A 65,488-nucleotide genomic window follows, 5' to 3' on the forward strand; every position below is an offset into this window, starting at 1 on the left:
AAAAAATGGCGATCAAAAGGGATTGTGTATCACAGAAGAAGTTTTTAAATCTAAGAAGCAAGATTAGGTTTATCCGTGGAAAGAAAAACCTACGGAAAAGACCAAGGTAACCTCAGGAAGGGAGGGAATAAACACATGAGAGCAAAGTGCTCTTTCTCTCTCTCTCTCTCTCTCTCTCCTCTCTTATCGGTCGTGTTATTCTTTGCTCCGCAGTGAAAGTTTGTTTTTGTGCTGAAAAGTTTGAAAATTTGCTGTTTTGGTCGTCGAGGCCACTTCTTTTCTGCTATTGCAGCAGAGTTCTGCCTTTTTTCCCCCTTGTTTCAAGGGGGAAGTGACGAAAAGACATGAATTTACAACCAGTCTCCTCCGAGTCGGAGGAAAACGTTGAAAATTTGTTTGAAGGCATGAAGGAGAAAATGCGGGAGGAGGAAGGTAGAAGTAAAGAGACGTCTCACGCGAGCGTCACAAAAGCAGACGACAATATGTCTGGCGAAGCTAGTAAACGACAAGATAAGGCAAAAATAAATTTTGCGAGTGCAGCAACTCGCCCCTGTGAAAACATCGTTATTAACAAAGAAGGATTAAAGAAGTACCAAAGTTTATTAAAAAAAGAAGGTGATAATGTGAAGTTGTTCCCTCCCAGTGAATTAATTTACGCGACGGAGAGAAAAACTGTAATTTACAAGACTTATAATGTCAAAAATAAGAAAATTGAGTTCGTACAGAGAGAAGCCATTGAAAAATGTTTGAGGCCGATATGGCAACAAACAAGTTATATAACAAGGGGTAGTCGCTTCGGCACGGTAGAGGTGCGTTTCCCTAGCGAAGGGAACATTCAACAAGAACGTTGAAGTCGGAAGAGGTAGTTCTTTTACCATTTTATTTAGGAATGAGAACTAGTAGAATAACGGTTACGGACATTCCGCCCGAAATAGATGTGGACTTCATAACAGCAGCGATTCTCTTAGGCAAAGAGGAAGAAATTGCCATTCTTCAGTCTAAAAGATATCGCCCCACAACCTGGTATGGACAGGACTTAGAGCTTGTGATCCAAGCGAACCCCTCGGACTTGGAAAAATTGCCAAGCACCCTCACCATTGGAGATACCACCTTGATGGTAATAGTCGAGGGAAGAAAACCGAGATGCTATAAATGTGGCGAGAAAGGCCACATAGGTCGAGGCGAGCTGAAGAAGACAGCGAAGAAAATACTACAGAGGCAAGCACGACGCCGAAAAAACAATTCACCGCTAGAAATAGCAGCCACGTCGCGCACCCCAATTGCCGAAATTCAGCCGACAACGGGAGAAAACAACGACAACAACGATGACAACAACATCAACAACATCCAGGAGTGGGTCAACGTGGAAGCTTCAAAAAGAAGACGGAAACGGAAAAATCCACCCTCTTCGGATACACAGGACTATACTCTGACACAGACAAGCACACCCACACCCACAAATACAGTCGCAAACACACACGTAGCCAAAAAAACACACACACTGGAAAAAGCACACACAAACACTCACACACCTACCACAAGCACGCACACACCTACAAACACCCACGCTTCTACAAGCACACACACACCCACAAACACACACACACAGCCCCCTCCACAATCACCTAACAAAAAAAAAAGAAACACCTTCACGGCGATAAATAAAAACAATAACCATTAAGGGAAAAAATTAATTTACTGAAATCGGCGAAAAAATATATCGCAACAGATATAAATAGTATTATATCCGAAAATGTAGAATTTTATACGATAGATAACGAGGATTATTTTGAAATTAAAAAATCTTTTGCGGAGGACGTAGGCCCGTTACAGATGAACTTTTCAAGCCATCTGTACAAGCAATTCGCAAAAAAACTGACCTCGCAAAAACAAACACTCACAGACAGAAAAGATGAGGGTGAAACTACACCCTCTCTTCTGTTAAAACAGTAAGTTTTAAACATTCAACTAAATTTTCACATTCTCGTTTAAACTCGGTTGTATAAATATTCGCGGCCTGGGGTCGTATTGGAAGCAAGGCTACCTCCCCTTACGACCGAATCCAGACTGAGTGGGCTGCAGGCTTTTTCGCCCCTCTAAAACGGCTACGAGAAATACATTTCTCCCTGTCGACCTGGAGGGGGAGGAGGAGTGGCAGTGCTGGTCAGGAAAAACCTGGATTTAGAGATTAGAACTGTCTTTATAGATCCGGAAGGCAGGTTGGTCGTTTTGGATGTGACGCACAGCAGTGGTAAAGTGTTCAGGCTGGTCGCTGTCTATGCTCCCTGCGAAGGAAAAGCGGGCAGAAAGAGTATTTCAAAAGCCTAGAGAATTTTCTTGGCATGTCGAACACGTTAGTATTGCTTGGTGACTTCAACATAATTTGTGATGCAAGCGTAGATTATGTTGGCTCAAGAAAGAATACGAGGGGATTACCTCACCTCAACGATATGCTAAGTCGTTTCGAATTGGCAGATAGATTCAGACTGGACCATCCAGACATTCCAGAGTGGACCTGGGCAAGAAACGACGGGTCGTCCAGATCTTATATCGATAGAATCATAACTAGAAGGAAAGATAAGAAAATACTTAGCTGTCCACAACCCATATCGTCAGCTACAGCGATCACAAATTAGTGACCTGTACGCTCGACATAGATAGCATGTGTAGACGAGGTACCGGCTACTGGAAGCTAAACAAGTCACTATTGGACTGTGAAGCCTACAGGAATCGGATTAAACAATTAGTAATGAGGGCGTTAACCGGATCCATTATCAACAATAAATGGTGGTACGCTCTGAAAAGAGCCATCAAATTTGAGTCAATTAGGTTTAGCAAAGAACTAGCTAGTGCTAGAAACAAAGTAGAAAAGGAACTAGTTAAGGCTATAGAGGAGGCAATGAGGTCAGGCTGTGCATCGAAAGTATTAGCGGCGAGGTTAGCACTAGACCAACATCTCCAAGCTAAACATGAAGGGTGCATTATTAGGGCTAAGATCCGTGCAATGAGACAGGAAGGGATCAACGCAGCCGGATGGGCCCGGGTGGTAGAGGGCCAGCGTGGCAACAACTCAACCATTCGATCCTTGACGGGCCCAAATGGTCGATTAGTAAACGAACCCGAGGAGATGTGCAAGGTGTTTCATGATCATTTCGCCCAGCTATTCGGGAGGAGCGGCGAGCTGGAGCGCGGGGAGAAGCTCGCAGACTTCCTAGCCGGTTCGCCGCGTCTATCGGGGCCGGACGCGGAATCTTGTGAGGCGCCGATCACAGCCAAAGAAGTCGAGGATATGTTGGCAGAATGCGGCGGGGACAAATCGCCGGGACTCGATGGTCTGCCTTACGAACTCTATAGTAGCATGCCAGACTTGTTTGGGCACCTACTTGCATGCGTGTACACCAACTGGCAGCAGAACGGGAGAATTCCTAAGTCTGTGAGCCGAGGGGTGGTAGCGTTGTTAAGAAAGGACCCAAACAAGGGGGATTTAATTGATAATTTCCGGCCTATCACTCTGCTTAACGCAGAGTTGAAGATCTTGGCCAAGGTCTTAGCAAAAAGGTTGGCGAGGGTCGTGGGTGAACTTGTTGGCGAGGCGCAAACTTGCGCCATCCCTGGAAGGACCATCCACGACAATCTCCACTTTCTACGCTATGCCTTAGAAAGGGTAAATAGGATTCCTGGCAAGGGTGGGGCTATGGTCCACTTGGACCAATCGAAAGCGTTTGATAGGGTGGACCATCAGTATCTGGCGGCGGTCCTCGCGGCGGCTGGCTTCGGCCCGACCTTCCGCGGATGGATCATCGCTTTATACAGCAACATCGAATCGGTAGTTCGGGTAAATGGTTTCCTTTCGGAGCCGTTCAGCATTGAACGTTCGGTACGTCAAGGGTGTCCTCTCTCCCCGCTTCTCTACGTTTTGGCCCTCGAGCCGTTGCTGAGGAGGTTGGAAACTATGAGAGGCACCCCGCAAGATCTAGGGTGCGGAAAGTCAGCTTCGGCGTATGCGGACGACATCACCGTCATCGTTTCCCGAGTCGAGCACCTACAGTGGGTGGGTGAGGCCTTAAGGGACTACGAAGCGGTGGCAGGAGCGAAAGTCAACCGGGATAAATCGGTCGGCTTGCAACTCGGCACCTGGAGGGGCAAGTCGATGTCTTCCGACAGCGTCGTAGGACGTTGGACGGAAGGACCGGTGAAAATGCTTGGGATCTGGTTAGGTCCAGATCTCCAGATAGAGAAGAATTGGAGCGAGGTGGCGAGAAAGGTGGCTCTCCTAACTCAGACATGGTCTGAACGGAATCTGTCCTTGAAAGGGAAGGCGGAGGTTGCAGAAGTGTTTATCGCCTCTGTAATCACTTACCGCCTAACCGTAGTGCCTTGCCCCGATTCGTGGCTGAACAAACTGGAACGCATGCTCTTTCGCTTTTTGTGGAGGGGCAGCAGACCTCTTGTAAGGCGCTCTATTTGCTGCCAAAAGCCGCTGAACGGTGGGTTAGGGATGCCGTGGCTAAAAATGCGCAGACATGCGCTCAGGCTTAGGCACCTCTGGATTTACCTGGACGGTGAGCAGGTGTGGTCTCCGTTTGTCAAGCTGTTATTTCCACAGTTCACATCGTTTAACGAACTGAACCCATGGATCAAGTGTAGACCGAGGTTGGGCATGTGGCATGCAGAGTGCTATCAGGCACTCGTGCTTCTCTCCCAGTCGGGCAACGCCGGTGGCGGGGCTACTACCGCGTTCTTCTATAGAGGGTTAGTAGAGTTTAAGTGTGACGACGTCCTAGGAGAAACTCTGGGCTTCGACGAAAATCAACTGGCCAGCCTGTTCCAAAGAACATTCGGTCCGGGGCCTATGGATAATTACCAAAAGTCCCTGGCCTGGCAATGTTACAGAGGAGCTTTACCGGTTCGAGATAAGCTCTTTAGACATGGGTGTGCACCTTCGCCGGTTTGTGCAAGATGTAAGAGGGACAGTGAAACTGTCCTGCACGCGATTGTGCAATGCCCCAAGGTGACTGAACTCTGGACTTATGTCGAACACCTGCTGTCGCATTCGAGAAGAGTACAACTGTCGAGCGAATCTGTAATTAAGATAGTTCCGCCGACCTTCCTGAATAGGGAGGAGCGAGCCTGTTTTCTTTCGGTAGTTGCTATGGCGAAAGAAGTAGTGTGAAGACGAGAGTAAAAGGAATTGCAACAGGCATGTTTATCTCCAGTCTCGAACTAATCGACTTTTTCGTTTTCCACATGAAACGGAAAATAAGGCTGGAGAAGAAATGCCTGTCGCAAAGTGTGTTTCGTAAAAGATGGAAGTCTATAGCAAGTATGTTGCGAGTGAAAGAACCTATTTAATCGAGAATGTAAAAAAGGATAAAGCAAAGTCTTCAGTGTGAGTATGTGGTTTGTGGGGTCGACCGCGTCCTCCGCTTCATTTTTTGTTAATCACTCATTCTCATTTAATTGTATATATATTAATTGTTTGTTTATTCATGTTTCGTCTCATTCGATACCCTGACCCCAACGTTTGTTTTGTCCCCTCTTTTTCTCAACCTTATGGTGAATAAAGAAATACTCTCTCTCTCTCTCTTTTCGATTTACAGAATCATGCTCAAAATGGTTTCGTCACTTGCACGCAACATCTTTGCTACATTCACCCACCTTTTTTTGAAACTTTCACGAGTCAAAATCTGCCTCCCCATTCTCACCTTCCTTTTCAAGTGGTACTTGAAAAAGTTGATGAGCGATTGGCCAGAGAAGTAAGTGTTTGTCTCTAATCCTTTTGCTCGAGTCCGCCACACACATTCTTTCACCATGGCCATCAGTATGATGAAGACTGCCTTGCCTTCCCGGATGAAGGAATGATAGACTCGGCCGACAGGCGGACTCGTCCCACACGTGACAGCAGCCGTTCGGCATAAGCCCACAGGTCCGAAATGGTTGGACACTGTACGAGTGCGTGCAGAACGGTTTCGTCGCTCTGACCGCATTTCGAGCAAGTCGGTCCGGTGTGTCTCGAACCGTGCCTGTCGAGCTTATCCCGAACAGGTAATGCTTCTCGATAGCACTGCCAGGCCAGGGATCTTTGGTGATTGTCCATGGGTCCCGGCCCTAAAGTTGTCCTGAACAGGCGGGTCAGGTGTTCCTCGTCGACGCCCAGAGGCCCCGAGCACGCATCCTAGTCTGACAACGCATCCTTCGTGTTTGGCGTTGAAGTATTGGTGGAGGGCCAACCTCGCTTCCAGTACGTTGGACGCGATGCCAGTTCTAAGTGCCTCTTCTAATTTCTTAACTATGTCTCCCTCTATTCTATTTCGTTCTAATGCTAGGGCCTTACTGTACCTAACCGATTCTGCTTTAATTGCTTTCTTTAGGGCATACCACCATCTGTTGTTGATGATGGCACCCGTCAATGCTCTCTTAACTAATGTGCTAATTCGGTCCCTGTAAGCCTGGCGTGCCGTGAACGACGCGTTCAGCTTCCAGTAACCGGGACCCTACCTGTGTCTTATCTAAGTCAAGTGTACAAGTCACAAATTTGTGGTCTATGTAGCTGACTATATGGAATTGTGGACAACCTACACTATCCTTATCCACTGTCCTACTGAATACTCTAAGTACGATCTGTACGACCCGATGCGGTTTCTCCATGTCCACATTGGCACATTCGAGTGGTCCAGTCGGTACCTGTCAGACAGTTGGAAACGTCTGAGAAGGTCTTTGAGACATTTGCATCACCTATTACTATCTCTGCCCACGTAGTCTAGATGCGTGTCCAGGGTAGCGTTCCAATCCCCCACTAAAAGAAAAGATCGAGATGTTCCCAGGAAAACCTCTAGACGTCGAAAGAAATCTCGCCGGTCTGTTAAGGACGGTGCATAAACTCTTATCAGTCGAAAAGCACACCCATCGACATCCAAGACGACCAGCTTACCCTCCAGGTCTAGGAAAATTGCTCTTACTATGAGGTCCAGACTCTTCCGAAGAAGCACAGCGGTGCCATCTCCGCCCATTCTCGGCAGACACGGAGAAAAATAAATGTCGAAATGTCCGCCGAACATGTGCTGGAGTGCCCGCGGGCTGTGGAGTCTGGTCTCACTGATGGCTATGATATGCAGATTTTGTTACTTGCTGTTGTTTAACAGGTAGCTTTGTTTCCAAGGCGACCCCAAGCCACGTAGATTTATACTTCCTATTTTGAGTATGTTCCTATTAAAAGTTGTGTTTTACACACGAAAGGGAGAAGAAAGAGAAAGAGAGAGAGAGAGAGTCACTTACTGTCCGAAAGTTCTTTGTTCTTCACCTTTCAGTCTTCTCCCAGAAGGTTTTTGTATAGTTTTTTTGGACAGGTATTTTTGAAATCTCCCAACTGCATCAGGGTAGAGAGATTTCACGGTGCTGTGTGTGTTCTGTATTATGTGTATGATTTTAATGTGTTGTGGTGATGTTGTGCGTAGGTGATTCTTTGTTTTGGTATCATTTTCTGTTATGTTGGCGTTTGACCTAATGTGTTCCATTAGGTTTGGGTTGTTGGTGTTTATGGCTGTCAACATTGTTGTGGGGGTTGGTGTTAATGTGCTTGTGTAGATGCTTTTGTTTTCTGCGGGTGTTTTGGTTTCGGGAGTGGTAAACCTCCCTCCTTTCTTTGCCTGCTTCTCTATTATTTTTTTCCCTTTTTTCTCCTTCCCCCTGTGGCCACTTGCCAATCCACTGTGTCGTCTTCATCTGACATGTCAGAGGAATCAAAAGGTGGGAGGGGAAGTGTATTGGGGTCTATTTCTGAGTGTGTTGACTTTGTTGTTGGTGTTTGTGCTGGTGTGTGACAGTTGGGGTGTGGTGTATGGGTTTTGGGGGTGGGGTATGAATCTTTTGAAGTTGTTGTTGTTGTTGTTGTTGGTGGTGGTGGTGGTGGTGGTGATGGTGTTGTTCCTGTTCTTGGTGGCGCTGGTGGTGGTGTTGGCTGGCTTGTTGCTGATGTTCCTTCATTTGTTTGTAGAGTTGTTTAATTAGTCGTGCATATAGCGGTGTGGGTAGCAGTGCTGGTATTTTTGCTCGGTTTTTGGTTTTCTTGTAGTTGTTATTTTTCGTGATCTTGTCGTTGTTGTTGCTGTTGTTGTTGTTTCTGTGCTAGTGGGCTATTAATTTGTAAGTGTGCTTTGCTACCACAAACGTAGCAACGTGGCTTTCTGCCTTCGACGACCACATCGAATCCTCTCTCAATTGGATTTGATGCGGAATTTTTTCGAAAATCATCGGATTAATTTGAGCAAGAATTTCAATTTCTTGGCCAATCCAGTTTTGCTGGTTCACGACAGCGACTTCCAAGATATAGATTTCGTCCTCGATGCCATAGCAAATGGCAGGCACGAGCTATTTTATTTCTATTTCAGGAGGAACATTCTTTATTTTAATTTTTGTCACCTTACGACCAAGGTATGTAGGGATCATCAGTAAATTTTCAAATTGGAAGGACTTTGTGGAGAGGTCCTTGGCTCTTTCTTCACTTTCGAATCGAACATCGATCGTGGTAAATCTGTTTCCCCTCGTGATGTAGTCTATAAAGGCCCATATAGGCCTTAAACATTTTTCAACATTTTCTTGAGTGGCCTTTTCGTATAGCCTTGTTTTTAGGTTGAGTGTCCTATAAATTATTGGGGGGGGGGTCGTTTTTTTCCGTGATGTTTTGTGATGTCTGTAGTTGTGTGCTAAGGTCGTCTTTTTTAAACATTGCTTTACAGGTGAGCAGTTCTTTGGAAAAGCACATGACTATTTTCTTTAACTGTAAAGCTGCAGCAAAATTGTTTTCAGTATTCGTGTTGGTTGTGGTGGTGTTGGCGATAGTGGTGGAGCAGTGGTGGAGCCAGTGGTTATAGTAGCAGAAGCATTCGTGCGTTCTAAGGCCAATGTGCGTTCACGCGGAACGGCTTTGCTTTCAGCTTTCTTCGCGTCTAGCATTTCACAAGCAGACTCTTCCGTTGATCGGATAAACCGGAACCCTCGTCGTCTTAACCGACGGTGTGTCAGTTATGTATGTATGTATGTATGTATGTATGCATGTATGTGGCTCATTGGTAAGAGCGTCAAGTTTTACAATCATGAGCTTGTGTGTTCGATTCCCGTACTGAGCTATGTATTGTGCTCTTGAGCAAGACACTTTATTTTACGTTGTTCCAGTTTACTCAGCTGTAGAAATGAGTTGTCAGATCACTGGTTCCAAAATGTATTGACCTTTGACTTTTCCTTGAACAACTGCTAGACTCCCACAAACAACTGAACTTGTGCCTCAGAGGGGAACTTTCTTGGTGCAATCCGATGGTTGTTCGTGACAGAAGTAGGTATTTAGCCCTCGCTTCCCTTATGTATGTATATGGTCAAATATTTTTGTCGTTGGTCGAGATTATTGCAGAGACTGTAAATTAAGCGTATCTGATGTTCCTGGGCTGTTTCCAGAAGCAAGTATCAAACTCTTTGTACATCTGTCACCTTTCTATTTATGGATCCGCCACGTTGGAAAGACGAGTCAATATCTTTGTTGCACCCATGGAGCCGCAGAAGATGCCAGATATTGGTTAAATATAACTGAAAATATCTTCTTTGAGGTCCTTTTCTTTAGATTTTCGGTTAGAGGCGTATGGCTTAGTGGTTAGAGTGTTGGACTCATGACCATAAGATTGTGGTTTCGATTCCTGGACCGGGCAATATGCATTATGCTCATGAGCAAAACACTTCATTTCATGTTAGTCCAGTCCACTCAGCTGGCAAAAATGAGTAATCGTGCGACCGAACGGCATCCTGTCCAAGTGGGGAATACATATGCTATGGAAACTGGGAAACCGGCTCTTATGTGTCTACATGACTCGAGAAGGTAACCTTACCTTTACCTTAACGTTTTTTAAAATGCTCGACATATTATCTCACAAAGCAGCAAGGCTTTATCGTTAGAGTAATCGTGGTTTGTGCAGAGCCAATCTCACTCTCTCGTCCTTCAAACTTTTATTGGTCTGGTGCAATAAATGCCACGAGCCCAGTAGTTATGAGATTGCAAGGTTTGTATGGAGTTTTCTTCTCTTTGGTGTGCAAATAAAGAGATGATGGGCCTCATCTGCCCTGAACCCGTTGAGCTTTCAGTGAGAGACTTTCCTCCGTGACATGCTAATTACCCTGTATCTGGGACCCTGGTAAGTGTTCCAGATTAAAGTAAGTCTGAGAAGAATAGTGTCTAAAAGGTAGCTCCACGCACTTCAAATCCCTCGAGATCTCGAACTAGGGTCCAACTATCGGATGCAGTTTAAAACGAGACGTACACACACATACACTCACGCAGAAATATAGGTGTGTATGAGTGTTTGTGAGAGGGTATATCTGTGTACGTGTGAGTGTGCGTGCGTGCGTGTGTGTGTGTGTGGTGTGTGTGTGTGTGTGTGTGTGAGAGAGAGAGAGAGAGAGAGAGAGAAAGTATATGTGAAGTTTCTGGGTATTCAGTTAAGAAGAAGAAAAAAGAAAAGGAGAGGAGGAGAAGAAGAAGAAGAAGAAGAGAAGAAGAAGAAGAAGAAGAAGAAGAAGAAAAGAAGAAGAAGAGAGAAGAAGAAGAAGAAGAAGAAGAAGAAGAAAAAGAAGAAGAAGAAGAAAGAAGAAAAGAAGAAAAAGAAGAAGAGGAAGAAGAAAAACAACAACAAAAACAACAACAACAGCTGAATGAAGAAAGAAAGGGAAGAATAAATGGCAAAAATAAAATGAGGTAAAAATAAAAGATGGAAAATAAAAAAGGAAATGCAGGATGCGATGGTTGGAACTAAAACCAAAAAGTAATCCATGGGTTATCATCTACGACTACTAGATTCCACTAGATTAGCCTTTAGAGAGGTTAGGTCACATCAAATCCCAAAACTAGAATACGTAGCTTCATTGTTAATTCTACGTATTCCATGTAGTCTCATGATTGCCGTTGTTCAGTTGTTCCTCTTGTTGTTGCTAGGATAATAGTAGTAGTAGTAGTAGTAGTAGTAGTAGTAGTGGTGGTGGTGGTGGTGGTGGTGGTGGTGGTAGTTGTTGTTGCTCTTGTTGCTGTTTTTGTTTGGTTTTTTTTTTGTATTTTTTTTTTTGTGGCATAATCTATTTTATGAGTTATCTGTCACCAACATCGGTGTTTCGTCACGACAAATATTAATAAACTAGGCTTCTTTACATTCTGTGTCCACACGCACAAAAGCGCACGCACGCACACACACACACACACACACACACACACACACACACACACACACACACACACATACACATACACATACACACACACACACACACACTCACACACACGCATGCACACGCATATAAGCATATACACATATAAATGTATTCATACATATGCATATATATGTGTTTGTGTGTGCTTGTGTGTATACGTACATACATATAAATACATATATGTATGTATATATATATAATGTGTTTATGGATGGATTATTGTTCTTGTTTCTATCATTATTATTGTTGTTGTTGTTCGATTATCGACACATATTGCACATCGCTCCCATAAGTTTCTTGTTATATTGTTGCACAGTTATACATCGCATATTTTTTATCGTTATGTTAGATAAACTGACCAGGACCTTAGGAACCCAGTTAGTTTTTCTCCCCCTGTAACCCTTAAGATCCAATTTCTGGTTTGTTTAGCGTAACACACCCCTCAATATTTTGTCTAAGAAAAGAAAGATGATAGATGAAGATTGCTCATCTGTTGAAAAGAACAGCCAGTGGTATAATAATGGCTACCAGAAAAAAAATTAAGGTGGCGAGCTGGCAGAATCATTAGCACGCCGGGCGAAATGCTTTGCGGTATTTCGTCTGCCGTTACGTTCTGAGTTCAAATTCCGCCGAGGTCGACTTTGCCTTTCATCCTTTCGGGGTCGATAAATATAATTAACAGTTACGCACTGGGGTCGATCTAATCGACTTAATCCGTTTGTCTGTCCTTGTTTGTCCTCTCTGTGTTTAGCCCCTTGTGGGTAGTAAAGAAATAGGTATTTCGTCTGCCGTTACGTTCTGAGTTCAAATTCCGCCGAGGTCGACTTTGCCTTTCATCCTTTCGGGGTCGATAAATATAATTACCAGTTACGCACTGGGGTCGATCTAATCGACTTAATCCGTTTGTCTGTCCTTGTTTGTCCTCTCTATGTTTAGCCCCTTGTGGGTAGTAAAGAATTAGGTATTTCGTCTGCCGTTACGTTCTGAGTTCAAATTCCGCCGAGGTGGACTTTGCCTTTCATCCTTTCGGGGTCGATAAATAAATTAACACTACGCACTGGGGTCGATGTAATCGACTTAATTATAAGAAAAGAACAGCCAGTTATCCGCACAACAGAACAGCTAAATTGTAAAAGTCAGTGACAGAATCAGCAGCAGTAACAACAACAACAACAACAACAACAATACAGCTTTTGAAATGTATGAAAGTAACTTTCTGTTACTTTCAGCACCATCTTCACCATCGCTGGACAACAAAAGAAATCAATGACAGCATAAAGCAACAACGCTAGTGAGAACACTGCACCTCGATCATAACTGTCAGTGGCAGCAAGAAACCCACCACGACCAACACCAACATCATTAGCAAAGAAACAAGAGCAAAAGGAAATTAACCGTGCGGTTCCGCCACTGCGACGCGGCGAGCACGTGAACACGTTCTTATAAATGAAAATTAATTCAGATGTGCAAAATGCATCTTGGAGAAATGTGGTACTGAATGTCCCTAGACCTGTCCAGCAAGACACTTATATATAAAGCAATTGGAACAAAAAGTAGAAGAGTAGATGAGGCAACACACCAGCAAATTGAAAAATGTTTGCGATCAGATTGGAAGAGCAAAAAATATAGAACTATCGAAGTGAGCTTTGCCTCAGAGTAGAAGGCCCCAAATCACTCAACAGCTACGCAAACGAGTGATGAATTAATTCTTATCCCTATTTCCTTTGACAGAAGGGTATTCAAAATGAAAACATTCAATATACTCCTAGAAATCAACATCTGTTTGCTCATGACATGAGCTCTCTTCGACGTAGAAGAGAAAACCACTAGTCTGCAGATACAAAGAATACAGAAGCAGAAGTGGTTCCGACAGGGTGTCTAGCTATTAATACAGGTAGATCATCCAAGCGTCGAGGCCATCCCGGACTTCGTAAGCCCACCAGACGGCACAAAGCTTCTCTTTGTTGTTGAGGGCAGAAGGACGAGATGCAAAGACAAAAATCACTGCAAAGGTTTTTGCTCAGAGCGAAAGAAAACAGCATTACTGCCGACACCAGCGCCACCACTACCACCGCAACAACAAGAACAGCTGAGACAGCAGCAACAACACCAACAGAGGCAGATGACCACAACATCACCAACAACAGGACCGAAATTAACAGCTGCAAAAAGAGCAGCAACAACAATTACTGCAGCAGCAACAGCAGCAACAACACCATCAAAACAGCAACAGTATCAGAAACCGCCAAAACAACAACAGCTTTCAGAAACCTCCTCAAGACATACCTCTTCCCTCTTTGGACCATTCTGATATGGTCAATAATGAAGGAGATGGTGACGAGTCTAAATGACAAACGATCATCAGGACCAAGAAAAGAAAGGGGGAAAACAACAGATCAACAGGAAGATACGAACAAATGGGGCATATGCTTTTGAGCAAGTATGCAGAAAACACAACCTCCAATCACAGCTATGCTAATATCGTCAATATTATACACACTGTCACAGACACCACTACTGCAAGCATGACCTAATTCATTAGCACGACAGTTTGATCACAAATCCCAACACGAACTTAATTTTAACATCAACTACACTGCCATAAACACGACCAGCAAAACTCAAATAGAATACTTACACAATCATACAGACATCACTCAGAGCAATTTCATCACATCGATAATCAACATACCTACTACACATAAAAATCATACAAATAACGCAAAACACTTATAGCATTAAAAAGCAAATACTCTGATAGGACAGAAAATTTTACAAAAATAAAACTTTAACAATAAGACTTTACAAAGAACTACTCGTGAAAACGCCCACATCTAACCAGATGGACAGAACACCTATTCCCTACCCGCCACAAAACTATCTCTCTCCTCTTCTCTGTCCATTTCGTTGTCTAACATGGCCTTGCTCGTAGGAGGCAATATAAATGTAGATGGCCTTGGGTCGCCTTGGAAACAGGGCCACCTACTCAATGATCTAAGGTTACTAAGTTTAGATGTCGTGGCTGTCAGTGAGACTTGATTTTCCGACCAACGGGCTTTCGTACCCATTTTCGGTGGATATGGATTTATCTCCATGTCAACCGGAAATAGGATTGGGTAGAACAGCGTTGTTGTTCTGGAAAGGTATGAATCTCATGATAAAGTCCATGTTCCTGGACCCAAAAAGTAAATTGGTGGTTCTGGACGTAAATAGTAGCGACGGTGGCACTTTCAGACGGGTGGCTGATTATGCTCCAACAGGGGCAGAACAGCCCGATTTCTTCAGACGTCTGGAAGCTTTCCTGGGAACGTCTCGACCTTAAGTTCTAATGGGTCAATCGTCAACAACAAAAGATGGTTTGCCCTGGAAAAAAGATTTAGAGTAGAATAAATTAGATTCTTTCCGTTACAACTTCGCGCACCTACTTACAAATTTTATTACATTATCACATTTTCTTTTATTAATTAGTTTTACACTATCCCATAACTATGAGAAGTATTTTCCGCTGATGACTCTACTCTGCAGCTTGTAAGACAAATAGAAAGCTGAATCTCTTGAAATAAGCTAAGACGATGAATATTAATCAAACCCTCTCCGTACCACAGTAACTCCAGTACTGTTACCACCAACCAGAATTAAAATGTTTGTGATGCATTGCTAACTTACGCAGAAATCTGGCTGTCTAATTTTCCACTACACTTTGAGTTTTCTTTGCTCTCGTTTGCATTTATAAGATTTAATTTGGAGGATTTGATTTTTTTCTTCGATTTTAATATCACTATTAACATTAACATTGTTAGAATTATCAGATGGTCTTTTATCGTTTTACTTCCTGTAATGAAAACTATAAAGAAAGAACGAAAGAGATAAGGAAAAGAAAACACAGAGAGAGAAACAATCAAAGAAAGACATTAATAAAAGAAAAAGAGAGCTAAAATGATTTAATTAACTTCAGCCTCCAATGAAGCGATTCCTGTTCCTTTATTGTTCTCCAGAGAAAATTCCCCCTCCTCTCGACTTAATCGTCGCTAAACCAAGTTGCATCTTGTTTGTGTTCTGTGATTCTCTTATCTCGTTAAGCTCTCCAGTATAGTTGGGCTAACCATTGTGCCATTTTAAAAATCATTACAGTAATTTACTAGCGAAATTACCAATATTTAATGGCATTACAAGTCAGAAATAAATGTCCATTCTTGCCAGGAAATTCCGCTGTGAACTTTTACAGCCATCATATTACTCAACCACTGTTATTATTCTCCAATTTTCTCCCAAACATTATCATCGCTGCCAAACTACGACTACCACCGCAGCTGGCTAAAATACACTTATCTATTACCATAGTTGCCGAAAAACATGTCATTACAAACGTATTTCTCTAAATAACACATCACCACTACAAATACGTCTAAATCACCCGTTTCTTTTCCCAACATGGAGCTTCGTTTTAAACTAATATCGATGTTGTTCAAATCTTAAACCCCCTAACCTATCTAAAACTATCCGTATTTCACATAATTACAATAATTATCACTTTAACACATAACACATCATCAGTCTTACATCTGCTCAAACCCCAAAATGATTTTTATATCACTCCTGGTATTTCACCCGTAATTGCACTGCTTTCACACGCATATAATTATTTCTTACATTAGTCCTCGTATAAATAGAGGAAGAAATAATAATTTCGATGACATTCTTCTATTTCTCTGGGTTGTTAGTAATGTAGGCAAAACAGTTACTAAAGGAAACCTAAAGAATCCACCAAATACAATAAGTGACCATAAAAATATGGTTACAAGGCTCAAATGTACAGGGATGAAAGTATATAACTTGATCGTTAAGGATTTCCTAAAATCATTCGTGATGGAATGCAAACGGTTAATATTAAAACTCGAAACCAGGTCACTTGCAGAGTTTTCTCAAGAAGTCATGATTATACAAAACAAGCACGCTTCCAAAGTTTAACATCTTAGATTGACATAAGGACATAAGATGTCAGGTTTACTGAATGCGACAAATAAGCCGTTGTAGTATTTATTTAGTTCTGCCAAAAACATTCGTAAAGGATTGAAGATGAGGCATTGCTATGTTTCTACGAACGGCTTGATAAAACAAGGTCAGCTATAATTTTCTATATATTTTCTAAATTTTTAACTTTGAAATGTAATTTGCATTCTTCCAAGTGTTCACTTTCTTCTCTATGAATCGAGTTCTTAACTGATCATTGACTCACCTTCATACTCTGGGATGTTTCTTTTAACACTAATGGCCAAACTTACTTCTATTTACTAAAACTGTATATGCTGTTGGTCATCTTTTACACTTCTGTTCCGTTTTAAGTAATCAAAGCCAAGTCATATGCGAAGTTTAAGTCATTGATTTGGTTGTCATCTGTACACGCAAGTCCATCATATTGATCTAGAGACTTCATCAAAATATATACAAAGAATATGTTTCTTGGCACTGACATTAATCGTAGTGAAGATGTAGAGAGAGAAATTAATATCAAGAATGGTATTTGGCGGCGAGGTGCCAGACTCGTTAGCACGCCGGGCAAAATGCTTAGCGGTATTTCGTTCGTCTTTACGTTCTGACTTTAAATTCTGCCGAGGTCGACTTTGCCTTTCATCACTTTTGGGGTCGATAAAATAAATACCAGTTGAACAATGGGGTTGATGTAATCGACTTACCCCTGCCTCTAAATTGTTGGCCTTGTGTCAAAATTTGAAACCAATATCAGGAACGGTACTGCAAGTCCCTTTCTCAAATTAAGAAAACTGTGGAAAGCTCACACGATCAGTATAAGGATCAAAATCCAGCTGTTGCCAAGCATCGATTTCTCTAACCTTCTCTAAGGCTGTGAGTCATGACCACTACGGAGGAAATTGAACACCTTCCGGTAAAGATGCCTGAGTATTATGTATCGCATTTCATAGAGAGTTGTATCACCAGCTTGAAAGTAAGAAGAGTATCGTGGCTCTATTGCTCGCTAAGTCAATTGGTGATCAGTAGGATGATAAAGAGGATTAGACACGGGATCAGAATGGATCCCGCTCGACTTTCACACCAGTGTCTCCAATGGTCTCCACGGGATCCAGGAAGAAATGGCGTCCGAAGAAGTAAAGTCTGGCACGAAAAAAAGAAAATTTCGCAAGTGCTGTGAAAATTTTGGATGAGGCTTGAGACTTGGCGACTGAAGGAGACGATTGGGTGTCTCTGGAAACGTTTAATTGACTAACAAAGTGAAAATATAATTTAGCTCTAAAAATTTTAACGTTAGAATTTAGATGTATTTGTTTAAAACTTTTCTTCAAAAGCCCACATCTTATTTTTTTTGTTCGAAGCCGAAAATGATCGACACCCTCTTGGTCACTAATATTTTTATAACCTTATTTACTGAAATTCGGGTACATTTCTTCACTGTCTACAACAGCTGTATGTTGTATATTATGTTTCCTCAACTACATTTTCATTTCTACAGAAACCGTAGCGTCTTATTATCTCTGCTTAAAACCTATTTTGTGTATCTTTCTGTAAACCAATACGTAGTAAAATAACATTCGGGTGACCATGAGTTTTAATGGATTATCGGATTAAAGTCAGAGATAACGTTACGTAAAATGTTTCGTTCACATTTTGAGTCATGGACAAATCTGTTTATTTAAGGATTATCAACAGGATGTTTTTTCAACCATCTGTAGGACGATTAAATAATGTGAGTATCGAATTTGTCAAGCAGCTTTGCTAGGGTTTACCAGCTCATCATCAATTTTAGAGTGTTCTTTTGAAAAAATGGATTCAGCGATTGTGAAAGTCAAATGCTAAGAGCGAATAGACAGTGAAGAAGGAGAGTGAAATGATGAAGAAGGGATTGATTGAGCCGTATCTGGGATATAAGGTTACGGGGAATTTGAGATAGTCTTGGCATTCGAGTTCGGTATTAACAACAACATCACCATCATTATTGTCAACGTCACATTATCATAACCATCGCAACAAACGTCTCTTCCAATGCTCCTTTCTAATATAGACACAAGGCTTAAAATTTTCGAGGAGGCGGTGATCTTATTGCTCAGCTATCAAGCAACTCAATAGTGAAAGACATTATCTACACCATATAGAAAAAAATTTAAATATACTACAATAAATATTATTTTTAAAAATCACTAAATTAAATTTATTTAATTTAGAGATTTTTTGAATGATATTTATTATATACACATACATACAAACATACATACATACATACATACATACATACATACATACATACATATACATACATACATCATTATACATGCATCTTCATGTGTGTCTCTGTGTGTTACATATTATATTTTATGTATACATATTTTTAGTCCGGCATGGTGTCCAAAATTCCCCTCCACACTAGAACGAAGGAGAAGATATTTGCTCAGAGTGATGCGCAGTGGGACCGAACTGGAAACTAAATGCTTACAAAGCGAGCCTTTTAAGGGAAGAAACCCCACTAGATGCTAAATAACCTAACAGTGAGTTTTTATTTGCATCGCATCTCTTTAACTCACTATGCTACATATGTGTGACTTCACTGCGTGTTTATCTAGAATGCAAAACGCTCCTCTGGGATATTTTTCCTCGGCCTTTTACACCCACAACTAATGTCAAAGGTTCTACAAATGTCATGGTTACTACTCTACTTCATAATTACTAAACGGTGACAAAACCATGTAACTCTAACCAAATTTGGTTTTACACGAAATCTGAGAGTAACAAAAGGAAATAACTCTGCTGCTGCTACTTTCCAGTAGTAAAGAAAATCTCTTGTCATGAAGGCAATAACAGAAACCTTTTACAACTGTTGTATTGGGAATGTACTGCGCGAGCGGAATGAGACGATTGGGTGCTGCTGTTTGGATTCAGACGATTTGGCGCAGCTAACAGAAAATTCAGCTTATTTTGACGCTAGAGGCAAACACGCGAGCGCGAGCAAATACAAGTAGAAACAAACACAAACACAGATAGAAAGAGTATGAGAGGAGAGAAAGGAGAGAAAGGAGAAAGAGGAGGAGATAGATGTGGAGAGACAGTTATTAATTGAACACTATTCACATAAGCAATTTCATTTTTCTTATGCGTGTAGAGAGAAATACGCTTACACACATAGAGTGAGTGAGTGAGTGAGTGAGGAAGAGGAGCAAGAGAGACGCTGCAATTTATTAGTTGCACACGATTGACTTAAATAATTTCCTTCTACTCATATATTTTTCCTTTATTGCCCACAAGGGGCTAAACATAGAGGGGACAAACAAAGACAGACAAAGGGATTAAGTCGATTACATCGACCCCAGTGCGTAACTGGTGCTTTATTTATCGACCTCGAAAGGATGAAAGGCAAAGTCGACCTCGGCGGAATTTGAACTCAGAACGTAACGGCAGACGAAATACTGCTAAGCATTTCGCCCGGCGCGCTAACGTTTCTGCCAGCTCGCCGCCTTTTACTCATATATGTCCGAAGAAAAGGTGACCAAATGGTTGCACTGAAACTGGGGCACATTTTGTAGCCTGGACATGTTCAGTCAGGGCTTACGAGTAAATACTTATGTTTGTTTCCAGAAGGAGGTATGTACTAGAGTAGGAAAATTCATAGTGTAGAATAAAGCGTTATCGAGACACGGATTCACACATAGAGAGATGCACACCCATACATACAAACATGGTACATAGTTGCAAAACACACATACACAGACATGCACACACAAGGAGACAGAGGCGCATACATATACAAACACGCTTACACACATACGTAGAAAATACATAAACACGGGCATGCAAGCACATGAATATGCAGAATACATATATACATATGCATACACACACATATATACATACACACACAGGCATAAATACATACATACATACATACATACATACATACAGACACACATACATACATACATACATACATACATACATACATACATTATTATGGCTGCCCCTCGTTATCGAGTATGGCCATTGCACGAAGCTTAACTGTTACTGGTGCTGTGATCGAATGTGACTTTTTGGCCCAGCTAAAGATCTACAATGTCTTGTACATACATGCATACATACATACATACATACATACATACATACATACATACATACATACATATATACATACATACATACATACATACGTACATGCATGCATGCATAGGCACACATATACACACACACATACACTGACCCACACACATGCGCACAAACAAACAAAAGGAACGCAGTGTAAATACGGACAGAGTCAAGACTATTGAAAAGGTTGCAAGACGCAACGAAAATTTTAGGAAAATAAATATTAAGAAATAAGTGGAAATTTTACCGGTGAGTGTGTTAAATTATAAGGCACAAAAAGAAAATGATTCTCCCCAGACACAACAGAATTTAAATAGTTTATCTAGAAATACTATATACGATTCATTCACACACAGAAGGTAACAAGGATATCTAAAACAATAAACGGATGGACCAAATTACCTGACGCATTTAATTTCATTCTTCGTATTCTGAATTCAGACGTCACAGAGATTGACTTCGATTTTTAGAGTCAATCAATACGACCGTCTACCCAACAAATTTGTAGTCTTCCTTCAATACAAGAAATTTTTACTAATGTAAGGTTAAGAAATAGAGTGGTTTGACAAAATAAAGAATGTATTCGGACAAGCGTTTCCTGCATTTAGTTGCATCGATTTGCGTTCAATTCACCTTCCCTCTTTGAGGAATCAGTGACATAAAGTACCAGTCACATACGGGTTGTGTGGATTACTCTTAAAATCGACAATTCTTCTCTGCTAAATTGTTCTTTGAATATTGCCGAAAATCATGAATCGTTGATGATACTACAGATACACGAGGCGCATTTCAGAAGATTTGTGATTTTTATAGGAGGGATAGTTATAACGGTACTAGATTATTGTAATTTTAGAACATCATTATTGTAGACCTACTAAAGTTGACCTGCCAGCTATTGTTATTCCAGATTGAAGGAGAAAGCCGATGTTGAGACGGATTTCTTTGCCACCTACAACAGCTTTATGTTGTAGATTATATTCCTTAACTATATTTTCATTTATATTTTTTATTTCATAATTATAAATTTTTATTTATGAAGAGTTAGTAACATTTTGTAGGAGCATTTTACCATCCCCATTAAAAGATTCTTATGTGTATCCTAACTGTAACACAAGAAATAACGAAGCGACTTTCACGTCACCACAAATATTCCAACTGTGATTCTCGTATTAGCGGGGCTCTGACAGATTTCTCATGATTTCTTAACTTTCTTTCAGACCCGTTCCCAGCTCTGTAAAGATTAATTTCAAATTTTGACACAAGGCCAGCAATTTCAGGCGAGAGGGCTAAGTCGATTACATCCACCCCAATGCTTCACTGGCACTTATTTTTATCAATACCGAATGATAAAAGGCAAAGCAGACCTCGGCAGAATTTGAACTCAGAATGTGAGGATGGAGGAAATGCTGCTAAGCATTTTGCCTGGTGCATTAACGATTCTGCCAGAGATTTGAACTTAGGTTCTAAAAATAACCATTTCAAATTTTGGCACAAGGCAAAGTTGACCTCAGCGGAATTTGAACTCGGAGCATAAAGACGGATGAAATGGCGCTAAGCATTTTTGCCCGGCGCGGTAACGCTTCTGCCAACTCGCTGCCTTAAAGATCTGTTAAATACTGTGGGTTTCTTGTCTGCTTTAAAGCTCAGTTATAATCGTCCAGTTATGGCTACTTACACATAATATCTCTATTCATAATTAGAAGAAGAAAAAACTCTCCCAATTTGGCCCTAAAATGACTGAAACAAGTAAAAGAGTAACAGAGTCCCAAACACAGTTTACATATCATTTTACTGTCAATGGATGTTAATGGATGTTATCAAACGGATGTTATTCCAGATGGAATCTGAAAATACAACCGAGAGGAACCTAATGAAAATCAAGAAAGCAGTCTTTAGTTTGAAAATATTTAATCACTAAATGGGAAAATATATGAAACTGCAGAGTAAAAGAAACGGCAGAAATCTGAATAAAGTTCATTACGGTATTTAGTTACGTTCTTTCTATCGTAATTTCACTGAATTTGATTTTGCTTTCACAATTCATGATTAACATACAAGTTGTATGTGAAACAATGAATTGCGACACGTTATGTTAAACACCATAATATATTAGTAAATCTGCAGAGTTAACTCCCACAAAACAAAGAAAGATAACTCATAAATTTTAAGCAGAGTTATGTCCCTTAGAACAAATTCTGATATTACTTTCTAATCATATTTCTAAATGAGTAAATGGATTTCATACTCTATAAAATATTGTAAAAAATAAACATTTATCCGAGACTGGTGAGAGTATAGATGAGTGTTCAAATTTCATATTTAGTGATGTTTTTCTCCAATAACACGAGAATATTAAAATCGATTAGATAATTATTTTTAATATACCGATAATTTATGCGATTATTGAACTCGATCCAATGCGGGAACATCATCGTGGTCTGCTTACCTTTTAGAAATAGCAGCCAAAGTGCCCTTAAATTACGTCCTATAATCTTATAAGAAGAAGGTTACATTCGACAGCGTAGACAAAAATACGGAGTGGTTTAAAAGCTTGTTCTCACACCTGAAGGGACAAAATCATTCAAAGATTTTAAAAAATGAAAAAAGGTCACACACACACACACACACACGCATGTCCTTATAAGTTTGTAATTTCATGCCAAGATAGGATCAAGTAGGATCAAGAATCTCGCTTCCATTACCTCGTCGTTCTCGGTTCGATCTCACAGCATCATATATTTGACAGGTGTCTTCTAGTATAGCTTCGTTTTTGCTTATTAGTTAATTAGTTAGTTAGTTAGTTAATTTGGCTCAAAAGCAAATAGCAAGGCCATGTAGGGGGACATGGAGTTAAGTACAAGGTGGTGTTCATGTTAAGAGTTCAGGCCACTTGAGGTCAAGGGAGGCTTTGAACAAAGCGGTCGTCGGCATCTTCACCATCTCGTCTGGCTGCTTGTTCCACGGATCCGCAACCCGGACGGAGAAAGCTCCTCTCCTTAGCAAACGTACAGGCCGTATGTGATACATGGGCGCGTTTGTGTATGTCTGTTACCTGAGGATAGCACAGGAAATAGTTTATGGACTTAAGCCGATGTGAAATGAATTTTCGGTACCGTGGTAGGGCAGCCTATGCTCATGCATCAAACCGTTACTCCTCTCAGCTTATGTATGTGTGTAACATCATCAACATCAGCATGCATAACAACAGCAACATCAGTGGAGGCGCAATGGCCCAGTGGTTAGGGCAGTGGACTCGCGGTCGGAGGATCGCGGTTTCGATTCCCAGACCGGGAGTTGTGTGTGTTTATTGAGCGAAAACAGCTAAAGCTCCAAGAAGCTCCGGCAGGAGGTGGTGGCGACTCCTGTTGTACCCATTCGCCCCAACTTTCTCTCACTCTTTCTTCCTGTTTCTTGTCCCCGACTTCCTACGCAACCGCTGAGCCTGGATGCGCATTCATCCATTCGCCGATGCTCTCGGTGTCGGGGGTTGACCTGCTTTCTCTTCTGTGGGTCTTACGAATAGCAAAGGACCACGTTTCGGACTTCTCCCATCTTGCGAACTCTGGGACGAAGACCGTTCGCTCAACAGCAACAGCAAGCAGCAACATCAGCAACTAGTATTAAACTGGTACTTAATTTATCAACCCCGAAAGGATCAAAGGCAAAGTCGACTTCGGTCGCATCTGAACTCAGAACGTAGCGGCAGACGAAATACCAATTTCTTTACTACCCACAAGGGACAAAACACAGAGAAGACAAACAAGGACAGACAAACGGATTAAGTCGATTATATCGACTCCAGTGCGTAACTGGTATTTATTTAATCGACCCCGAAAGAATGAAAGGCAAAGTCGACCTCGGCGGAATTTGAACTCAGAACGTAACGGCAGACGAAATACCGCTAAGCATTTCGCCCGGCGTGTTTACGTTTCTGCCACCTCGCCGCCTTAAATCTCAATGATATTCCTTTCAACTCTAGACACAAGGCTCGCAATTTTGGGGGAGGGGGCCAGTCGATTCGATCGCCCCTCAGTACACAACTGGTACTTAAATTATCGACTCCGAAAGGATGAAAGGCAAAGTCAACCTCGGTCACATCTGAATTCAGAACGTAAAGACAGACGAAATATCGCCAAACATTTCGCCCGGCATGCTAACGTTTCTGCCAGCTCGCCGCCTTATATCTTAATAATATTGAATTATAAAGAGTAAGATTTTTAAAATATACTTTGAATGGCTATGGGGCCCAGTAGAATAAAATAGGCGATCAAAGCGATCCATAGGCAAAAAATTGTTGAAAACGACTGGACTAAACACTTCAAAGTGGTGCCCCAGTTTGGCCATAATCCAAAATTTGAAAGGAGTAACGGATAAAAAATACAAGTTCATAATTATTATTTTCTGAATCTAATTAAATGATTCCGTAATTTTGTATAAAGAAAAGAGAAATGAAACAAACTCGTTCAGAAACTCATTAATCGGTAGAGCAACGGAGAAAATATCAAATGAAATTCAGTTATGTCCCTTACACATTTTGAATTCAAAAAGGTGAAGGTTAATTTTGCCCGTCAGCGTTTTCAAAACTCTACACGTAAAATAAATTCGTTCCGTTGCTGCGTACAACAGTTTTTGTTATATTCTTGGTTGATATAAAATTACTATTAGCGAAATACGAAGTATTGATTTAATAAGTTCAAAAACTACATAGATTATTGAAACTAATTTTTAAAACACATTTATAGTTATATAATCAAAATTAAATATTCTATAAATTATCATAAACAATATTTCATAAAGCTTTATCTTCGACACGCATGTTTTTTTATTTTAATTTTTACACAATTATTACATTTTAAGTTTTCGTACGTTAGCAGAAAAAAAAAAAAATACTACTTCCGGTTACTTGTTACTTCCGTCGAAATTTTCAAATCTTAATTTGTAACAATGTCAGGTACTGCCGGAGATTGGTGTTTAATAGAAAGTGATCCGGGAGTATTTACTGAACTGATTCGAGGATTCGGTAAGTGGTGCTTTGGAAACCGTCTCTGTAAAATCAAAAACGCGACGACTTATTCAATATCCATGCTCAAAGTTTTTCATTTATGCTGATACATGTGTAGTAAATACTACAGCACCTCCCCCTCTCTCTCTCATACATTCACTTTCTTTCTCTGCTTCTATGTTTTTCTTCCTTTCTCCCAATTTCACATCTGTGTAAATAGCACATATAAATACCGTATGAATAGTATGTATGTGTGTATATATATATATATATGTATGTATATATACACGCGTACATTTTGCTTAATCATGTTACATTCATCCGTTGTCTGTCCTTAATTCCTTATTAACAACAGCATATGTCTTAATTCTCATTTGAGAGCGGTTTTTCACTGTACTAACAGAAGATTCCTCAAAACTATCGCGTGAAGACCTAACTAGACTACCGAATGTGTTACTATCGTTGTTACCCCCCAAATGTTTTTGATTCGCAACATAGGTATTAATTCTTTATCTATGTCTCTGTATATAGCGCCGTTTGTGAAAACTGCTGTCTCATCCGAACGTATTTTCTTTTGTTTCTCTCTCTCTCTCTCTCTCTCCATCTGCCGTGTCGATAGCATTCTGCTGTCACCCTCATTCGCTGGTTCTTATTCTTTTTAAATTTAATTTACCAACCCCCCACTTACATTACAGGATGTTTTTTCAAGTGCTTCTACGTGGTCACCTAACTTTCTAAACATAGCAGTCAAATGACCCCCAAGCAATTTCCTCACCGTTTTGTAAAAGGACGGCAGGCAATTGTTTAACAGGAAAAATTAAAATAATAATATTGGTTTCAAATTTTGGCCCCAGGCCAGCTAGTTCAGTGAAGGGGACTAGTCGATTGCATCGACCCCAGTGTTCGACTGGTACTTATTTTTCTACCCTAATAAAATAAGATGAAGTCGACCTCGACGGAATTTGAACTCAGAACGTAACGCCGGACGAAATGTCGCTAAGCATCTTTCCCGACGTGCTCACGATTCTTCCTACACGCCACCTTAATAATAATAAATATATACGATCAAACGTCTGCCCGATACGGGTTGTCTTAGGGCCAAACAACCCATGTGTTATTACCTGACTCCGCACAGTTTCCACCCACCACAGCTATATAATCTGATGAGGCCTGGTTCGACATTCATGACAGTAAAATTGAGTGCTCATCCCGAAGCCCTTTCATCGATATTTACACAGATATTCAATGAATCATGTTGCACCTTCTGGTGCTATCTTTAAGACAACCGACGTAGTCAATGACGGACTTTCTAACGCAGGGGTTCCTAACCTTGTTTTGCTTGTGGACCCCTTGAGAAATATCTTATCAAATGTGGACCCCATATATGCACATATAAATTTTTGGAATAAAATATTTGCTTGTAGGTTAGTAAAATCTAACAATGAAACAATTTCGTTATATTCATAACATAAATTCCAAATACAAATCTTGACAATTTCAATAAACACAGGTACGTCTAGTAAACAAAGTTTATATACGGACCCACAAATTACAATTTTTTACTCGTGAATCCCTGTTGGGAACCCCTGTTCTAACGCAATGTTTCTTAACCATTTTTGTCCCACTTCGATTTAATTGAGAAGACAAGGACAAATTTTGTCTTTTGAGTCATTAAAGACCATGCTGGGACCACTACCTTGAAGAATTTTTGGTTAGGCGCAGGAGTGGCTGTGTGGTAAGTAGCTTGCTTACCAACCACATGGTCCTGGGTTCAGTTGCACTGTGTGGCACCTTGGGCAAGTGTCTTCTACTATAGCCTTGGGCTGACCAAAACCTTGTAAGTGGATTTGGTAGACGGAAACTGTCGTGTATATATATGTGTGTGTTTGTCCCCCCAACATCGCTTGACAACCGATGGCGGTGTGTTTACGTCCCCGTAACTTAGCGGTTCAGCAAAAGAGACTGATAAAATAAGTACTAGGCTTACAAAGAATAAGTCCTGGGGTCGATTTGCTTGGGGTTATTAACATTTTGAAAACTTTTTTTTTGAGCAAAATCCTAATCTCCTATACAAAAAACAAATTTTTTTTTGAGCAAAATCTTAATCTCCTATATTAAAAACAGAAATTTTAGGAAAAAAATAAACAATGCTGGAGGGATAAAGTTTCTTAATATGCTCATCACAAATATGAATTTCTAAATTAAAAAAAAAAGGTCATTTCAAATGAAAGTGAGCTATAATTTTATAATTCATACTGAAGTTTTACCTGGTGTTTATGTGTGTGCAAAAGAAGTTATTTGTACATACCTTTCTGGATTCCAAAAGAAGTAAAACTTGTGGTCCCCAGCCGTGATTGTTAAGCTCCAAACAACTCTGCACATGTATCTGTTGTATTGAATGCCCAAAAGAAACATTTATGAAAATTTACTCATAAATAAGTTATGTTTACAATTATCTATATAAATTAGTGTCAAACTTTGTATAAAATGAAATTAAATCCACTGTTTTTAATTTTTAATTTTTTTTTTTTACACAAAAATTGGCAAAAATCGCCATTTCTAAATTACCACTACTCCCACCCCTTCATTTTTAACTTTTTTCACTTTTCTTTTTTTTTTTTTTTTTTTTTAAAATAGGCGGAAAAATATGGAGATTATGATTCTGAAAACAAATTCTTTTTGTTAAGAATTTTTTTTTCTAAATATGCAGAAAAATACAGACATCATGATTCGGACAAAAATTTCAAAACATTTCTGTACTTAGGATTAGTGTTGGGGAAAAAAGTCAAAATTGAAGAAGTTGAGGGGGCGAAAAATTTCACAATGCCGATTTTTGGCAATTTTCCAGAATCTCCGTATCCGAAAACGGGTATTTTTGGCCCCAAAAATAAACAAATTTGGGGGGATGGGGGTGGAAGTCTTTCTGTCCAGGTTCAGTCTCAGATCATGTTAGAACAGTTTTGTGACAACATTAACAAAAAAAAAAAAAGTCAGAATTAGCAAAATAGTTGATTACAGGTGGAAGCTGTGAAAATTGTGATAATAAAACAAATATCTTCCTCACCTCCACCAAAAATTAATTTCTCTTCCAAAGAGAGAGTGGCATTATCTCTTTCTGTCACATTTTCATTAGAATGTATCAAGACACTCGGTCGTCACAAAACTGTTAAAACTTTTCAAACATTGAGTGTTTCTTAAAGAAAAATTAAAAGTTTAAAAAAAAAAAAGAAAATTCCCAGATTCTTAATCTCTATTTTTCTACATGGATTAAAAACAAAAAATATGTTTTTAAAGTTAAAAATTAGGAAATTGGGGTGGTGTGGTGATGTGGAAATAAAAATTTTGAAAACATGGTTTTTGGGCAAAATCATATTCTCCTATATCAGAAACATAGAAATCTGAAAAAAAAAAAAAAAAAAAACGGAAACGGGTGGTGTACACATTCTTTACCTCTGCTGAAGACACTTGCCTAAGGTGCTACACAGGATTAAAATAGGAGCCTTGTGTTTGGGAGTAAAATTTCTTACCACACTGCCACACCTTCGCATATATAATCATCATCATTGTTTAACGTCCGCTTTCCATGCTAGCATAGGTTGGACGATTTTGACTGAGGGCTGGTGAACCAGATGGCTGCACCAGGCTCCCGTCTTGATCTGACAGAGTTTCCACAGCTGGATGCCCTTCCTAACGCCAATCACTCCGAGAGTGTAGTGGGTGTTTTTTACATGCCACCGGCACGGGCCAGTCAGGCGGTACTGGCAATGAACTCGCTTGAATCTTTTTACACATGCCACCAGTACAGGTGCCAGTAAGGCGACGTTGGTAACGATCACGCTCGAATGGTGCCCTTTTACGTGCCACAGCACGGTGGCCAGTCAGGCGGTACTGGCAATGACCTTGCTCGAATCTTTTTACATATGCCACCGGCACAGGTGCCAGTAAGGCGACATTGGTAATGATCACGCTCGAATGGTGCCCTTTTATGTGCCACCAGCATGGAAGCCAGTTGGCTGCTCTGGCAATGATCACACTCGGATGGTGCTCCTGGCACCCTACTAGCACGGACACAAGTGCCAGTAAGGCGACGCTGGTAACGATCACACTCGAATGGTGCCCTTTTATGTACCACTGGCACGGAAGCCGGTTAGCCACTCTGCCAAACCATCACATTTGTATGGTGCTCTTTGCATCCCGCTAGCTTGGGTGCCTGTTATCAAATTTGATTTTGATTTCATTTGCCTCAACAGGTCTTCGCAAGCAGAGTTTAGTGACCAAAGAAGGAAAAGGTACGCATAAGCGGGCTGGTTACTCTCCTGGCATAGACCACAGGTTATGGTCTTATTTGGTTTATATATATATATATACATATATATATAAGGCCAAAGAGCTATATATATTATATGTAGAATTATATTATATGTAGAAAAATACAAACTGGGACAAGAACGTAAAACATTTAGAAGACGATACAAAAAACACGGACGGGACATTCAAAGCCTTCAATCTTCAGTCAAGAACCAGATCATCCTAGCAATTTCGGCTGATTAATCTTGAGATCGCGTCGATCCGGCCAGCCCCAAGGAATAACTAAGCTACGAGCATTAGATTTCTTGGAAAAAGGATCGAATGTATACGAAACAGGGACAGAAAAATGGACAATGCCACACGAATATAAAATACAAAAAACAATAATAGTAAAAACAGGTCAAAAACAGTGGGTGTCTTACGACTAATAGACAGTACAACTTAGTTTAGCTGGCGTATTTTGGGGAAAAAATGCCTTATTCGGCAGACGAAGACAGCGATGTTCTCATCATCGTTTAACATCCGCTTTCCATGCTGGCATGAGTTGGACAGTTTCTATCTGATCAGGCAGTTTCTACAGCTGGATGTCCTTCCTAATGCCAACCACTCCAAGAGTGTAGTGGGTGCTTTTACGTGCCACCAGTATGAGGGCCAGTCAGGTGGTTCTGGCAACAACCATGCTGAAAAGGTGTTTTTTACATGTTACCTGCACGGGAGCCAGTCTGGCAGCACTGGCAACGACCACGCTCGAATGTTGTTTTTTACGTGCCGGTAAGTAGACGCTGGCAACGATCACGCTTGAATAGTGCTTTTCACATGTTACTGGCATGGGAGCCAATCTGTGGCCCTGGCAATGATCACGCTCTGATGGTGCTTTTAACATTCCACTGGCACGGGTGCCAGTCAGGCAGTACGGTCATTGGCCACGTCAGCGAATTTGATTTTGATTGTGATTTCACTTGCCTCAGCGCATAAGTAGGCTGGTTACACAGGTTATGGTCTTACTTGGTTTGCTGGGTCTTCCCAAGCACAGCATATTTCCAAAGGTCTCAGTGAGAGAGAGATATTTGAATTGCTAATTCTAATCACTTGTTATTTCCTTTTCATTCTGAAGTATCCTACACACACCATCAAAATATTGATATGCTTCCTTTTGAGAAACACTACAGGATCGCCCCTTGTCCTGCTACTAGCTGACAAATCTTTGAATCCCACCTACCATCTTAAAAAAAAAACACTCCAAATTAAGTGATTCCAAGTTTCTTACATGTAAGGAAAAGTAGAAGGAACGTGGGTAGAATGCTTTGATCATGGGTCTGGTCTATTAACTCCTGCCAGCCACCAACACCACCAGTTTTCCCCTCTTAAGCTACGCAAGTGCAGATTCTGCTCACTTTTATTTACAAAGACATGGATGTGCATTTAAAAATCTCACTTTGTAACCATGTGATTTCCGGTTCAGTCGTACTACACGGCACCTTGGGAAAGTGTCTTCTACTGTAGCTCTAGACAAACCAGTGCCTTGTGAATGAATTTGCTGGACAGAAAATCTGTGGATGCTTGTATGTGTATATATGTATGTATGCATGTGTGTATATATTTGTGTGTGTGTGTGTATATATATATATATATATATATATATAGGCAATTACGCGCATAAAGAAATTAAATATAACAGCTTGCATTTGATATACAAATATATATATTTATATATATACTAGCAGTAGAAATTTTTAGAGAGTTACTTCCCTTATATAATAGCGAAAAAATGCATTAAAATGGAAAAAAAACGATGGTAAATTTTTTTTTAAATCGTAGACTCATGTAGACGCTTTCTTAGCCATTTCTGTTTTGGTGTCTTCAAGTCATGAAGTCGTTGTTCTAAAAGAACTCTGGTCTCCTTGACAACGCATTACGACGTTGATTTCCTTGCACTCCCTTCCCCACAGGTGCAGGTGTGAGCGTGGACACCAACTCCGCCGCCATCGACAGACGAAAAATTATGCATTAAAATGGAATAAAAAATGATGTTAAATTATTTTTAAAATCGTCGACTCATCGTAGACGCGCGCTAATACTCAGACGGGCTCGATATGAATCACGACTATAAGCTACCCGAATTTGGTTAAACTGCACCGCAAAATGTGGGAGTAGTTGGGAATCTAAATCGAAGGGGACAGACACTCACACAACTACAGTTTTATATATATAGATATACATAGCGCAGTAGTGGTGAGATGTGACAGCAAAGAAAAGCATACATTCACTCTCTGCATGCAATTAGACTCGGAAAGTTCGTGAGGAACCCATTGACCCAATTTGCTGACTTTTCCGATAGCACACAGGTCTCAATGAATGGTTGAATGACCAAATCCAAGCTTCTCTGCTAGTTCCTCAACAGTTACGATGAGATTTTGTTCCACCAGGGTTTTCAGGATGTCCTTGTCGAGTTCTACAGATCTTTCATGATGAGGCTCGTCTTCTAGGCTGTTCCAATATAGGTTTGAAAAAAATAGCTGTTAAAATCGAAATGCACTCTTCAAAACTTGCACTATGAATAAGGACAAGATAAAATTACTACCTGCTTTTATAGCAAGTTAATATAAGTAGTTTATCCCATTCCCCTCTGACTTTTAGTTCAAGCTGTTGAAAAAACCGCATTATTATATATATATACATACATACATACATACATACATACATACATATACACACACACTCTCACACACATGCACACATTTATATTCTGTTATTGTTTTATATGTTTCAGCCTTGAGGTTGTGGCCATGCTGGATCATGTGTGTGTGTGTGTGTGTGTGTCTATCTGTCTGTCTGTCTGTATGTATATATGTATATGTATGTGTGTGAACAATAATATTTTCAACAGATGTGTTGCAAATGTATCTGATTGTTCTCAAGCTTCAATACTGTGTGTGTGTGTGTGTGTGTGTGTATGTATGTATGTGTATGTTTGTGTGTATGTATGTGTGTGTGTGTATGTATGTATGTATGAGTGTATGTTTACTTTATTACTAACACAAGCCACTACGGTTATTTAATGTAGTCTTCCTCAAATCACTATCTCTGGCTATTTACTCTCTTCCAAGAACATTTTCACTCACACTTATGTGTTAGCTTCCCATACATTTTACTCATGTATCTATCAGCGTGATAGAGAGAAACAAATATTACATCTAGTTTCACTTTATTCGTTGCCCACTGTGTGTGTGCGTTTGCGTGTGGTGTAAACCAGACTAAGAAAAGCATTTGACACACACACCAGAATGTGAGTTTTCTGTAAATTTTGCTTAATTGGAGTTTAAATTTTAAAAACTGGACCTGGCATGACGCGATGCATTGTACTCTCAAAAATGCTAGGTAAATTGTAATTGAAGAAATGCTATATTGTAGATTTGTATAACTCCCAAAGGGAGGCAGATAAAATCTGCCTTTTATAATAAGAGATATATACATACAGGCCCAGGTGTGGCTGTGTGGTAAGAAGCTTGCTTCCCAACCACACAGTTCTGGGTTCAGTCCCACTACATATCACCTTGGACAAGTGTCTTCCACTATATCCTCAGGCCAACCAAAGCCTTGTGAGTGGATTTGGTAGACGGAAACTGAAAGAAGCCTGTCGTATATATATATACATATATATATATATGTGTGTGTGTGTGTTTGTCCTCCCCCACTATCGCTTGACAACCGATGCTGGTGTGTTTATGTCTCCGTAACTTAGCAGTTCCACAAAAGAGACCGATATAATAAATACTAGGCTTACATAGAATAATTCCTGGGGTCGATTTGTCCGACTAAAAACCCCTCAATGCAGTACTCCAGCATGGTTGCAGTCAAATGACTGAAACAAATAAAAGAATATATATATATAAACATGTAAGCAGAAAGAAAACAAAGATTGAAGATACAGTTCTATATTTAAGAGATGAGGAATTATTTACATTATTTACATTTGACGGGCATATGACATAATGGTTAAGAGCGTGGGCTACTAACTCCAAGATTCCATGTTCGATTCCAGACAGTGACCTAAATAATAATAGTAAAAAAAATAATGATAATAATATCGAAAAAATACCCTAGGAATGAGAACCGAGGTTTAAAATTTCCCCAAAACACCTGATGAAGGCTGGAGGGTATATCAGCTGAAACATTTTAACAAGTAACAAGATGAGGACAAATATCCGTCAAATGTAAATAATGTAAATTAAGATTGAAGATTTTCAGACGATGAATATTCAGGTATAAATATATAGACATTTACATTAATAGATCAAATTTACGCAGAATACAAATGAGAGAAAATTAAAGGGGATGAGATATGGTGTTATAAGTCCAACACCTGTTTTTGGGAGCTCAGAGATCCATCACAATGTTCGTAGATGTAGTTCACCACAGTATGCAGGCCCTAATGGAAGCAAATAAACATTGGGTAAAATGAGCCTTCATCGTCAGGGTAGATAAAAAAATCTTACCTTTCAGATCATGATACAGAGAGGTTTAAAGGCGGAATTGGTCCCTCATAAAGACTTCGGTGCCTAAGTCCAAATAATTTGAGTGCTAAGTGTTTTCTATACCAAGAACCTCCAAGTCAAAGTGGCAAGCTGGCAGAAACGTTAGCACGCTGGGCGAACTGCTTAGCGGTATTTTGTCTGTCTTTACGCTCGGAGTTCAAATTCCACTGAGGTCAACTTTGCCTTTCATCCTTTCGGGGTAGATAAATTAAGTATCAGTTGCATACTGGGGTCGATCTAATCGACTGGCCCTCTCTCTAAAACTTTTGGGCCTTGTGTCTAGAGTAGAAAAGAATCTCCAAATCTCATCTGTTGACTATATATGTGTATGTATGTATGTATGTATGTATGACGTAAAGGAATAGGGATCTGGAATCCAGGCAGGTCCACTTTATTAGTACTCTGATATAATTCAGGCTAATGATAGGAAATATACAGAATTGTTTAGTATATGTTTGTGTTTGTCACATCCCACTTGGAAACTAGTTTTGTTTTGTTTACATCCCTGCAACCTAGTGGTTCAGCAAAAAGTGACTGACAGAATGAGTACCAGACTTCAAAAAAAAAAATTAATTACTGTGATTGATTTGTTCGACTAGCCCTTCAGGGTGATGTCCCACGTGGTTGCAGAGTTAGCTTCTTAACCACACAGCCTTGCCTTTGCCTCTCTATATACATATGTATGTATGTATATATATATGTGTGTGTGTGAGTGTATATATATATATATAATATATATGTAAGTTTTCAAAGTTTCTCTTCTAAGTAGAGACAAAGTATATTTGGAACAGTGAACTTATGAAAGGCACTGACTATGTTGCTTAGATCTGATCCAGAGTTAAAAACAATAGCCACTGTGGTCTCTCATTGTTCAATATAATCCACCGATAGAGTTAAGGAGTATCTGAAATAATGTTTCTGTGAATGGCACTTAGTTACTTAACCAACCACTCTAGATAATAGGGCTCCGCTGGAGCTAAACAACAGCTGCAATTATATCGGTATTGTTTCTCTGTTCTCCCTCTTGGACCATGGTTCTCAGTCATTTTTTTCACTATGGATCCCTCTGATTACTATCTTATTCTGGTGGACCCTCAGATCCATTCAGTGTTTAACCCTTTAGCATTTAAACTGACTATATTCGTCCTCAAATATTCTATCTGTTTTGTGTTTAAACTAGATAAATCCAGCCTCCCACACCTTACCCTACAATGTCATTCTAGAAATAAACAATCACATCATTGAAATTTTGAAGCTACATGTTAATATATAATTAATTCAAAACAATGTGAATAAATAAGCATTGTATTTGACAGTATAATCTGAATGCTAGAGTGAAAAACTAGTTTTATAGATGCTTCTTTTAAAATTAGACTAAACAGGACAGGAGGAGATCTGTAGGATGGAGAGCCACTGAAGAGGTCACCGGATGTGTGACAAAAGATTTCACACTAAGGACACTAAAATAGGAACAACGAAGTCTTTCAAAATTCCTATTCTGTTGTTCAGACATTTAACTTGTGTAGATTGGACTAAATAAAACATTAGGAGAAGAAACCTGTTTCTTGCAATGAATACATCTAAATCAAAATTTTATATGGGCCCTTAAAATACTACTGTTGACCCCCATTTTACTATTTTGCTTGCAAGGACACCCTGCCAGATTTTATATGGACCTCGGTTGAGAACCACCACTCTAAGCAGTCAAAGTATATTTGGAATAATCGATCAATGAAGGGTTGCTAATCTATGGCATTGAGCTGGCCTAGGGCTAAACAACCACCATTATGATATCCCATTTTGTTGTTTAGTCCCCTATCTAGAGTGAAGGTTATAGAAGGATGGCTCTGTAAATGAAATTTGTCATTCAGCTGACTAACTATGTAGCATAGGGCTAACCTGGATGTGTGGAGGCATGTGACTTAGTGGTTAGGGTGCTGGACTTATGATTGTAAGATTGTGGTTTCAATTCCTGGACTGGACGATATGCATTGTGTTCTTGAGCAAAACACTTCATTTCACATTTCTCCACTCCACTCAGCTGGCAAATATGAGTAATCTTGGGATGAACTGCCGTCCCATCTAGGTGAGGAATATATGCACCATGGAGACCGGGAAGCTGGCCCTTATGAGTCGGCATGACTCGAGGAGGTACCTTTACCTTTTTAACCTACACTTAAACAACTGTTGTGATGTAATCTTTCTTTAAACAAAACAGCAAAGTTATGGGGATGTAAACAAACCAACACCAGTTGTCAGCATAGGAGAAACGAACACACATATACATATGATGGGGTTCCACACAGTTTCCATCTAATGAATTCACTCACAAGATGAGGGACATCAGCAGAAGACACATGCCAAAGGTGCTGTGCAGTGGCACTGTACCTAGAACCAGGTATAATCTTTCACTAAATAGAATCATGGTACCATTGAAAGAATGGATCTGTACATGGTACCTACTCATTGACTGACTCTCAGCATCTCATAGGGCTGATCTGGTATTAACCCTTTAGTATTTAGATTACTCTTTCAGGCCCCACCCCGACTGGCTCCTGTGCTGGTAGCAAGTAAAAAGCAGTCTGAATGTGACTGATGCTAGGCCTGCCTGAGTGGTTCCTGTGCCAGTGGCACGTAAAAAGCACCTACAACACTCTTGGAGTGGTTACCGTTAGAAAGGGCATCCAGATCAGATTGGATCCTGGTGTGGCTTCTTGGCTTGCTTGTCAAACTGTCCAACCCATGCCAGCATGGAAAATGAACATTAAATGATGATGATTTATTTCCAGTGTTTTGAATTAATCATGCATTATCTTATAGCTTCAAGATTTTGGAAAGGTATCCATCTGTAAAAACCATGCCAAAACTGACCTTGCCTGCACTAGTGCCACATAAAAAGCACGCACTCAACTCTGTAGGGTGGTTGGTGTTAGGAATGGCATCCAGCTGTAAAAACCTTGATGCCTGGGGTAGTCTTCTACCTGGCTGGCTCCTGTCAAACCATCCAACCCATTCCAGCATGGAAGGTGGGCATTAAACAATAATGATGATGATGATTGTTTATTTTCCAAATGACATTGTAGGGTTGGTGTGAGAGGCCAGATCTGGCCAGTTTGAACATAAAATAAGTAGAATATTTGGGGCCAGATATGGCCTGTTTAAATGCCAATAACACGAGCCATCTAACCCTGATGACTACTCTTTTATCACTCTCAGATCAAACCACATTAACCCTTTAGTACTTAAACCAGCCATTTCTGGCCTGAACATTCTACCTGTTTTCTGTTCAAACTAACCAGATCCAGCCTCTCACACCTACCCAACAGTGTCATTCTAAAAATCAACAATCGTATCAATGAAATCTTGAGGTTATGAAATGATGCATGAATGTTTGAAAACATTTGACCTGGCTCAGTGGTTAGTGCTTCAGGCTCACAATCATGAGGTAGTGAGTTCAATTCCCGGACCGGAATGTGTGTTGTGTCTTTGAGTAAAGACACTTTATTTCACATTGCTCCAGTTCACTCAGCTGTAGAAATGAGTTGTGATGTCACTGGTGCTAAACTGTATCGGTCTTTGCCTTTCCTTTGGATAACATTGGTGGCATGGAGAGAGGAGGCTGGTATGCATTAGCGACTGCTGGCCTTCCATAAAAACAACCTTGATCGCACTTGTGCCTCAGAGGGTAACTTTCTAGATGCAATCCACAGTCATTCATGACCAAAGGGGTTCTTTTCCCTTTATATTTGACTGAATAAACTAAATGTTAAAGGATTAAGGTGACAATTTTAAATGATCTAACTTGTTAATGTTGTCATTATTAAGTTGATAGGACAGTCTTGATTGTATTGATCTTTGATTAAAAGGTGATCAAGCTATGAGCATCCCACTTATTTTATCTTTGGGTGTGTCTAAGATTACATTAATTGTGTCAATTCTTTTCCATATCACAAAGATACAACCTGAGGGATACTATGTCTAGCAGGTAGTGGTGGATTTATAAGGGCTAACTGTCTCAGGCCCGCTTTCCAAAACCACCCCCACCAATATAATATAATGATTAAATATTAGTTTCACTTAAAATAAATTTTTTTTTATATATATTAAAATTTTCCTCTGTATGACATTTTCATACCATGGATCGCTACATACAGGCCTAATCTCCCACGCCCCCCCACCCCGCCCCCACCCTTATTTTTGACATTATTTTCTTGTTTTTTTGCTTTTTTTTCAGATTATATTTTCTCACTAAAGATCCAATATACCATGGAGAATTCAGATACCTGGGGCTCAGAAAAGAGATGCTTCTAAAGAAAGGAATGAAAAGATACTGTTGTATTGACAAAGATAGAAGGCCTTATAAAGGCAAAAGTTTTTGTCTACTTTGGAAATGGACATCATGGCAGCTTATGGTGAAGAACCAGCATGATATATCCCTTTTGAAATACCTGCACTTGAGAGTCCCTATGCAGAAAACGAGAGAAGCCTTGGTGGGTCATCACATTCTGCACACACTTCAGATATGGACAATGCAATTTAAGACTTTGGAAGGAAAAAAACTTGCACAAACTGTAAAGTTCCTGTTAGATAGTACATGGTCAGCTAGAGCTGGTGCTACTGAAGCCCTCTTGGATGGATACAACTGCATCATGTGAACCTGATCCAGCCATGTGGGTTTTCTGTTAGAGATATGTTTGTTCCTTTTTTGGTTAAAACTATTTATGGCATGACAAAATATGCCTTTGCTTCTCAGATTTTCCATCAATCAAGCTGATGTCAACTGATGTAAAATAGGCATTGCTATTTTATCAGGAATTTCATATTTTACACTAGCATGGCATTGTTAAGCTGAATTTGAAAATGTGGACCTCTACTTGCTGTCAAAGGGTCACAGCTCTTTGTTGCACTGTTATGTTCAGCCAAGATGACAGGTTTTCCTGTGAAAATGGTTCTAATGACTGAAAAAAAAAAGCAAGGCAAAAAGTAACCCTCAATAAGAAACCTGATGTCATAGATTCTTCTATGCTTGGAATGTTAGCTTTTGTAAGTCCAGTGAAATAAGAAATACAGAGCTGAAGTATTGTACTTTGTTGTAACCAGGATGGTTGTTTTAACTGAGAGAGGCCTGGGATTTAGAGACAGTGAAGAGCTCGCAAGATCCAAGCATATGGAACTTGTTGGACAGTTTATTCCACTTTAAATGATTCATCATAAACAATCTGGCAATTGTGAAAATGGTAAACAATCCTACTTACTGCCAAGCAGTCTATTAAGAAATTATTATATTGATGGCAAAATACTGTCACAGAATTTAAAACAGAAGATCTGGCTCTTGTTAACCATCTAACAATCATTGCCAGATGTAAGAATGTTTTAACTTTCAGACTGAGTGACACAAAGTATTGACATCTCTGTTATAATTTCTAGAAAACAAAAGTATTAATTGAGAAGAATACAGAGGACAGTCCTTGGGGGAATGTGAGCAACAATTTTCATTGTTTGTTGGATGGGCAACTGACTCTTGCTGTATTTAAACTGTTAGTTGTGGTGGCATCTTACAAAATTCATATATATATATACTTTTTTTACCTGCATCGATATGCTGTAATGAAGACCAGAAGAACATAGAAGCAGAATAACTGTGAAGTCCTTGTTAGCAAGAGTTGATGCTACTGAAGTTCTCTTGGATGGATACAACTGCATTCAAAATACTTTCAGAGATACTGAAAGTGACTTGGAGCAAACACCTGAAATGAGGTGTAAAGCTGGAAGTAACTTAATTTTTGTGCAGGTCACCAATTCATCTAAAGCCTTTCAAGGAACTGACATTGATATGAAGAAAATGGTGGATCCAGTTGTTTCGTCAGGATAAATTTGAAATCATTTCAAGATGATTGTAAAGCATTGAAACTTGAAGTCATGTGGCAGCAGAGACTATATAAAGCAACTCCTGACAGACCAAGGAGGGGAGGAACAAACATTTATGATGTGAATCCCTCATCACTCGGTCTAAGAGGTAGTTGATCCTTTTCTCCAGAGAAAATTCAGATATAGAACTTTCAGAGCCATTTATATAGTTTTACAAGAATGCAATGTGGAACCAGTTAGTGTTTGAAATTATAAACTTATGCAATCTATCTGATTTTTTTTTTTTCTGGTGCATTCGAACCCATAAGGCTGTTTACCCAGTTTCTTTGGTACATGTGACTGAGATCCCTGCTCTCCCCTTAATTTGTACACCAGTCCATTGCAGGTTCAAAGCCAGCAATGTTGAGAGGAGTTGATTACATTGACCCTGGTATTTGACTTGAACTTTGTTTTATCGACAGCGAAAGGATGAAAGACACAGTTGATCATAGCGAGATTTGAACTCAGAATGTAAAGAGCTAAAAGAAACTCTGCTAAGCACATTGTCCTATATGCTAATAATTCTGCCAGCGTGCTGATCCTAATAATATTTGCAGATAAGAAATGGTCCAATTGTCCAGTTCATAGCATTATCCAAGCTCAGATGTTTCATTCCATCTCAACTGACAATTTTACCCGATGATAACAGGCTTGCTGGTACTTTACCAACACTTTTTGCAACTCTTATGATATATTCATGCATGATGGTCTCTAGTTCTTCACAGAAAATATCACTCAGCAAATTGGTACCGATAAAGAATTACTTGAATTCCATGACTTACTAATGACTGTTGAACTACGTACTTTGTGCCCATTGGATGTAGAGAACAGTGTCCTGAAGATGATGCAGTTTGAAGAATTCCTTAAAGATTTTTTCAGATGCCATGTTTTGGAAAAAGAACAAAAAAGGTTTTTCTAGATACTGCTGTGTAGGACATAGAATTGTAAGTTGGTAAAAATTACTGTACTTAGCTGAGATAAACCTTTGCATTGACAGATGGATTTAATCTTTCTGTATTGATTGATAACGTGTTAACTTTTTGTTTAACATTTATATATCTATGCATATTTATATTTGAATTTATATATAGCAGCTTCTCTATGCATGTATAACTTTTTCAGTTCTAATTCAATACAATAAATGGACCATGATATATAGATTTGGTGATTTGCTGTGTATTCTAATTTCTTAGTAAGAGTGGTCTACCAAAAACGATGTCCCTCAGACCTGACAAGGCTTAAATCCAGTCTGATCAGTAAATCGAATGCTTGTTCAGTCTCTCTCTCTCTCTTCCCTGCCTTAGCTAAAAATTTATTTGTAAATCCAGAACAAAAGTTTGTTATTGATACAAGAAAAGTTAGTGTTGAGTAGCCTAATGTAAAAATATACATGGTATCATTCAAACTATTCTGTTGGCTCAGAAACTTTACAAGGTTGAATGTTCTCGAGTAAATATCCTTTGGAGGAACCCCTTTTCAGCTGCTTGTATTAACAATCGTCTTCAGAAGGCTCGTCAAGCCAAGTGAAAGTATAGTTGTGGCCGATGTCGGTCTCGTGTAACTGGCACATAAAAAGCACCCGTTACACTCTTGGAGTGGTTGGCACTAGCAAGGGCATCCAGCTGTAGAACATGGTTTCTACAAATCAGATTGGAACCTGGTGCAGCTCTCCAGCTTACCAGTTTCAGTCAACCTGTCCAACCCATGCCAGCATGGAGGAGAGATGCTAAATGGTGAGGATGATGATTCTTTGAGTCATTACCCAACATTCGTGACCATAGGTGATGACAGGCACAGAAACCGAATTGAAAATACTGTAATTTACACACTTTTTTTTGCAAAAGTAAAAATAAACTTTAGTGTGTGCGTAAATTACATGAGTAGGTTGTTTCCAGAATCTTTTTTTAGAATTTTTCCGTTGAAAAAAGACATACATTTTGTATGCATGTATACATATACAGCTATTGTCTGCTCACAAATTGTGAAATAATCCTCTGATTATTTCTGGTTAGTCTCACACAGTTATGTGAAGACACACAAACACACAGTCTCATACACTTACCTACACATACAAACATTTAAACACAGTCTCATGCAGTTACACGTACGCGCGCACATACACACACACACACTCACAGATGCTAGCAGGCAATCAGCGTCATATTTTTCATTTACTTATTTTTATTGGAATGCTAACTTAGGGGGCAGAGGAGGGTATGGTGACTGAGTAAAGCAGACAGACCTCCTCAAAGGAAGGGGAGGGTATATTGAGTGAGCAAAACATTTTATTTATCTGGAAGACAACACAAGCACTTTGTAATTTTAATAGCTTTTAATGTGATACCTTTAAATAGAAATTATTTTTATTTAATGAAAATTTAATAAAATCTAACCATAAGTGAAATTGTGGTAAATTGAAAACCTTTTTCCCTGGCCATATCGGTAATTTTGAAAACTTTTGGGTGTGAATTTTACATACTCTTTTACTCTTTTACTTGTTTTAGTCATTTTGACTGCGGCCATGCTGGAGCACCACCTTTAGTCGAGCAAATTCAACCCCGGGACTTATTCTTTGTAAGCCCAGTACTTATTCTATCGGTCTCTTTTGCCGAACCGCTAAGTGACGGGGACGTAAACACACCAGCATCGGTTGTCAAGCAATGCTAGGGGGACAAACACAGACACACAAATATATATACACATATATACAACAGACTTCATTCAGTGTCCGTCTACCAAATCCACTCACAAGGCTTTGGTCGGCCTGAGGCTATAGTAGAAGGCACTTGCCCAAGATGCCACGCAGTGGGACTGAACCTGGAACCATGTGGTTGGTTAGCAAGCTACTTGCCACTCACTCTTTACTCTTTTACTTGTTTCAGTCATTTGACTGTGACCATGTTGGAGCATTGCCTTTAGTTGAGCCAATCGACCCCAGGACTTATTCTTTGTAAGCGTAGTACATATTCTATCAGGCTCTTTTGCCAAACCGCTAAGTTACAGGGACGTAAACACACCAGCATAACTACAGTACCCTACCAATACAGGGTTATTTTACCTGACTACGTACCCAATGTTATTGTACCTAGTCATTCCTGGCATCCTACGTGTTGATGTGCCTAAATTCTAAGGTGTGCTATGCACCTGTGCTGGTGGCATGTGAAAGCACCTATTACACTCTGAGTGGTTGGCGTTAGGAAGGGTATCCAGCATGCCAGCCCAGTCAAACCGTCCAACCTGTGCCAGCATGGACAACAGTCATTGAATAATGATGATGATGATGTGTGTGTATGTATGCAACTGGATTTTGCACAGTTTCCATCTACGAAGGTATGCTGAAAAGTTACTGGCTTTAGGTTAAATAAAATACAGTAGGATCAGTAATTATGATTTTATGCAACATATTTCCCTCTCAGATTCAGATTTTATTACAGCAGTCCTTCAGGTTTTCTAAGCCCTGTAAAAGAACTCCAACCAAACCTTTCGCTACACCCTTAAAACCAGGAACTTTTCAGCACCCTCGCGTATCAAATTCACTCATGAGGCATTGGTTGGCCTGGGACTGTAACAAAAGACACTTGCCCAAGATGCCAGACAGTGGAACTGAACCTGAAACCTCATGGTTATAAAGCAAGCTGTTTTAACCACACTGCCATGCCTGCACCTTATAAAAGACAAACTATTGAGATGACATTAATCCTCCTTATTAATTATATTTTTTTCTTTTCACAGGTGTCAAAGGAATTCAGGTGGAAGAGATATGGAGCTTAGATTCTGACAGTTTCAAAAATTTAAAGTAAGGAAGTTTTGTTGTTTTCAAATTTGTTGCTTAACCCTTTAGCATTTAAATCGGTTGTATCTGGTCAAAATATTTTACCTGTTTTATGTACAAACCAGCCAGATCTGATCTCTCACACCTACCATACAATGTCATTCTAAAAATAAAATCTCAAAGCTACAAGATAATACATGATTAATTTAAAACAATGTGAATGCTAAACTCTGCTTGCGAAGACCTGTTGAGGCAAGTGAAATCAAAATCAAATTCGATGACTGGCATTCGTGCTAGTGGAGCGCTAAGAGCACCATCCAAACATGATCGTTGTCAGAGCAGCTAATTGGCTTCCGTGCTGATGGCATGTAGAAAGCACCATTCATGCGTGATTGTTACCAGTGTCGCCTTACTGGCACGTGAAAAAACATTCGAGCGAGGTCATTGCCAGTGCCGCTGGACTGGCTCCTATGCAGGTGGCACGTAAAAAACACCATTTGAGCGTGGCCGTTGCCAGTATTGCCTAACTGGCCCTCATGCCAGTGGCAAGTGAAACCACCCACTACACTCTCATAGTGGTTGGTGTTAGGAAGGGCATCCAGCTGTAGAAACCTTGCCAGATCAGACTCGAGCCTGGTGCAGCCATCTGGTTTGCCAGTCCTCAGTCAAATTGTCCAACCCATGCTAGCATGGAAAGCGGAAGTTAAACGATGATGATGATGATGTGAATGAATAAGGATTACATTTGACAGAAAAATCTGAATGCTAAAGGGTTAATCTTTTAGCATTCAAACTGGCCATATGCAGCCCAAATATGCTACCTGTTTTATTTTCTAACCAGCCAGATCCAGCCTGTCACACCCTTCAATGTCATTATAAAATTTTCAATCACATCATCGAAATTTTGAAGCCATGAAATGATGTGTGATTAATTAAAAACAATATGAATTAAAGAGCATTAAGTTTGACAAAATAATCTGAATATTAAAAGGTTAATGCCTTTTGATACTGATCTCTCTGTAATCCTCTCTGGTTTTATGATATAAAACGTTTTATTTTAAAGCATTTGCGTTTCAGTGTGTGTCTAGCATGACTATGCTACCAATTATTATTCTCCTTGGAGCCATTTCCCCTGCTACCCACCCTGCATTCTCAGCATAATCCCATACCACATTATTTGAACAATAAGATGTGTTTTCTGTACCTGTGAAACTCGACGTCACCATATCGTGGTTCACCTAACACGGTTTCTTACTTCGGCTTACGTCGATTCCTCCGTGGTGTTGTTTTGCATTTATAATAAAATAAATATATACAAATTATAAAAACAATGAAAAAAAAATATACAGTATAGTACTGTTTCTACTTCTTGGATGGATTTTCACCTATTGCAGAGGGTTTGGGGACGAGTCTAGGATATTTACCCCCACGGACAATAACCCTTTCCACTAAGGACAATTACCCCTGAGGACAACAGATGATGATTTAAAGCTTCTTAATATATTGGATAGGGGGTAATTAACCAAGTGGTAGTTGTTGGGGGGAATTGTCCTGATATGTTTGGGACATAACACCCGTGATAGTTGAAGGATTACTGTAATGCAACTCTAAATTTAAATTTCATATTGACTGCTCTTTTCTTTTGTTTGTACATCTAGCTGTATATGTACATACATACATATGCGCTCATACATACATACATACATACATACATACATGCATGCATGGTGGTTGTCTGCGCCTTATGCAGAGTCTGACCGCCTCTTGTACTTAGATTTATCAAGGCGTCTGATGCAGCTTTTTAAACTGGGCAAAGTTTTTGGAAAAGACACCCACATAAATTGCATATCTGCTTTGGACCACCAAGAGCTGCAGTTAAGTCTTCATCTTTGTGGATCTTAAAATGTCTTTTGAAGCCTCCGTTAGATTTGCAGTCCTTATGGCATATATACATGCATGCATGGGCACACACACACACTCTCTCTCTCTCTCTCTCTCTCTCAAAATATGAAAACACAAATAATGGCATTAAGAATAATGGAATGATGTCTTTCTAGATGTGGTTTGACATCATCTTAATTATAGAAGAATCCATTATGGGAACTGTTGCTCTAGAGAAAGTAGCTGAAAACTTACTCAGTCTTTTAGACCTAATAGTGATGTTCTTATATGTCTGGACTATTATAAAGTCAGATTTCATATCTCCCAGCATTTCATTCCAAGCTGTGTTATTAAATGTTCATCTGTTGCAGACCTGTCCATGGACTTATTTTTCTATTCAAATGGGTACCTGAGACAGAACCAGATGGCTCCATTGTACGAGACAATCGACTGAACCAAATATTCTTTGCTAAACAAGTAAGTTTAATTTCTCACACCCACACACACACACAATATGGGTGTATGTATATATGTTTATATTTATGCATGTCTCTATACATATGTATGTATATATATATATTAAAATCAATCAAAGGACTTACTGAGTATGTCTACCAGCTAGAAATAACAATCAAAACTCTTACTTAAATCACTAAAATACTACACTGATAATAACTACAGAAATCAATCGTCCGAAGGCAAATGGTCTAAGACGATGTCTCAGCATACCTTCAAGTATTTGGACTCACATGGACCGGTTTCTGGACTGGCATAATAGCCTCACCTTCCTCAGCTTGCGTTACCATGATAAAGAGCTCCAAACCTGTCACGCTGAAGTCTGTGCTGCAACTGATACATTTTGTACGGAATCATTGGCAGCCAGAATCAGTTTAGCTCGTTTGCCTTCGGACGGTTGACTTCTGTCGTTATTATCAGTGTATTTTGGTGATTTAAATAAGGGTTTTGACTGTTATTTCCAGCAGATAGACATACTTGGTATGTCCTTTGATTAATTTTAATCCTTCAGCTATTTAATGTTTTTGTTTTTTTTAGCCTGCAATCACCTATATTACTGATTCTGTTATTATCATTTTTAAATTGCTACACTAGATAACTACAGTCAATAATGTTCTTCACAAATAATTGTCGTCAATTCATTGCTCTGTAAATATAATATATATCAGCATGAAAGGCAGATATTAAATGATGACAATGGTGATGATGTATATATGTATGTATATGTATGTATATATATATATAAATATATATAGGTGCAGGAGTGGCTGTGTGGTAAGTAGCTTGCTAACCAACCACATAGTTCTGGGTTCAGTCCCACTACATGGCACCTTGGGCAAGTGTCTTCTACTATAGCCTCAGGCTGACCAAAGCCTTGTGAGTGGATTTGCCAGCGACATCAGTGCTGATTTGCGTGATGCCAGTGTCTGCCATGTCTGTAATTTTGCTCGGCTTGATGGGTTTTCTTCTCAAGCATGACACAACGCCAAAGGTCTTGGTCATTGCCTCTGTGAAGTCCAACACTCAAAAGGAACCCAGCTACCTTGCCTCCATGAGGCCCAACACACACAGACGCACATACACTCACTCACGCATACATATATATTTTATTTTATTTTACTTTCTTTGCTTGTTTTTATTTCATTTTGATTGTGCTCCTGCAGGTAATTAACAACGCATGTGCAACACAAGCTATTCTCAGTATTTTGCTCAACTGCAAACATGAAGATCTGGAATTGGGAGAAACCTTGACGTCTTTCAAAGAGTTTGTTCAAAACTTTGACCCAGCTGTAAGTAATTGTTTCCTCTTACATTTCAAGTACAGTGGTACCTCGCAGTACGAGTTTAGTTCATTCCATGACTCAAGCTCATCTTACGATTTACTCATTTTACAAATCAATTTTCCCCATTGAAATTAACTAAAATATAATTAATCCGTTCCTGCTCTCAAAAACCACTCAAAAATGACTTTTTATGGGTTTTAAAACAGAAATGGTGTAGTTACAAGTAAATTGACAATTATAAAAAAGAGAATGCAAGAGAAATATATAAACTGGTTTTATTAACTGCATTACCTTAAAGAGGGGGTGATTTGTGTGCTCGTACTGCAGATTTCTGCTCGTATTTCAAGTCAAAAATTTCCACGGGTCTCGGCTCGTACAGCAAATTACTTGTACAATGAGGCACTCGTGCTGCAAGGTTTTACTGTATATTTTGTTGTTGATGTTGTTGTTTAACTCCCAGCTCAGCCTTGATTGAGCAGACTTATAATCAGAGGTATTCTAGCCTTGGCCTTACTGCCTTTCCAGACATTTTAACTCACACTACATTATTCACTTCACCACTAGGCCCAGTCCTTGTTGTGGAAAGGTGCATCAGTGACTCTGAAACCTTCGCCAGGGGAGCACGAATTGTTGGTAAGGTGTCCCATGATGCACAGGTCAAAGGATACAGGCCAACATTAACCCTTTTGTTACCATGTGGTAGGAGGCAATTCTTCCCAACCACATGCACCCAGGTTCAGTCCTACTGCATGGCACCTCAGGCTAATGTCTTCTACTATAGCCTTAGGTCAACCAAAGCCTCATGAGTGGATTTGGTAGACTGAAACTGAAAGAAACCCATTGTATTACTATAAATTCTTCCTACGACCTTATCGACACTAGTCCAACCACACACATACATAAACAGCCACAACCACACACACATACCTCCTTCTCTTGCACTCTCCTGTCTTGGAAAGAACTTTTTCTTCAACCATTCTCTTCCTGTCATTTCAATGTGATCGCGTCTGTATCGTCAGCGATTTTCTTTCTCCGTCTTCCCTTCTTTGGACTTTTTGTATATTTCTGATGAAGAGCTCCACTCAAAACATGAAATCTCCTTTCTATTCTTTCCTGAGTGTCCAATAACACAGTACTTGTTCCACATCCTTGTGTTGTTGTTTTTTCTTGTTTGTTCAATGTTTGGATTGACACAAAGAAATAGTTTATCTTATTGTTATTTTCTCCAGATTTGGAGATAGAAAAAGCACCGGTGGTGGTGCCACATAAAAAGCATCCAGTACACTCTGTAAAGTGGTTGGCATTAGGATGGGTATCCAGCTGTAGAAACCAAGCTGAAACAGACTATAGATAGAACCTGGTGCAGCCCCTGGCCGTGCCAGTTCCTGTCAAGCTGCCCACTCTATGCTGGTATGGAAAATGGACATTAAATAATAATGATGGTGGTGGTGGTGGCGACAGTGGCGGTTGTTACTGTATGTAATTTATGATTTTCTTTTTCTTTACAGATACGTGGATTGACTTTGAGTAATTCTGATGTTATACGTCAAGTTCATAATAGTTTCTCTCGGTAAGAATATTGATTTCATTTCCCTTTTGTTTTCTTTTTCTTACTGTCAAAAGAAGAGTGTGAACAGCAATATCTTTTGTAGGGCCTTTGTGATCCATTCATCTTCTCTCCCTACTGTTCCTGAAAGGGTTGTTGGGGAAGAGTTCTCTGGTACCTCCTCCAAAGGTTCTTATTAAAAGGAAACTGTCATTAGACGTCCTGACTGTATTCCGAAGCACAGACAAGTGAGACTATGCATATTATTGAACCATCTCATTCTTGGGTACCCCTACCCCTAGGTCTCCTGCCAGTTGGCTGAGCTTGAAGAATCAGTCTTGTGATTCTTTCTTGTGACATTCCATAGTTCCGGAGCTGTGACTTCTCAGTGTGGAGATGTAGTAGTTCAAATTTGGAGAGATTCTGTTGAGTAGCATTACTCCATGGGCCTTCTAGAAGAGCCACATTTTGGCCACTTGTTTTCGCAGTCGTACTCCCTTGGTCATTACCCAACATTCATGGCCACATGTGAGGATAGGCATGAAAATTGAACTTGATCATAGAAAAGTTGGATTTCTTTACCAATCTCTTCTCCTCTGAGGAGCATTTGCTCAAGTTGGTGCATTATTTTACAAGCAACAGCAGTGCAAGCGTTCAGTTCAGCCTCCTACCTTGCATCTCTCATGAATACAATCCCAGGATTCTTAGACTCCTCCATTTGTTTCAGTGATGCTCCATTAACATGCCTTTGTGGTTAAGAAATTAATTTGCAAGTTTAATCATATTGAGCAATGGACTGCCTCCCTTTTTCTTGGATTGAAAGGCATTCAGTCATAAGAGCCTTACCAAAACTGGAATGTCTGAGCTATATGTAGTTCTTCAATTTGTCAGGAAGGATACTAATTCTGATTAAGAATTGGCTCGGACATGATGAACCATTGATGCTATGCCAGCATGGGAAGGCGATGTAAAATGATGTTGTTGATGATGATTGCGAATGATGGCAGTGGTGGTGATGATGATGATGATGATAATTGTGAATGATGGCGGCAGTGGTGATTATGATGATGATGATGATGACTAAGATGATTGTGATAATGATGATGATGGTGGAGGTGGTGATGATGATGGGTGTGGTTTAAACCAACCCACCTGAGATTGCCCTTGATTCTGATACAAATACCCTGTTTTAAAGTGATTTAAATTAAATTAAAACCTTCCGATAAATTTCAAGTTGAGTCCTTCCCCAAATGCTTGCTTGTTATTTTCCTAAATTCTTCATGATTTTCAAAATCCATTGAAACAAAGGAGGAAGTTTTTCCCAAAAGAGATGTAGGGAAATCTATCTGGCTCTTGCTTTTATCAAGTCGAGTGGCTCCATAGAGGTACACCACTTGAAGGGATGATCTTAAAATGTTGTTTTATTCAAAGACATTGCAAACACTGACAAAGGTTAAATCTTGTTTGTTTATTTATTTGTCTTTCGTTTACAAAGGCAACAGATGTTTGAATTTGATGAGAAATTAGCCAAAAAGGATGATGATGTGTACCACTTTGTGGGTTATCTGCCCATCAATGGACGCTTGTATGAACTGGATGGCTTGAAAGATGGACCAGTAGATTTAGGTGAGTCTCTTACTGTTGCCTTCCATTCCTTTTCTCTTGGATATTTTCTTCAGACCCTGGTCATCCCTGATCTTGCTAATTTGTGATAAAAAGCCTTCTGGCCACAGCAATCTCATATTTTTTAGGAATATCTAAAACTACATTATTTAACATGCCCTTCCTTTTTTTTTTTTTTTTTTTTTAATAGTGTTAGAGAACTGTCAGAAGGAGATTTAGCTGCTGCTTTTTGTAGGTAGAGTGACCTCATAGGGGTTCCCCCATTAGCTGGTTTTGCTTTTTGCTTTCCATTCTCCCTTTTCCAGTTCTCTCTTCTCCCCCCCCCACTATCTTAGTTCATGTATTCTTCCCTTCTTTGTCTTTTCATGCGTGTAACTTCCCCTCCTCTCCATACTAAATTTGATTAAAGGCTTTCCAACAATGACCATTCCTTGTTTCCAGTCAGGTATTTTTTTTTTAAACTTTGTTATCCAATGTGATCTTCCTTTCTTTGTTTCAAAACCCAGTAGAGTATTTGAGAATTTGGCTGTTGCCTTTAGCAAGTCAAATATTTAACCCAGCAAAAACAGTGATAGTGTTAGGGAAACAAGTGCTCAGGTTGTAAATAAAAAATTTTTAAATACTGGTACTATGCTGGTTATGACAATGAGGGGCCCAGTTGATCCTTTCAACGGAACAGCCTGCTCGTGAAATTAATATTAACGGGCAAGTGGCTGAGTACTCCTCAGATATGCGTACCCTAAGATAAAGTGTCTTGCTCAGGGACACAGTGCACCACTGGGGACTGAACTTCAGGAATTTGCAATCTTGAGCTGAATGCCTTAACCACTTGGCCCAACGCTTTCATTCCAGATTGCAAATAGGATTTTCAAGTCTGGTGTGCATCTGTTGTTGATTGATCAGTTAATAAATAGTGTTATTGTTATGTCTTGTAATATTTAGTTAAGGCAAGCTGGCAGAAACATTAACACGCCAGGCGAAATACTGCTTAGCAGTATTTCGTCTGTCGTTACGTTCTGAGTTCAAATTCCGCCGAAGTCGACTTGGCCTTTCATCCTTTCGGGGTCAATTAAATAAGTACCAGTTTCACACTGGGTCAATGTAATTGACTTAATCCCTTTGTCTGTCCTTGTTTGTCCCCTCTATGTTTAGCCCCTTGTGGGCAATAAAGAAATAAGTATTTCATCTGTCTTTACATTCTGAGTTCAAATTCTGTATAGGTTAACTTTGCCTTTCATCCTTTCAGGATCGATAAATAAAGTACCAGTTACGCACTGGGGTCAATGTAATTGACTTAATCCCTTTGTCTGTCCTTGTTTGTCCCCTCTATGATTAGCCCCATGTGGGTAATAAAGAAATAAGAAACATTAGGACGCCGGGCGAAATATGGAGACACCGCATAACTGTATCGCTGTTTCCAAAATTATTCCCAATTTCATCTACATCCCTACCTCATTAATGTTTACCTTTTAAATTGTTTTATTTGCCAGGTGTTGTTGATGAGAATGCTGATTGGCTTGATGTTGTTAGACCTGTTATTGAGAAACGGATTCAGAAGTAGGTATTGTTTTTACCTTCTCTTATATTTTTAGCTATCCTCATTGTCATTTTATCACCTGCTTCTCTATGCTAGCCTGAGTAAGATGGATTCCAATGAAACTAATTTTCCACAGCTGGATGCTCTTCCTGTTACCAACTCTTACCTGTTTCCAAAGCAAGCTGATTCTTCTACAGGGTCAGACACGTTTCCACAATAACGGAAAGGAATGACATTTATTTACAATAGTTGTGTTATATAAAACAAAGAGGCACAAACATACAGACTCATATACACGCACATATATATCCATACATGCATGGAAGATGGACGTTAATCTATGATGATATATATATTAAAACTGGGGAAGGCTGGTTTATGGGATTATCTTAGGTTTTCCACCCGTCTATAAAACTTCATGGCATATCGTCAGATCTCAAAAACCTGTTGGCCCATGACCTCTTCAAAAAATGCTCTACATCTTAGAGTGTGCGTCTTCTTTTGGATCTATGTTTTCTACAATCGATCCTTTTCGCACCCTGGTCAGAGAGTTTTACAGGGACAACATGGTTCATATTAAAATAGCTGACCAGTAGGCCATACTTGTACATATTTACAGAAATGAGAAATTTATTCTCATAAATAGAATGCTCCATTTTTTTGAGCGGGTCATAGGCCAACAAGTTTTTGGGATCTGACGATATGCCATAAAGCTAAACTCTTTATGGACAGGAAACCTAAGATAATCCCATAAACCAGCCTTCCCCATTTTTAATATATACTGCTCTACATCTTAGAGTGTGCTTCCTCTTTCAGATATGTTTTCTACAAATGATATATCTATATATATATATATATGTGGCCGTTCGCCAGCCTCGTCTGGCACCTGTGTCGGTGGCACATAAAAAGCACCCACTACACTCACGGAGTGGTTGGCATTAGGAAGGGCATCCAGCTGTAGAAACACTGCCAGATCTGACTGGCCTGGTGCAACCTTCGGGCTTCCCAGACCCCAGTTGAACCGTCCAACCCATGCTAGCATGGAAAGTGGACGTTAAACGATGATGATGATGATATGTGTGTATATAATGGCATTGACCAAACTATTGGATGTTGTTAAACCTTGCTGGTCACAATGCTGTATTCCATGCCTCATTTTCATTCCAACTGACTACTTCCCAACATCACAGCTATATTTCTGACATGACATTTTCCACTTCCAGCTGTCTTTACACTTACTGCTTCTCTTGAAAATGTAATGTTTTAACCTTTACTTTCTATATCTGTTACATTCAGGTATCACAATGATGAAATCCACTTTAATTTGATGGCCATTGTCTCAGATCGCAAAATGTTATACGAACGCAAGATGAAAGATTTTGAGGTTTGCTTTTTGTTTGTATCTTTAATTTTATATTTGCATGTTAGAGACCTCAGTTGTAATGTATTATTTTCAAATTCAGTAAATGAATGGAAATTTGAATTCTAACAGAAAGATATCAAACTCTGTCCAGTAGTAAGTTTCCAGCTTTGGGGTCCAAAAGTTTTGTGGCACATGGAGTTACCCCTTAGTCACTGCTTCTCCTTGCTCTGGACAGCACCTGTCAAAAGTCCCAGTTATTGATTACATTGCAGAAGATGGTCATGTGGCTATGCCATACAGGACTTGGAGCTGGGCTGGCCCTTTGTCCTTACTGTGTTGGAACAGGGTATACTCAGTTCCATGTATATGCACTTCAGACACGGAAACTGAGTTAACTTGTTTTTGATTGTGGTGTAGATTCCAGAATTTTCCACATTTCATATGACATATTAGCTTGGGCAAAGTTCAGAGAGCTCTTACTTCTGCTGGTGACAAAGGACCTCTTGCTCAGAGTAGAAAGTAGACTGTATGAACAGCCATGCTACATGGTAGTGAAACATAGGCCGTGACTGCTGAGGACATGCATAAACTTGCAAGGAATGAAGCCAGTATGCTCCACTGGATGTGTAATGTCAGTGTGCATACTCGACAGAGTGTGAGTACCTTGAGAGAAAAGTTGGACCTAAGAAGCATCAGATGTGGTGTGCAAGAGAGACGACTGCACTGGTATGATCATGTGGTGAGAATGGATGAGGATAACTGAAAAAGTGCCACACCCTTGCAGTTGAGGGAACCTATGGAAGAGGAAGACCTGGGATGATGATAATGATGATGATGATGAGGAGGAGGGAGTGGTGGTGGTGGTTGTTGTTGTTTTTAGAAATTTATTCAATACCTGCGTGTTAGTATGCAAAAATTTAATCAGTGCAGTGACTGTTAGCATCTGTCTCAAACCCACCAGTGTGTGAACATACCCTGATAACATGTGAACCAATTCCTTGATGAGAGATTAACAAAATAAACTTTATATAAACCAGTGTAATCAGTGGAAAACCACTGTCTTGTGTTTCCCAAGAAAACCACAAATGGGCAACCTGCTATCTGCACACTGTTTTGCTACTCTTTCCTGGTCGCTGCTTATAACTGTTTGCTGTTCTTCCGTTGCTGGGTTGAGGATAGAAAAAAATACATTATGAGGTAACATTTTTAGTGGCCTTTGCAAGAAAAAAAAAATCAGATCAAAGTTAAGTATCACCAGTTTATAGTATGGCTGTGACTTACCGCAAGGGAAACTTTTGGGCAACAACAGCATATTATATATGACTAGCGGTATAACCCGGCCTTGCCTGGGATTAAGTTACGATTATTAAGCTAATCAAGTTCTTTATTTCAAACCAAACTAAGTAATATTAACATCAAATTTGGGCGAAATCCATTGAAATTGGTAGGGTTATTTAAGGAAATAAAGATAACTTCTGTTATATGCTTGAAGGCTCTGCTGTCAGGTGTTTGTAATGTTCATGAGATATTTGAAAGGCAGTGCTGATATGTTAGATAAATGGATTCTTAACAAAACACTTTTTTACTTGGCGTAAAATAAAAACAAAACTCTTTCGCACCCAAAGTAATATATGTTTATAGAGAGGGGAGGAGAAAGATGAACGATTTAAAATAAATAAATGATTTAAAATAAATATATTGTAATTGTTGTGTGAGAAAGTTTATATACTCTGATTATAAAATATAGTCTTTCAAAAACATCCTAAATTTTAACACTATATCTCGTGTTTAAGAAAATACAAAACATTTTACATTTTATATATTATGAATGCTGTGACTTACTCTCCCTCCCTCCTCGCTTTCTCTCTCTCTCTCTCTTTGTCTTTACCTTTTTATTTTTGTTAGATCGCTGTCAAACCCTCTGCCTCTCTTCCTTACACATACTTTTTCTTTACTATTTTTGTTAGACGTTGCGAAACACTCTCCCTCACACGCACACACATACATCAACACACAACTTCTCTCTCTCCTTCACACACACTTTCACTTGGCTATGGCTAGAAGGGGCTTAACTCATGTTAACAACCTTCAAAATAGGTAAAAGCTATGGCTGAAAATAGATTTTTACCTATATCCGTGGGTGCCTCAGGAAAAAAATAAGTTGCCAAAACCCAGGTAGGATGTTGACGAATGTCCTCCTAAAATTGGAGCGACATGTGTGCTAATTTGTGGATATGCATAAATTACAATTACATACACACACACACGTCCTGCCTTATATATATACAGATAATCCTGATAATATGTTATGGATAAGTTATATAACCATTTTGCCATTGCTAGAGTTCTACCATGGAGACTGATGATATCGGTAGTGAGATAAGCAGACTCCAAATGTTGATACAGGAAGAAGAACAGAAGATGGCACGTTACAAAGTAAGTGCTTTATTTTATTTTATTTTATTTTTATTTACTGAAAAGCTATTTATTTTGTTTGTTTTTTTCTCATTTGTCGTTTACCTTTTGCATGTTTCGGTCATTAGACTGTGGCCATACTGGAGGCTTAGTAGATCAAATTAACCCCAGTAGTAATTTTCTTTCTTTTTTTTATCTTTTTTGGAAGTGTGCCGCTTATTTTATCAGTCTCTTTTGCTGAACCAGTGTTAGTGGGATGTAAACAAACTAACACTGGTTGTCAAGCAGTGTGAGGGGCAAACACAATGACACAGATACACACGCACAGATGCACACGTATGTTTGTATGTTTATAGACACACGTATACTCAATAGACTTCCGCACAGTTTCCATCTGTCAAATTGACTCACAAGGCTTTGGTCAGTTTGGAGCTATAGTAGAAGACAATTGCCCATAATGCCATGTGGTTGCAAAGCAAATATCTTACCACACAGCCATTTGTGTATGTTCATTAATGTACCAGAATAGAGCAGATTCAACACGTGCAGTAATAGCAGTCAACATAAAGCCACTGTGCGAGACTTCTTTGTAATGATGAAGGGTCAGTATGAAGGGGGATGGGGTTTAGTCTTTTTTTTTTTTTTTTGTCATATTTTAGAAATACAAATCAGTTCTGAATTCTTGAAAGTGTTAAGTTCTTTTTTTGTTTCTTTTTGTGTTTTTGTTTTATTTTTGTCTTGGTTCACTTTGGAATTTCTCACACTAAGAATATTCCGTTTAAACATGTCCACCGGTACTGTCTTTTCAGATTGAAAACATCCGTCGCAAACACAACTACCTACCATTTATAGTGGAACTGTTGAAGTGTCTGGCCAAAGAGGAGAAATTAGTACCTTTAGTAGAGAAGGTAAACTTTTGACTCGCTGCTGTGTCTACTACTCATAGTTTTGTGTGTTTACTACATGTGCATGAAACTCTATGTAGGTATTATTATACATGTTGTACACTTGTATGCATATGCATGTTGCTATGTATGACTGCATTAACCCGTTACCTTTTAAACCAGCCACATCCAGCCAAAATATTGTACATGTTCAAACTGCTAGATCTGGCCTCTCATGCCCATCCTACAATGTCAACCTAAAGATAAACAATCACATCATTGAAATTTCAAAGGATCCTCTGCTTTGTGAGGTACCTCTAGTGTTGTCCTGTTGAGCACTGGGGTCGATGTAGCCATCTATCTTTCTCCTCAAAATTTCATGCCTTGTACCTATAAGAGAAAGGATGATGATGATTATTATTATTATTATAGACGTCGCACAGTATACAACATCGTGAGGTTGTTGATTGAAGACATTGTGTGTACCGGGGTGGGGTGGGGTTGTCCTGTTTGTAATGTCACAACAAGGACCTCAGACAGACTGTACTTTATGCAATATGCAGGAAGTTCCAAGTAATGCCAACTTTTGCAATTGTTGTTGTTGCTGTTAGCACACCAGGTAAAATGCTCTGCAGTATCTCGACTGTCGCTGTGTTCTGAATTCATATTCCACCAAGATTGGCTTTGCCTCTCATCCTTTTGGGGTCAATAAATTAAGTACCTGTGAAACACTGGGGTCAATATAATCGACCAGTCCCCTCTCCCAATATTTCAGGCCTTTTGGCTATAGTAGAAAGGATTGGATTATTATTATGATTGTTGTTGTTATTAAGGTGGCAGACTTGTTGGCATGCTGAGCAAAATGCTTAGTGGCATTTCGTCCGTCATTATGTTCTGTGTTCAAATTCTACCCAAGTCAACTTTGCCTTTCATCCTTTCAGGGTTGATGAAAAAGGTACCAGACAAGTACTGGGTCAATATAATCGACTGTCCCCCTCCCCCAATTCCAGGCCTTGTGTCTATAGTAAAAAGGATTATTATCATTATTATTATTATTGTTATTATTCTCCTTCTCTTCTGCTCATTTTTAACCACGATTCACTCTCAGTCTGTTTTGTGTGTTTACAGGCCAAGGAAAAGGCTGCAAAGAAGAAGGAAGTGAAGGCTTGATATCAGCTACTCTTAATCTATCCTGCTTTAATCATTCACCTGTTGGTGTTCATTAGTAAAAGGTAAAATATTCTGCTAACCATCTGTTGCGATCAATCTCAGTCATTATTCAATCACTATGGTGTTTCTAATTATCATTGCAGTGTTCAATATCTATTCAGAATAAGTACCAAACTTTGAAAACAAATAAGTATTGGGGTTGATTTGTTTAGTTCAGTGCTTCCTAAAGGGGCCTGTACTGCCCTCCTGGGGGTGGTGGAAAGATTCAGGGAGGTGTTGAAGAAAAGTGGGGCGATAATGGGGTGGCTAAAAAGAGAGGTGATGAATGTTTTAATAATGGGTTAATTAGGTGAAGTTTTATTTGTGAGATGCAGTTGTTTTAAATTTGTTTCAGTTAGTAGTAATGGTAGTGGAGGTGGCAGTGGCGGTGGTGGTGGTGGTGGTGGTGGTGGTCTAATGACTGCAATAAGCAAGAGATAAAATGATATATGTTATGGTTTTGTTGTTGTTTAGGCTAAGGTCAGTTAACTGGTCATTTACCAAAACTATAATGAAATGCATTCTGACTATAAGCTGTTCACGGATACATAGGACTATAACGGTAGGAGTGTGAAATGAGGGAAATTTGATTGTTATTTGTGGCAAGTCGAGCAACGTCGCGTAGAAGCACAGTCATAACATTATGTAGATCCAAAGGAAAAAATAAGCTTAGTATAACTATTTGATCCCGCTCATTGAATTAATCAAGGTTGTTGAAGAGTAGCCTCCCTTTTATATATTCTTGCGTGTCGCATAGAAAAACTGAAGAGCTGCTGCAATAAGTATGTTAATTAAAATTATAATTAACTGGTGCGCCTGTATTTTACCAAAAGCCAGGAACTTTTCAGCACCCCCTTTTGTGTGCGGGAACGTGAAACTCAGAGTAGCAGGTTTTGTTGAATTTTCTGCTGCTTTTAAATAAAGTATATATATATATATATATATATATATATATATTCACTTCCCGAGCGTTATACTAATACATCTCTTTGTTGTCTACACCACCTGTCTTCGTTTTTTTTTTTGGTGAATTCTCCCTATATATATCATCATCATCATCATCATCATTTAACGTCCGTTTTCCGCGCTAGCACGGGTTGGACGGTTTCGACCGGGGTCTGGGGAGCTCGGGACTGCCCCAGGCTCCAGTCTAGTCTGGCAGTGTTTCTACAGCTGGATGCCCTTCCTAACGCCAACCACTCCGCGAGTGTAGTGGGTGTTTTTTACGTGCCACCTGCATATATATATATATGTGTGTGTGTGTGTATAAATAAAGGGTACATTTAAACACATAAGAGGTATCCATCATAGGACTACCTGCACGCTAGAGAGGACAGTTAAATTCCAAACCAATGTTAGGGAAAAAATTTCGAAGGGAATGAAAAATAAAAACATTTACCACCTAACTCCTGGACCATGGTTTCAGACTTTTTTAGCAAATAAAATTATTTGCTAGGCGAAGTTTATCCTAATATTGGTTTGGAATTTAACTGTCCTTTCTAGCGTGTAGTTAGTCCTATGCTGGATACCTCTTATGTGTTTAAATGTACACTGTATTTATATGAATAATATATAGTCTATTGACTAAATTCTAACAAGCTAGGCCACTGGTAATGGAAATTGCTAATATTTCAGATTGCCCTTTCATATTATTTATATATATACATTTAATTGTAGTTGTGATACCTGTGGCAGTTGCACGTAAAAGGCACCATCTGAATGTGGCTGATGCCAGCGCAGCCTTGACTGGCTTTCGTGCCGGTGGCACGTAAAAAGCACCAACCGATCATGGCTGTTGCCAGCCTCCTCTGGCACCTGTGCCAGCACATAAAAAGCACCCACTACACTCACCGAGTGGTTGGCATTAGGAAGGGCATCCAGCTGTAGAAACACTACCAGATCAGACTGAGGATGTCAAAATATCTCCCTCCCTCTCATAGATATCACAGGTGCTACTCTTCTCTGACGAAACTGTACAAAATATTAATGAACTGATGTAAATAATCAAGAATGCTGGGTCATCACTGGATTACTCATTTTTGCCTGCTGAGTGGACAGGAGCAACATCAAATAAAGCATTTTGCTTAAGAATACAAAGCGTCGCCCAGTCTATGAATCAAAACCATAATCTTACTATCATGAATCCAACATCCCAACCACTAAGCCACAAACCTTCACATGGCTGGAACCCCTTTTCGATGCTGATGATTGTATAGCATGTATACTATGCTTTTTTCATGCCACTGGCACTAGTGAGACCATCCTGCAGTTTGCAAGACTACGAACCTCACAGAGGGGGTCTGCTTTATACTAGGAGATGTGGTGGTTAAAATATGAGAAAGGGTGGGCAGTCTTATCTGAACTGTTATTGTAATATAACTACAGTTACATTTAACCTGTTTCTTTAAACACTCTCTCTTTCTTTGTTCCTTTACAGGGCTGTGTCTTGTTCTTTATGACCACATCCACCGATGCTGTTCTTCGTCAACTGTATATGTTTTCCATTTTCAACACCAAATATTTGATGTTTTCATATATTAATAAACATTTGACAATACCATACAATCATTCATTCTTTATTTATTATTACATCAACAGACAAACTATCAGCGTAGGTTTGACTGTGTGGTAAGTAGCTTGCTTACCAACCACATGGTTCCAGATTCAGCCCCATTGCATGGCACCTTGGACAAGTGTCTTCTACTATAGCCTTTGGTTGACCAAAGCCTTGTGAGTGGATTTGGTAGACAGAAACTGAAAGAAGCCCGTCGTATATATGTATGTGTGTGTATATGTTTGTGAGTCAGTGTTTGTCCCCCCCCCCCAACATCTCTTGACAACTGATGCTGGTATGTTTACGTCCCCCGTAACTTAGCAGTTTGGCAAAAGACACCGATAGAATAAGTACTAAACTTTCAAAGAATAAGTCCTGGGGGTCAATTTGCTCGACTAAAGGCGATGCTCCAGCTTGGCCACAGTCAAATGACTGAAACACGTCAGAGAGTAACAATAAGGACATGTTATGTTGTTCGATTAAATTTCGTTAGTGAAGCAGAGGCTTCAGTCACTGCCAAATCCGTATTATGATATTACTATACGCCCGTGTCACAATTCAGATATGTTCGTGTGACATCTTAACACAATGAGTGAAGGTGATTCGCATGGGACGTCATCTGCAGGAAAGTGTATAGTAAAATAAGTATTAACTGATTGAATAAAAAACAAAAAAAACTGATCAATTATACCTGAATCAAACAACGACAAAGAGATGAAGCTTAAACAGAGAAGAAACAGGGGGGACAACTCCTTATCTTATAACAATCGAAATAGATGGACTACAGAGAAATCTTAAAATAGGGTTAAAAATTCAATAAATTTGGTGTTTAAATCGGTTCTCCCTCGATGTTATATATTATGTGGCTCCAATATACCGCGCTCTCCATCGTCCCAGTCGATTTAATCTTCACGTTTCTATGCTTACATGGAAGAGTCTACATAATTTCCATTACTAAGGTAGATTTTTCACTTGTTTTCAATCAAGGTAATAGTTCCCCGTGTCTAGACGTATTCTTTTCTACTCTAGGCACAAGGCCCGAAATTTTTGGGGAGGGGGCCAGTCGATTAGATCGACACCAGTACGCAATTGGTACTTAATTTACCGACCCCGAAAGAATGAAAGGCAAAGTCGACCTCGGCGGAATTTGAACTCGAACTCAGAACGCAGCGACAGACGTAATACTGCTGAGCATTTCGCCCGGTGTGCTAACGTTTCTGCCAGCTCGCCGCCTTATTTTGACAGAATATTGGGAACGAATGGCAGTGACAATCCTTTACAACTATCACCCGATGTGGAGACAAAGGTACACACAAACACGTATACTCACGCCCCAAAAGATATATATACGACGGGCTTCTTACAGTTTCCGTCTCCCAGATCCACTCAAAATACTTTGGTCGGCTTGCCCATAGTGCCACGCAGTGGGATTGAACTCGGAACCATGTAGGTCGGAAGTAAACTTTTTTACTATACTGACACGCACGCGCCTTAAACCACGCCATATATAATAGTATTAGTTCATCATCTGGGCAAAATAAGGAGTACATATTCTGTCACTCGACCTGCTAGATATGACAGCCAAATATACCTCAAATTTTCCCCATCACCAACACTTCAAAAATGGAACGGCACATTGGACAATATGAAATCCCAAATAAAATTCTTCTCGCAGCTATTTGGGAGCCTAGGACTCTTATGAACTCACACCAGGTTATCTTATTCTGAGTTTAGTTTCTTTCTATATAAGACTTCAGGTTGTGCTTTGTAAAAATTTTATTTATTGCTGGGACTTCAGTAAGAGGAAGAATTTTAAATCAAAACGTAAGAAGCAGGGCATCTGGCCTGATGCTCTTACAATTCTGTCAGTACCTACCCATCCTAGATTGATACTTTATTCATTTACCTGTGCCCAAACCCTAAAAAAAAGGAAATTCAAAGTTCACCTTGGCAGGATATTTTTTTTCGAAGTACAAAGAGCCGGAATAGATACCACAACATGTTTCATCTCTCACCTTAACGGCTCTAGATTGTATGGTCTATGGAATAAAGACGGGATGACCATGGCTGGAATTATAAGTTTTTTTCGTTTAGGGCTTGTCAGGAGGGGTTTAATAGCTACAATATTCAGAAGTTATCAACATTCTGTTTTTGTTTAGCTACACACCTAATTATGTATTTAACATAGCGCGGTACCCCATTTTAAATCAAAACCCCTTCTTATTCTTTCCATATTCCACAGGACCCTATTATTATTCTACTCTAGGCACAAGGCCCGAAACTTTTGGGAAGGAGGCCTGTCGATTAGATCGACCCCAGTACACAACTGGTACTTAATTTATCGACCCCGAAAGGATGAAGGCTAAAGTCGACCTCGGCGGAATTTGAGCTCAGAACATGAAGACAGACAAAATACCGCTAAGCACTTCTCCCTGTGTACTAACGACGGGACTCTATTACTATCTTAACTGCGAAAAAATGTAATAAGTATCAAAAATAGTTTTTTTTTTATGTCTGAAAAACCGATATGTCAACGAAATGAACTTTATAACATTGAATCATGCAAAACGACATCAAGAACCGATCGTAATGCCCATTGGTCTTTCGAACTCTCGGTTAATGTTTCTGGCTAATGTTAGAAAATCCTGGTCGAACTCAGGATCACACTTGGAGCTACAGCAGTGTGGAGGCGCAATGGCCCAGTGGGTAGGGCAGCGGACTCACGGTCGTAAGAACGCGGTTTCGATTGCCAGACCGGACATTGTGAGTGTTTACTGAGCAAAAACACATAAGCTCCACGAGGCTCCGGGGAAAGAGGGGGTTGAACTCCGCTGTACTCTTTCACCACAACTTTCTCAGCTCTCCACCCGTTAAAAGCCACCGTTTACGGAATGAGGATAACAACCGTAACTTTCATTTATTTATTTATTTATCGTTGTCGTCGTCACCAATAATACTGAATGATTGATGAGATTCGGAATAATATTTCATCTATCAATTCATTCAGTGTATTAATTGGATATCTTGGGACTATAGTCCTGGCAGACACTGCCTCACGATAATCATTCAACAAGTCATAAGAATATTAATGTATAAGAATATTAATGTATATGGACAGTCAGTTGTCGCATTTTGTTGTCTCCAGCGAAAAAACTTCTCTTGAGAACAAAACCATTTTAACTGAACTTATATTTAAAGCTCAAACCACGAACGCTCCGACAAAACAAAACTATTTTCCAAATGTTGAATTAAACGCAGGAGTTTATAGGCGCAGGAGTGGCTGTGTGGTAAGTAGCTTGCGTACCAGCCACATGGTTCCGGGTTCAGTCCCACTGCGTGGCACCTTGGGAAAGTGTCGTCTACTATAGCCCCGGGCCGACCAAAGCCTTGTGAGTGGATTTGGTCGATGAAAACTGAAAGAAGCCCGTCGTATACATGTATGTAAGTATATACATATATGTTTGTGTGTCTGTGTTTGTCCCCCAACATCGCTTGACAATCAATGCTGGTGTGTTTACGTCCCCGTAACCTAGCGGTTCGGCAAAAGAGACCGATAGAATAAGTACTAGGCTTACAAAGAAGAAGTCCTGGGGTCGATTTGCTCGACTAAAGGTGGTGCTCCAACATGGCCGCAGTCAAAACATTGAAACAAAGGAAAGACTAAACAGAAATTGATTTTCAAGGGAGCTAACTTTTACACATGAAAACTTTTAACAATAAAGTAAACGATTTAAATTTTCTTCTTCCTTTCATTTCTTGTTGATGGTATATAGAATAACACATCGCACAGCACCCGTATCCAACGTTCTCAGCGCTCCCGCTATAAACCTCTGAACTGCATAAAACTGGCGTGTTTGATCAGTTATTTTAAGATGTTAAGTATTTGCATCCATGATAAAGGGAGAGAATCATCTTGACAGAATCTATATTACTGAATTTGTTTTCGTTAGCGAAAGCCTCCTATCCAGCCACGCGGTTCTCGTACAAACAAGAGACGAAAGAGAAAAATTCTGACTGCCATTGCGAAGGAGAACCGCTTAACGAAAGCAAAGAAGCTCCTGAGCAAGCTAAGGCAATCTGGTTCTCCTCAGATGAAAAGAACTTCTGCCAGGACTAGTTGCACAACATCCAGAATATCAGGTGGCTTACATACAATCCATGTGATGTGTCACGTATCCTGAAAACCAAGTTCCTCAAAGTGTAATTGTCTTAAGGTGTGTCTCCAATGAGGGTGATGTCATGCTGCCCCACGTCTTTGAACAGAGCCTTAGGCTCAATTCAGACGGCTATGTGAAGCCACTGGAGACTGTGGTCAAAACCTGGCTGGAGAGGGTTGCTGCTCGATAGTCATATGTGTGGTAGTAGAATTCGACGCTTTGCCATACTTCCGGAAAGAGTCAAAAGTGGTTGTTAGAGAACTTCTGAGACTTCGCCAGTCTCAATTTGCTGGCGTCTTAATTTTCTCGATTTCAATTCTATGGATTACTATGTGTGGGGCACGGTTGAGAAGGACAGCAAATGGCCTGCCTGCCTGCCTGCAATACCAAGGACAAGATCAAGGAGGTTTTCCAAGATCTTTCCATGAAAACAGTGAGGAACGTTTGCGCCAGGTTCCGGAGCCATTTTGAGGTTGTGATTGAAGCTGAGGGGGGAGAGAAGGGGGATAAAGCAGAAAGAAAGAAAGACGGAAAGAAAGAAAGAAAGAGAATAAAAGAAAAAAAGGAAAGATAAGATAGACAGACAGAAGGGAAGAAAGGAATAACGAAAAAAGAAAGGAGGTAAGGAAGACAGAAAGAAGGAAGGGGAAAGAAAT

The 65,488-nt window shown here is 39.7% G+C and overlaps 1 protein-coding gene and 1 long non-coding RNA gene across 4 annotated transcripts; one reads left to right on the forward strand and one right to left on the reverse strand.

Annotated features, from left to right (window-relative positions):
- Window positions 1-25,144: 25,144 nt before the first annotated feature.
- LOC118764494 lies at window positions 25,145-27,833 on the reverse strand. The gene is made up of 2 exons (XR_005000306.1): window positions 27,651-27,833; window positions 25,145-25,385 (listed from the first exon to the last, which is right to left on the reverse strand). It is a non-coding gene; the product is annotated as an uncharacterized LOC118764494 (long non-coding RNA).
- Window positions 25,225-60,689, forward strand: LOC115214967 (ubiquitin carboxyl-terminal hydrolase isozyme L5). Of its 3 annotated transcripts, none has more exons than XM_036505259.1 (12): window positions 25,225-25,360; window positions 43,825-43,888; window positions 46,117-46,222; window positions 47,425-47,550; window positions 49,053-49,114; window positions 50,586-50,716; window positions 52,204-52,270; window positions 53,547-53,634; window positions 55,957-56,049; window positions 56,838-57,009; window positions 58,041-58,144; window positions 60,559-60,689. In XM_036505259.1, the coding sequence occupies exons 1-10, from the start codon at window positions 25,285-25,287 to the stop codon at window positions 56,946-56,948; spliced, it is 924 nt and encodes a 307-aa protein (XP_036361152.1). In that variant the 5' UTR covers window positions 25,225-25,284; the 3' UTR covers window positions 56,949-57,009; window positions 58,041-58,144; window positions 60,559-60,689. The 3 variants fall into 3 exon arrangements, with proteins under 3 accessions (XP_036361152.1, XP_029639924.1, XP_036361153.1); XM_029784064.2 differs by having other exon boundaries at window positions 56,838-56,936; XM_036505260.1 differs by lacking the exons at window positions 55,957-56,049; window positions 56,838-57,009; window positions 58,041-58,144; window positions 60,559-60,689 and adding an exon at window positions 54,513-54,534 and having other exon boundaries at window positions 53,547-53,675.
- Window positions 60,690-65,488: the final 4,799 nt, after the last annotated feature.

This window comes from Octopus sinensis, linkage group LG8, assembly GCF_006345805.1.
Source record: "Octopus sinensis linkage group LG8, ASM634580v1, whole genome shotgun sequence".
In the NCBI taxonomy this organism is placed as follows: domain Eukaryota; kingdom Metazoa; phylum Mollusca; class Cephalopoda; order Octopoda; family Octopodidae; genus Octopus; species Octopus sinensis.

Bases quoted from the DNA above. Each gene is read 5' to 3' on its own strand.
- LOC115214967 (XM_029784064.2), top strand. From the start codon at position 25,285: ATGTCAGGTACTGCCGGAGATTGGTGTTTAATAGAAAGTGATCCGGGA. The intron at 52,271-53,546 runs GTAGGTATTGTT...TGTTACATTCAG, and splicing joins ATTGAGAAACGGATTCAGAA to GTATCACAATGATGAAATCC. The intron at 56,050-56,837 runs GTAAGTGCTTTA...CTGTCTTTTCAG, and splicing joins AGAAGATGGCACGTTACAAA to ATTGAAAACATCCGTCGCAA.